This window comes from Nannobrachium achirus, assembly GCF_963921795.1.
Source record: "Nannobrachium achirus genome assembly, chromosome: 11".
Lineage (NCBI taxonomy): Eukaryota > Metazoa > Chordata > Actinopteri > Myctophiformes > Myctophidae > Nannobrachium > Nannobrachium achirus.
This window is the reverse complement of record NC_137820.1, coordinates 50,119,728-50,191,816: the sequence shown is the minus strand read 5'-3', so window position 1 is coordinate 50,191,816 and position 72,089 is coordinate 50,119,728. Positions and strand designations below refer to the sequence as shown.

The window sequence follows — 72,089 nt, the reverse complement described above, 5'->3', positions numbered from 1 at the left end:
TTTGAGAACCACTGGTCTAGACCTTCTATTTATTGCCAATGTGCCAGGTCATGCCCTAACCCTCACCCTAACTCTAACCTTAAACCGCTTAATTTAAAACAGTTTTGATGAGGCACAACTAGGAAAGAAATGGAATTACAAGTATTTGTGTTACGCACTACGCAGCAATAATTTATTGCACTTGTAGTGCTCCCAATTGGCCGGGTTGAATGCATGTTTCAGGGTTCAAGTCCTTATGTAGACATATCCTGCACGTTTTGTGAAGATTGGCCCAACAGTTGTTGACTTAAGTCTATTTATGTGCAGATGTGCATCAACAAAACATTTTAATGGCAACATTTTAATTTCCCCAGCTGACCCCATTTCGAATCCAAGACAGGGCACTTACAGCTGTGACTGTCCTATCGAAATGAAACGGAAATGCCAAAAAGACATAAAAAAAAAAGAGCGAGAGGAAAAAAGAAAGATTGGCACTTATTGCTCCCATCAGGCCGATTGGGTTCATATTTGTTGTGCAAGTGATGCACATAACTTCCAATCATTGGTAAAAATGTCATGTCTATACCATTTACCATCTCACGGAAATTTACAAAACCGCTGAAGAAGGAGAAAAATAATAAATCGGCACAAAAACAATGGGGTTTCAGCCCTTCGGGCTTGAACCTCATAATGGCAGCTGTGGTTTGCTGGGCGTCTTCCACACACAATCCACCACCCACAGAAAATACAGGCTCTGTCCAAATAGTGGGTGGGTTAGTCATGCTTAACATGTAGTTAAACAGCAAATACCAGACTATTAAAATATTAGGTAATGTAGGTAATAAGACACATTTGGCTCAAAACACTGATATTGGTTAAAAAAAATAAAGCTTGGTTAAAAATAAAGTTTTAATCTTTTTTTCCTGAATTATCTTATCTCCCTGAGACATGTTAAATCTTCAACTGTATTATTTCAAAAAGACAGCACAGTCAGCTTGTATCTTAGTTTATTCACCAAAGCAGCTGTTTCTCCTCTAATGTAGCTGTTAGTATTGCAGTGTGAGTGGAACCAAATGACAGCTTTCTTCTGTCTTCCTTTCACATCTGAGACATCTCCATAAGGCATCATCTAATTACTGGCTTTAATGGTCACTTGAAAAGATACACTTTACATTTAACGTTTACATTATTAGCAATTTACAATTAACGCTCTTGTCCAAAACCACATGAATTCTAACTTCCCTATTCTGGGCATGCCATACGAACATTTGGTGAAAATAGCATGTCTACAAACTCACAATTCATCACAATGTGAGCTTGTACAGTAGATTGCCTGTTTTGGCAAAGAGTGTACAGGCAAAAAAGGAGGACCTCTGGGGGACTCCGGTCAATGAGGGTATATAGGGTTTAAGTTAAGATAACTCTCTTATCCAATGTGACATACAACAAATAACCGTGGAATTACCATGGTGATACACAGCAGGGGTCTTCAATGTTTTCAGGCCAAGGACCCCTTAGTTGAGAGAGAGATGAAGCAGGGACCCCCAAAACCTTTTCATAGATTCCATATTGTAGTTTGACAGCACAATCGTCAGTGTATTTTGGATTCATGTCAATTTGTGTTTTCAGATATTTAACCACTTGAACTTTCAATACTTAATAAAGTTTACCTTTCACTATGTACTTGCCGATCTACAAGCTGCGAGGCGTTGTGAGCTTGTAGATCTGCTATTTTCTTGACTTAAGTTCTCAGAATAAGGACACTAGGGGTTCATGTGGTTAATATAAAAAAGGTGTGATGAAATCACACAAAGATTTGGAGGACCCACTATAGTAACTCTGAGGACCCCCTAGGGGTCCCGGACCCCCTGTTGAAGACCCCTGATATACAGTATACTTGCTCTGCAACGTAGCCTTCTGTAAAAATGTCATGATAATAGGGACAACTAATGATACATATTTATACACAGGATATAGTTCCACCATCTATCAGTTACTAAGGCTGTGTGCAATTTGAAGTGTCCCTGAGCCAGGCTAACTGCTCCTTTCCACGTGCTCATTATCACTATATCTGAGCAGCAGCCATCAGTTACAGTAGGTGAAGCTGATGTAACTTAGTAAACTTAAGTTAAATTCAAACTTGTGCAGTAGATTAGAGTTTATCATGATTGATTATGTATGACGTTATAGAGTAGATCATGTATTCATTGATTATATTAATATCTAGGTCTGTGTGATGATACTAATACTTGATAGTTAGGAGTCGAGAGGTCTTTAGTAGGCCTCAGTACTATTGTTTTGGTAAAGCCTATCTTGTTATGGTACAGATCGTTCCAGAGGCCTTGAAGCCACACAGTATAATTCTAGTGTCGGACCATTCTTCTTGGCAGAACTCTTTTACCACTGTCCAGAGTGATAATTGTACTTCTGTCCATGATATCATGTTATATATACTTGACCACACCACCACCTAATATAATTGTCTTGTCTCCTCATTTTCTCATGATTATTGATTGATCTGAATTCCACCACACTAGTGATTAGTCATCCAAGTTTAAACGTAAGGAATGTCTTCACTTTGTAAAGATCTTTGTAAAGTGTAATCTGTTGAACCAGGAAACAGCCACTACCAACCAGTGGCGACTAATTAGTAGGCCAAGGCAAACAATGTAAGCAAGGAAGTTGACGCAACAGAACTTCAAACCAAAGCAACATGAACGTCAACATCATTATCATCATCATATTGAGTGAATGTAATCTCTTTGAACTACATGCTTTTATTAATTGGTTATACTAGAAGCTCGGCCGCGGCCGAGCGTCTAGTCGGCGCCCTGGGCAACTCGGGAACAATGTAAATAGGGGATGAATGCCCCGCCCTTTAATGCAAACCCCATTATACCTGTTGTCATAGGATCTGTTTTGACCATCTGTTTGCGTGTGTCCATTTATGCCCATATATGGGGATATCTGTCTGTCTACGTCCATTTTATGTCCATATATGGAGATCTCTGTAGGACCCGTTTTGACCATCTGTTTGCCTGTGTCCATTTATGCCCTTATATGGAGTTATGTCTGTCTGCGTCTATTTTATGCCCATATATGGAGATCTCTGTAGGACCTGTATTGACCATCTGTTTGCCTGTGTATTTATGCTCATATATGGAGATATCTGTATCTGTCTGTCTGCATCCATTTCATGCCCATATATGGAGATCTCTGTATCTGTTTGTCTGTGTCCCTTTATGCCCATTATGGAGTTCTCTGTATCTGTCTCTGTATCTGTCTGTGCCTCCGACTTCAGACACAGTGCTGGTTCCCCCTTTAATGCAAACCCCATTATACCTGTTGTCATAGGACCCGTTTTGACCATCTGTATGCCTGTGTCCATTTATGCCCATATGGAGATATCTGTATCTGTCTTTTTGCGTCCATTTTATGCCCATATATGGAGATCTTTGACCATCTGTTTGCCTGTGTCCATTTATGCTCATATATGGAGATATCTGTATCTGTCTGTCTGCATCCATTTTATGCCCATAAATGGAGATCTATGCAGACACAGTGCCGGTTCCGGAAAACCCTGATGTCAGACATCAGAATCCGAACCTTTCGTGCTGGTTCCAGAAAATCGCGTATCGGATCGGGTCGAGGCCGGGCACTGCACTACCTGCTGCGGCGGGGAACGCGCGTGCCGAATTTGAAATAGGGAATGAATGCCCCACCCTTTAATGCAAACCCCATTATACCTGTTGTCATAAGAGCCGTTTTGACCTGTTTGCCTGTGTCCTTTTATGCCCATATAGGAACATCAGAATACGTAACCATGGCATTTTTTGTTGACTCATGTGGCGTACGTGATCTCAGAGCCTTTTATGAAGTAATGTCACAATGAGTCAGCGCTTGCGCCGATTTCCTCCGGAACAGCCTGATGTCAACAATCAGCTCCGCATAAGGAGATTCCGAACGTTTTGCGGCGGTTTCGGAAAACCGCGAGTCGGGTCGGGTCGAGGCCCGGCACTGCACTCCGCGCGGCGGCGGGGAACGCGCGTGCCGAATCTGAAGCCGGTGGGACGAACGGTTCTCGAGATACGCGGATTACAAACAGACAGACACGCAGACAGACAGAGATTTGTCGCATTTATAGATAGATAATGAACGATTACATCTGCTAGTAACCAGGTGTAAATATGCTGTATGTAAATTAACAACTACAGTAGCCTACATTCTATATTACTACTATTACTTTGTGTTGTGTACTACCCGATATGTATACAATCTCAACTTTGTTTATGAACAGCTGGCTCAACTGACCCCAACTTGGTAAAGCACATTGCATTCGTCTTCTTTATATGTCTTTAAATCTCCTATTATCTTTTATTGCATCTTTATCTTTACTGGTCCCTCACTGCTGCAAATAATAATGGTCTCCCTGGTGACCAATAAAGTCTGTCAAACTGTATAAAAATGAGTCTGTGGAGAAGGTAAATAAATCTGTACAAAAGAAGGTTCCAGGGCCAGAGTGTGGAAAGCAGCAACGTGTTGTGCCCACAAGGCAGGAAGCGAGAGACACCATGGTTGTCTCTACAGGAAGGATTCTCTCCTGGAAAACAGCAGCTATTTTAGAGCAAATATGTTCCGACAACGAAAAAACCTCCAAGAATAATGTCACCTCCAATAGAAAGAGACAGGAAAACATGTGTTATTTCTCCCCAGGCGAAAGTTAGGGGAAACATTTTACATTTGACTTTTGGCCAGACAATCTCAGATGTTGTCATGTGATTGTGTGTCGTTTTGTAGTGGTGGACAGTAACAGAGTACATTTACTTGCTGAATATCTGTTAGTACCAGTAGTATTTTGTATTTTTTGGATACGTATGACTATCACTCCACTACATTTCAAAGACAAATTATTGTACTTTTCACTCCACTACGTTTCTAGAAAGGGAAAAGGTACATTATGAGTTAACCACTCAAGTGTAATAGGAGATCTAGCAGAACTTATCAGCATCTACAAGCTCACATTGGGTCGACCTGATATGACCTAGTAGATCTGTTAATTTCACTATTGTTTTTCTTTTTAATTTGTATCCCACGATTTTGTAACCCATTTTCACCCAGTGCATATTGCCTATGTAATCCTGGGCTCTGCTCTCCCTCTGCCGTGCCTGGGGAGACAACGGACTGACCTCATGCTTCCTTCTATGCATGAGGAGGCCAAGTTGCTTCTTTTCACCTGACAGTGGGGATTTCCCCAGTTTGGACGTAGCCGTGGAGGGAACACGTTATTCCAACCAGTTCCTTTCCCCTCCATCAGGCGTCTCAATTTCACTATTGTGTATGTACTATACTTGGACTCAATTACTGGGGTTGAGTACTTTGTCCACCACTGGTTGTTTGTTTCATTATCAACTTCCCAGTTTGCTCCATTTTATGTTTCGTTTGTGAGAAAAGGAAAGAAATGGCAGAGCTTCTTTGTCATTATGACTCATTTAGTGTCCTCCTAACTGCATCGTCAACCCTTCATTTTCCTCTGACATCTGCCTTTTTAATGGAAGCAAACTCTCTAATCAGGAATACATGCACACACACGCACACGCACACGCGCGCACACACACACACACACACACACACACACACACACACACAGGTTTGTATTACTATTCTTGTAAGGGTATCAAAATCTTAAGACGGTATCGAAAATAGCTGAAGATGGATGAAAAAGAGCAGGTCTGCAAAACAGACATTTTGAGGAATGAATAATTGTACTTTAACACATGCACACACGTGTGCGCGCGCGCACACACACACACACACACACACACACACACACACACATTTATCTCGCACATACTTTTTAACTGAGTCTGGTCTCTGTGAATGCTTAATATTGCTAAGGCAATGTGATTCATCAAATACACGCCATTAAACAAACACACAAAAATACACACAAATTGCAGTTTCTCACACATACAGAAACATGCACGACTTGACAGTTGACACACACACACACACACACACACACACACACACACACACACACACACACACACACACACACACACACACACAGACGCGCGCACACACACGCGCACGCATGCACAATCACTGGCCCTCATCTCTGCTCCTTTCATGTGTTGTTCCTGGTGTCTGGTCCAGTCCAGGCTATGTAGGTCCTGAGTTCTGCAGGCAGCAGCAGAAATTACAGCCCTCCACGCCAGCGTTCACAGGCCAGGCTGGTATTTGGGGCCCCAGGCCAAAGGCTTTCATGTGAGGGGGGAGCTCTTCAAACATACTGGGAGATAATGGCTGAGAGAGAGAGAGACAGAAGAGGAGGTAAGTGGTTGGGGGGGGAGACGGGTGGAGGGTTTTCAGGGTTGATAGAATGATAGAAGTGTACCGTTTAAACGTTATCTTTTTATGTGTCCTTCTTTGCTCAATTTCACTCCTATCGTTCATTAGTCTCTCCAGTAAAATGAAACATTGTTAACAATTTAAACATCTTCTTAATCACATGGTGTAAGCATCCCTATTCTTTGGGGTGAACATTCAGCACAAATACCAGCTCTAAGCTCACAACACATCCCAACGCGCAGTGCAGTGAGCTTGTAGATCGGCGAAGAGATTTGGGTGTTGGCTACTGTGAAAGAGGATGGTGCCAAGGGTGATGACCCTGGGGGCAGGGGTTTTCTTTTTTGCATGCAGGCCACCCCCACTACATTGTGCATATTCAAGTCTTTATTTTTTAGGTTTTTGGAAAGCCTTACATGCAACTTCATAAGAGATTTTCAAAGCTAACTCATCTTTAGCTCATCATTGTCTGTTAACCATTGAGAGATTTGAGACTAGCTTGGTTGGAAGTATTCCACAGGTTGTTCTTATTGTTGGTTGCCTAAGTGCTGCTGCAGCTTTGATGGCTTCACAATTAGTATACATATAATATAATTTGACAGTTTTTGTTCTTTTGTTGGTTTGTTTACACATTAACTTTGACAGTTAATATGTTGTATTCATGTTAATGTGTATTTTCAAGCATTTTCATTTTTTGAAATAGATAAATAAAAAAATACCGGTACATGTTCCTATCACACAAATATATTTGGCAATTGGCGGGCCACCTGTTTGTAATCCTGAAGCCCCATACCTAGGGGCCTGGGTCAACTAGGGTTTAAGTGGTGTCAAACTGCCCTTGTCTGTGTTCTTCCCACAGGTTTTAGCTGGGCTAAGGGTTCCAATTAGCTGCATTGGGAGCACCTGGCCAGTGCTCCCAGGCTGTTATAAAAAGGTGTGTGTTGGACAGCTCAACCCTTTCTCTCCCCCAGATGACAGCACTTTCTTTTTGTTCCTCATAGTCTTCTTGTTGACATTCTAAAATCTAAGCCAATCAATTATTTTTCTTCATACACAGTTTGACATTTCTTTCAGTTTATTGACCTGAAAGGGGGAAATAGACACAACTTAAAAAAATAGCAACATGTTCAGTACAAAGGTATACAGCAAGACATATATTAGTACAACAGAGAACACATTGAGCACTGCATAAAATATCACATTAAGAAATATGTCTATTGCATAGACTGTAAAAAATATGGACGGTGGAAACCCATTCGTTTCTATGCTGCGAAAATGAACCTTTTTTTTTGCCCTTGTATGTGTGTCACCATCATGGTACCCATTACTACCCAAGGAATGCTATTGGCTGCCAACGGTCACGTGCAACCGCAGGGATACATGGGACATTAGCCGCTTTCCAATCCGAGGGATTCACACTTTGAAGTGCGCATTTCAAGGGCTATGACGTCACTGGTCACAGATCTACAAGCTCACAATGCGTCGCAACGCAACGCATTGTGAGCTTGTAGATACGCTATTTGGCGCGGCCCAGTGACGTCATAGCCCTTGAAATGCGCACTTCAAAGTGTGAATCCCTCGGATTGGAAAGCGGCTATTGTCTTGAGCTTGCCTAAAATAAAGCACACAAAGAAGAATCATCACAAGCCCCTCCTACAGCATACCCTGCTTCAATTATACTCGAGCGTCTAGTCGGCGACCTGGCCAACTCGGGAACGATGTAAATAGAGAATGAATGCCCCGCCCTTTAATGCAATCCCCATTATACCTGTTGTCATAGGACCCGTGTTGACCATCTGTTTGACTGTGTCCATGTATGCCCATATATGGAGATATCTGTGTGACTGCGTCCAAGTTATGCCCATATATGGAGATCTCTGTATCTGCCTGACAGTCGGCCGAGCGTCTAGTCGAGGACCGGCCTACTTGGGAACGATGTAAATAGGGAATGAATGCCCCACCCTTTAATGCAAACTCCATTATACCTGTTGTCATAGGGTTTGCCCTTGTCCATTTATGCCCATATATGTAGATATCTGTATCTGTCTGCCTGCGTCCATTTATGCCCATATGGGGATCTCTGCAGACATAGTGCCGTTTCTGGAAAACACTAATGTCAGACATTAGCTCCGCATACGGAGATTCCGGACCTTTCGCGCTGGTTCCGGATAACCGCATATCAGGTCAGGTCGAGGCCGGGCTCTGCACTCCCTGCTGCGGCGGGGAACGCGTGTGCCGAATTCTGTGTAATGCAAACCCCATTATACCTGTTGTCATAGGATCCATTTTGACCATCTGTTTGCCTGAGTCCATTTATGCCCATATATGGAGATATCTGTATCTGTCTGTCTGCGTCCATTTTATGCCCATATATGGAGATCTCTGCAGACACAGTGCAGATTCCGGAAGACCCTGATGTCAGACAACGTATCGGGTCGGGTCGAGGCCGGGCACTGCACTACCTGCTGCGGCAGGGAACATGCGCGCTGAATTTGAAGTTGGTGGGACGAACGGTTCTCAAGATACGCGGAATACATACATACACATACTTACATACACACTCACAGAGATTTTTTGTTGACTCATGTGGCGTATGTGATGTCAGAGCCTTTTATGAAGTGATGTCACAATGAGTCAAAGTTCAATGGGAAATGAATGGAATCCTATGGAGAACATGTTGCTTTTGGTACCAGAACAGCGCAACTAGCGGCCATTCATAGGAACTTTTAGTTCTGTGTTTGCTTCATTTTAAATCCGGACAACTGGCCCCCTGGTCTATTGGCTTGTCATGACATTCTAAATATACATTCGATATTATGCATTTCAAAAGCTCCCAATTCTGCACCAGGATAGTGGTAGCCTTCTCAATTGAAACATCATGCTTTGCCACATGTTGACTCAGCTCATTTCACAACATTTCTTGAGAGAAACTGTTTACAAAATTAGAATACATAATAAAAAAAGAAATGCACTGTCAGCATTGTTTTGTAAACTGAGTTGATATTTGCAACATGCAGGGTTATGTGACATCTTCATCAGGTCATGCTTAATCTATAAGTTGTTGTACAACAGCGTAGCATACCAGAAACAGCCTATCTACAAGCTTACAACACATCTTGTAGATCTGTTATTTTGGCATCTGACACCGTCGTACGACAAAGTATTTGTATCAGGTGTCAGTATTATACAATAGTTTTTTTTTTCAAATCAAAATGTTGTAATCAAGTAGCCAAAAGGTTTCATGCTAGTTCTTTGTCTATAAGATCTTAGCATCAGTGTCCTGTTATGTATTAGCAATGCATGACCAAGTCAAGCTGAAATGAGAGTTTCCTCTCTTGGATTGAATATTCTTCCATAAGTAATCATCATAATGTATGTAGAAGTGTGAACATTATTTTGAAGTCAAAAGGTTTACTGTATGCTTGCTTGTATGATAACCAATGAGATCCTATAAAGATCTTAAACCTTCATTTTAGTCACCCTTTTTTTTCCCTTCAAAAATACCTATTTTTGGAAGATTTATATATCTTTTGTATTTTGTTGACATGCCCAAAATTGTGATGCCAATTTGGTTAAAGCAACAAATATGACCACAGGTAGGCAATCATCACAACACATATTAAACACACGATTTCACTTTCACACAATGCGTGTGTGCGTGTGTGCGTGCGTGAGGGGTGAAAGAGCCTGTAAAAGATAAGAACATAAAGAGGGAGAGAGAGAGAGAGGGGATGAATGGGATTTTTGACATTGTAGAGCTTTGTTGATCTCTTATAACACTCTGACTTCCATTTTGTTACAAAACACGATGTTCAGCTGAAAATGTTACAAGTAGCCTACGTGTAGTGTTTAAAAGGATGCAGACGTTAAAATATTGTAGTATCATTAGGATAACGGTATAATTTTAAACATCTAACATGACGTTCCACAGTGGTCTGATCCCAGTACTTCTCTGTCTCACAAGCCCATTATGTGACTTTGACCCTTGACCTTTGCATTTCTTACTAGTTGCTTCTAATATTGGCAGTCTGGGTGTTGAAGTTCATCGCTGCTGTTGTGTAGATTGCTATCCATCATAGACAGTAATGGAAGAGAAACACAGATTTTGTTTTTGTAGCAACACCACAATTTAGAAATTGTCCTGCATTCAACATTTTACTTGAGTAAAAGTACAAATATTGACATCAAGTACCACAGCTAAGGTTCATTATGCAGAATAGCCCATTTCACCGTGGAACTGATTTTAATTAGTTTATATGTGCCGCTGGGTAGCTTAAAGCGGTGGTTTCCAACCTTTTCAGGCCGCGACCCCCAAAATAATCATGTTTTAACTGGGGACCCCCCCACCCTGACGAGCTTGAGGCATTACATGGTTCTATTGTGAAAATAGCCGATCTATATGCTCACAACGCGAGGCGTTGTGAGCATGTATTTCTGCCTCTAATATTTGACAATTTGGCCAATGTTTAATTTATCATTTTAGAGGTATTAAAACGTCCTTAAATTGTCACTTTAGAAATGTGCAGATACCCTCTATAGTACTTAAACTTTATGTTGGTTTGTTTACTGTTGAGTAATAAAACAATGTTGCACATTAAACTAATCATCTGCCCCCCCCAAATAATTTGGGGGGTCCCGACCCACAGGTTGAGAACCACTGGCTTAAAGCAGCACGATGTAACTTTCCTCTTCTACTCCGGATTTGAACCCGGTGCTTAAATCTTTAAAGCCTGCCTGCTTGCTCAAGGGATACATTAAATCTTGCAAGATTCGTGTCAGATCCTGTGTCTTGGTGAGACATGACATTTGATCTAAATGACTCAGAGCAGAGAGACAAAATACAACCACCCCAATAAAAGTTATGTTGTATTAACATACTGTACCATACAGATCGGAACAAATTAAATTATATTCATTCAAAAGTTATACATAGTGCCGCTTTAACCTGTAATAATCTACAGACAGGTGTTGGGGCAAAGTGTGACATATTGTCTCAGAGATGTAGGAGTATAAATGATAAAAGAAAAGGTTCTTCTAAATTGTAATTAAGTTACAGTAGGCCTACTTACTTACAGTATAGGCACATGTACATTCCACCACTGGTCATGAAAAGGGAAGAGGCTAAAATACCTACTAAAAATGTCTTTGTGGAACATTCCTGGATGAACATCCGTTATCAGCTGGTTTAAGCTGCTGACAACCTGGCTGTTTTCCGAGGGCTCAAGGCAGCTTTTTCCTTTCCTCCTCCTCCCTCCACCCCTCATCCTATTGTTGGGTAGTGGGTTGGAGTGTGTGCGTGCGTGTGCGTGTGTGTGTGTGTGTGTGTGTGTGTGTGTGTGTGTGCGTGTGTGTGTGTGTGTCAGCTGTCTGTCAGACTGTACAATAACAGAGGGTCGCCCACACAGGAACTGAATCTGAAATACACTCTCACGGACGGCTCTGCTGCGTGACCGGACACTTTGTGGTGCTGGGTCTTCTGGGGATGTGAAGCTAAGCAGTGCCTGTGAGTGCGTGTGTGTGTGCGTGTGCGTGTGCGTGTGCGTGTGCGTGCGTGCGTGCGTGCGTGTGTGTGTGTGTGTGTGTGTGTGTGTGTGTGTGTGTGTGTGTGAGAGTGAGTGAGTGTGTGTGCATGCATACTGTATGTGTGTGTGAAGGAGAGAGAAAGGGAGGGGGGCATGGGGCTCTGTTGTATACTGTATATGTGTATGTATACCAGGAGACAGGAAAGCAGTATTAGAGGGTGTTGTGTGTGTAAAGGGTAAACGCAGTGTGCATGTGTGTGTGTGCGCGTGTGTGTGTGCGTGCGTGCTTGTGTGTGACAGAAATAGAGTGTGTATAAATATGTGTGTAATAACTAGTGTGTGACAATGGCGAGTCACACCACTGCACAATATGCATGTGTGTGCACATCCCTATACAAACTACCATTCACGTGAGTGTGAATATTCATACAAGTTATCCCCTCAAGCCAGAGACACACAGACACATAGACAGCGGGCTAGTACTTAGGCCTATTGCAGTCTCTGAAAACAGATTTGTAGTTAATTAAATAAACCTTTCATTGTGTGTGTGTGTGTGTGTGTGTGTGTGTGTGTGTGTGTGTGTGTGTGTGTGTGTGTGTGTGTGTGTGTGTGTGTGTGTGTGTGTGTGTGTGTGTGTGTGTGTGTGTGTGTGTGTGTGTTGGGGTTGGCCCCAGTAGAAACATGGTATTGTCTGCACATTTCCAGCTGAACTGCTGTTCTTTCAGCTCCTGGCTGTAATATGAGTTGCTGCAGTAATATTGACAGTGTTATTTGAGGCCAGGCAGTGGAATATGCTTAATAAGTCTTAACATACCAGAAATACACATCCTGGCACAGTTAACCCCTGACTCTCAGTCTCACAGCAGGCTTGCTGGAAGTCAAATGGAATTTGGTATATCTAAAATGTTTCAGAAATGCTGTAGGCCTATTACTAAGATGAATGATATGCTGTTCTGTCTTTATTAGTAATAGATAACCCCTGATCATTCCGGTCTGTCTGTCTGTCTGTCTGTCTGTCTGTCTGTCTGTCTGTCTGTCTGTCTGTCTGTCTGTCTGTCTGTCTGTCTGTCTGTGCTATCTATGCTACCTTTTTAGAACATAATTATAGACAGTAGACTATAGCTATTAGATTTTATTCATTCAATAGCATAGTTTAAGTAATGCTCAGACAAATTTACTATACTGCCACAGAAGGCTATTTGCTTTTTCTTTCACTCTTCACAATTACCATAATTAACATTATTTCAACTTGTGTATTCTAAATCTTAGGTGAATGGTTGTTTTAAGAATGATATAGGTCACGGTGGGGCCATTATAGGGGCTCAGTTCACACGAGTGTGATTTTTTTAAGATACATCAACTTACAAACAAACATGCAGACAAAAACAAGATTTTGGGACCAACAAGTAAAAAAAAAAAAAGAAACTTACAGATAATTACAAACAAGACAATCCCTATACCCTTTCCCACCCACTTGGAACCCTTCATATTCTCCCTATGGGTATGTTTAACGAAGGGGGGGGGGAGTAAGTAGCTATTTGAGTATAACTTGGAAACTGTTGACTTAAGAAAAGAGAAAGAATAAGAAAAAGAGAGAAAGAAAAAGAGAGGGGGAGATAGATTTAAGAAAATACTAATAATAATAATAATATATGACTAATGGTTTAGGAGAGGGGAAAGGGGAGATAGAAGAGGAGAGATAGAGGTAAGAGGAGGACAAAGATTACGAAAGATGGGGTGTGCTCTCAAACGTATTATTATTTACATTGAATAAACTGCATGACGTCACTTTTACGACTGTCACTTCAAAAGGGATGCCTCGGAGCGGTGACGTCACTGTAGCCCTGACTCGCCCAGAGTTTTCAATGAGGAGGTTTCTCATCTTCTCATCAGACACACCATGAATTAAAGCGACGCGGGGCGGAGAACAGCATTATCCGTGAGTTGTACCTCATTACATTATTGTTGTGTGGACTTATTGGGACTCTTTCAGTTGAGGGGATGATAACACAGCATGCGCATTATAGACAAGTGAGAATGTAGGACTGAACAATGTATTTAGAATTTTGGCGACGTATCAAAGTGTTCTTTACAAATCACAAGTCGCCTTATCTTGTTCATTGGTTTGTCATAATGCTATTTTCATTTTCCCTAGTGCGTTTTACAATTATATTAAATGATTTAAAGTAGGCTATACATTTCTGGAGTAATGTAACTTTCCTCCAATATTTTGGTTTAATTTTCCCCTATGATTTGGTAATTAAGCTATACATCTAATTCCGATGAAAGAACTGAAATAGATTTCCCCCCTCCTCTATTAGTCTATGTTTTGAGGTTGAAATGATCATTTTTGATCATTTTTGCTTGGAACTTGGAACTTTATATCCACGCCAATGTTTTGGCCCCCAAATTTTGTTAACTTGTCAGACTTCTGATCATGACGTGTTGATGGTGCCACTGCTACCAATGTGTCATCATGTCACTTTAAGAATTACCAGCGCTATTTAGTAACAATAGTAATCATATAGGCTACATCATTGGAGCTCAGTCGCATCTACTGGAGATGTTTCAGTTCTGACAAAGATAATGTGCGTCTAAATTAGGATTTAAATTATACACTCAAACCTTCTTCTCTGCTGATTCTGTTCTCTGTCTATAAATACGCGTCTTTTATCTCGTCCTTTATGTTTATGTCCAGCAGCAGTAGAACAGTCCAGTGCGGGAGCTTCAGAGAACCACCATGCTCGGTCTACTGCGCCCTCTGCTGGCCGCGTGTCTGTACTTGCTGCCCTCCAGCAGCCAAGGAGTCCCAGCGTACAGCAATGGCTTCTATTACCAGGACATCAGCAACAACCGCAACGGCAATGGAGAGAGTAGGTCTATGTGTGTGTGTGCGTTTCTTGTGCGTGCGTGCACGCGAGAGTGCGCATGTGTTTGTGTGTGTTGGGGATGTTTTGGCTATGGCTATGTCATCATGTGTCTTTGAAGTGTGATCTCATGATGAGTGCATGTCTTGTGTGTGAGTGAGAGAGAATGAGAACTCTGCAGGTGTGTGTGTGTGTGTGTGTGTGTGTGTGTGTGTGTGTGTGTGTGTGTGTGTGCGCGCGCGCGTGTGCGTGCGTGTGGGTGTGCACGGCACGCACGCCATATGACTCTGCTCATGGGTGTGTGTGTGTGTGTGTGTGTGTGTGTATGAAAACACAGGTGTGAGCCAGCTGCTGTTGGGCAGATAGACATTTCTGTCTGCTTACTCACACAACCATGCGTTCATCTTCAGTAGACTCTGAAGAAACATATGTCTTTACAGGTCTCCCTAAAAGTTGATTCAGAATGCTGCTGCTAAAGTTCCTATCCCAAGATCTTTACAAGTGGTGCAATGGTGATTCAATGTTTTGTTGGTTTATATAGCCTTGAATGATTTAGAACCAAGATAAATGTCCAAGATAAACCATCCAGACCTCTCAGGTCATCTGGGAGTCTGGGACAAGTCTGCAGAATCACAACTAAACACGTGGAGAAGCATCGGTCAGGTTTTTATGCAACATATCTGGAACAACCTTACAGTGTTGGCTGCAAGATGGACATGTAAGGCCTACGGGTACAGGTTGACATAATAATAATAATAATAATACATTTTATTTATAAGGCGCCTTTCAGGTCACTCAAGGTTGCCGAACAACAGTTTAAAAAAACAACAGTTAATACAGGAAACAATTTAGAAACAACAGATAATACAAGAAACAACTAAAAAAAAAAAAAAAATACATAGTAGCTGAGGTGCAGCAGGTGTCTATTCTATATCTGTTATTCTGTATGAGTTTGGATCCAGTGAATCTTTTTCCTGCAGCTCTGAGCCTGGTTCTATTTACTGTTGATTACCGGTATTGTTGGCACTCTGGGAACTAAAGTTAGTCTACTGTTCTACTGTTGCATCCACTGCAAATCACTCTGTCAATGCCAGCTGTCGTTTTTTTTTTTTTTTTTTTTAAGATTTGTTTTGGGGCTTTTTTATGCCTTTATTTGATAGGATAGTAGGAAATGGGGAGAGAGATGGGGAATGAAATGTGGCAAAGGTCATCCGGATCGGGAATCGAACCGGCGACGCCAGCAGACATCATAGCCTAGTATGTGGTATGCGCCTTGACCACCAGGCCAGCGGGCGCCCCATGTCAACTGTTGTTAATATTAACTCTTTTACCGCTTTGGACGTTCTCGTTCGCCCCATTTTTCCCGGCGGCGCGTTGCCAATAGTACGTTCTTTGGCTCGTTCTTTTGTACCTTGTTTTGATGTCTGTAAACTGATGAGGGGTCGCGCGGGTGTGTACAGTATAAGCATCTCCTGTAATCCTGCTTTGAATTCTCCACCTCACGTAAACATCAATAATGTCCAAATTCACTTCTTGGCTGCTAGCTGTCGTTCTATTGCTCTGATGCGACTCTGCGCCCTGAATGTATGGAAGCTGCAGCGGCCCATTTCACGTTAATTCTTGCATGATGCTGCCCTCTACTGCTAGTATAGCCAAAGTACACCTATTTAAGGAGAAAAGAAAATAATAATGATGGAGAAAAAAAATGAATACATCTTTGTCTATAACATCGCAAAGGCAAGGTGCTTTTGCTGGCACAAAACCCAATAAATAAATAACATCTGGCAGTAATACAGTTAATGTTAAAACTAACTTGTCCTGCTTTGATAGCTTAATAATGCTATATCATTAGCCCCAAAAGCCCAGAATATGTTTGGGTTTCCATGCATGAGACCTGGGTGAATCCAGCTGGGTACGGTGTGACAATCTGTGATGTGATTTATTTTTTCTCTTTAATTCACAGCCTGTTCCTCTGATGAATGTGTGTCCTCTCAACTTTGACCTTTTTTCCCTCCCTCTCCAGTCTACTTTAACGGGGTGCGTCTTCACGTGGAGTCCCCTGAGCCATCCGTCTCAGCCACCAGGGGGAGCAGTGTCACGCTGCCCTGCCACTACCGATACGAGCCCGAGCTCCACGCGCCCCGCAGGACCCGCGTCAAGTGGTCCTGGCTTCCCTCCGACGCCATCAATGGACATGACGCGGAGCACATCCCCTTAGCTCTCGTCACCAAGGAGACCGACGTGATGGTGGCCATGGGCAACCGACATCGCAGCTACGGCGGTTTCCGGGGTCGCGTGCGTCTGCGGCGGTCGACGCCGGGCGACATGTCGCTGGTGATCAACGAGCTGCACGCCAATGACACAGGGCGGTACCGCTGTGAGGTCATCGATGGACTGGAGGACGAGAGTGTTACTGTGGAGCTGGAGATGCGAGGTGTGGGATGGTGTTTATGTGTATGCTAGGGCAATGGCATGCTTATGTGTGATTGTTTGTGTGAGTGGGTGGGAGTAGCATCATTGTGTGTGTATGTGTGTGTGTGTGTGTGTGTGTGTGTGTGTGTGTGTGTGTGTGTGTGTGTGTGTGTGTGTGTAGGTGTGTGTGTGTGTGTGTGTGTGTGTGTGTTTCAGAAGTGTGCAAGGAGAGGGTTTGTATTTTCAGTTTAAGTGGATAAATCAGTAGAGATACGTTTCTCCATTGCAGAAGTGGGGAAACAGTTATGCTCAAACCTGCCACATGTCTTCTATTCATATTCTGAGCAGGTGTGTTCATCGTAGTCCCCATTATTCTAGGGTGAACACTCGGCAATAATAGTTGATCTACAAGCCTCACAATGTATAGTTGTAGATTGCATTGTAGATTGGGAAAAAGGAGGGGGGCCTAGTAGACTAGACCCATGGCCATGGGTGACTCCGGTGAATGAAGTGTATAGGGTTTAAGCACCCTGGGCACGACCTGCGCTGTTCCGGAAGTTGTGGCGGAAGTGCTGCATTTAAGGGAAGTTACGTCATGCGGTGCGGGTCTGTTTACATCCACCAGTGAAACAAACAAAGATAGATTGTAGCTCTTAACTCGCTCTTAATAGGTGTAACTTTGTGCAAAGCCATGTTTTGTTTGGATAATGTTTGTTGCAAGCACAACCGACAGAGCGGGAGACGTAGAACAGATTTTCTTTCCCCAGCGGAGAACACATTTGCAGGAACACCGCACTGTGAAAATAATGCATCTTCCCGGAAAATTCGCACGGCCGAAGCCCCACCTCCTAGAACAATCTCTGCCTCATACAGTTTACAGTTTACAGTTTAGGCATTTAGCAGACGCTCTTAATCCAGAGTGATTTACAATAAGTAAGGTGATACATACTGTACATCAATAAAATAAGCAAGGTAATACAACACCACCACAGAAGGAGGGTTCCCTCCATGCTGTGGAGCATGTATCAACGTCAATTGCATAGAAATATCAATCTAGAAAAAATAATAATAACGTAGGTAGACCAAGCACCTAATCAGTAAAAATTAAAAATTAAAATAAATCGTGCCCAGGCCAGGCTTTTCTGTTCGCAGATGAGTAAGCCTGGCAACGCGAGGTTAGGGTTTAAGTGGCTTTAACGATGATGTCCATTTGTTCCTGAGCCATGTGGCCCATAAGGCCTATCTCCTGTGGCTGTTGCGTGAGGTGGCTTGATGTACAAGTACATCCCCCAGTCATCATGAATCGATGTACAAGTAAACCCTTGGACACAATGCTAGTATGTCACAGGGACTTACCCCAAATCCAACCCTTGATAATGACTGCCAAGCAGGGAGGCATTGGGTCACCATTTCACCACAAGGCCATAAGAATCTGTATGATTCACTCACAAAATTGGGTATGGCAGGGGTATGCAGCTGCCATACTCTGGGTCCAGGGGGGAAAATAAAAGTTACTTTTAACTCTTCTTGTGCGGATCCCGAACTAGTTCGGCTTTATTTCGGCCTTTTTATCGTCCGGAGTGCGGATCCCGAACTAGTTCGGGATATTATATAAAATTATTTAAACACCCAGAGGCCTTACCGAAGCACCGGGCTAAATTTTCGAGCCGGCCGCCGGCCGCGATTTGTTTACATCGGCCCGCGAGAGCATCGCGCCGCCGATATTTGCCGTCCACTCCAATGCAATCCAGGATCTTTGGAGCTCATTTTCTCTGTTCTATGCCTATCCATGATGTGCGCAAGGTTTAATCACGGCTAAATCGCCGAAAATTGGGCTTCTAAAATGAGTGGTAGCCAATAGCTAACTTCAAGCTAACTTCATCCTGTTCCTGTTCATGACACAAAGGAAAGTGTTCACGCGCGTCATGGCTGCGCACGGCTTGAGCATATACAGCGTATGTCTATGGTGGATTCTCTGGCCACTGGGCGCCCTCTAGTGGAGATTCCGGGCACTGGATGAGTTAAATATAAATCCATGAATGTCTCTTTGTCTATCTGTGCTGGTTATGATGTTGTTAAATTACAGTAAAATAACTACAAATGCAACATTTTACAAAATGGTCACTTTAACAAGGTATTATAATTATATTCTCCGCACTTGTATTCTCCCCATATACTGTATATTCCCAGGTTCCGCAGGTCAGCTGCACAGGTGCAATGCATTATTGTTAATTGTGGCACGTTTACTAACATGCCAAGTTTAGCTGCACTCCAGCCCAAGAAACCTGTGTAAAAAACGGACAAAACTCGTTTTTTTTCAGACGTTGTGAGCATGTAGATCTGCTATTTTCACAATAGAACCATGTTATACAAAATGTAATGCCTCTTTTCCACGAGGACTCCCATCTTTGCCATACCCTAGCTTTTGCTAAACTGGCGCCACTGGTCTCTCCCTCCGCTCTACAGGAGTGGTATTTCCCTACTTCTCTCAGAAGGGACGCTACCACTACAACTTCCTGGGGGCCCAGCAGGTGTGTGAGGAGCAGGACGCCAAGCTGGCCACGTTCGAGCAGCTGTTCTCTGCCTGGGAGGAGGGGCTAGACTGGTGTAATGCCGGCTGGTTGGCTGACGGCACGGTGCAGTATCCAATCACCACGCCGCGGGAGGGCTGTGGGGGCGTGGACTTGGCCCCTGGTCTGAGGAGTTACGGGCAACGCCATCGACTCCTACAGCGCTTTGATGCTTTCTGCTTCTCTGCCTCCATCAAGGGTCAGTGTGCGTGTGCGTTTGCGTGTGTGTGTGTGTGTGTGTGTGTGTGTGTGTGTGTGTGTGTGTGTGTGTGTGTGTGTGTGTGTGTGCGTGCGTGCGTGCGTGCGTGCGTGCGTGCGTGCGTGCGTGCGTGCGTGTTTGTGATTATCTCATAAAAATATTACATATTTCAATCATTCATCAATTCCATCTGAATATCAATTTCCATAACTCTATAGTCTATACATCTAGGACTTCTAGGACATTATAACTAGTGTCCGACCGATAGGGATTTTTATGTTAACCAATATGAGAGAGGGGACAATCACAGATAACCGATATGCAGCCGATAATAGTGAATCTTTGAGCTGGAATGAAATCAGGCATTCTTTCTGTGTGCATTGTGCAAAGATTTTGCACCGTTATGATTTTGCACAAAGGTACAGTCACAGTGACACTAGCACAGACAGCTGCTTTCTTAAACCAATTACCTTTTTCAAGACCTTTTAACTAGTCTGTTAAAAAGAGTAGTTTGGAATGACACAGACACACTACTACTACCAGCACCACTGGCATCACCATTTGGCACAGACAAAATATGCTGTCTTTGAAATGAACTTCCAAACCAACAAGAGAGACTATAAAATAGTAATAGTAAAAAGGTGGAATTCTTGTAACATAACCACACAAATCTTGTGGTCCCTGACACAAAATATTTTTCAGATGGGGGTCCACAGTAGTACAGTTAGCTTCTTTCTTAAACCAATGACTTTATTCAAGACTTATAACTTATAAAATAGTAGTTTGGAGTGACACAGACACACTACTAACATGCACTTTTTCATATCGGTGCATATCGTCACATATGGTCACTAATTATATCTTCACTCAAACTTCACCTGTCAAGATATGGAAGAATGGAGGAACCTGTCTCTTAAAGTGCTATTTTGTCAAACAAGAACAACGTTTTCCTAATTGAAACTGCTACCGTCAATCATTTAAAGTGTATTTCCATGTACCTTTTTGTCTTCTGCCTCAGGGACCGTGTACTTCTTAAAACACCCATCCCAGCTGAACTTCACGGAGGCAGTTCAGGCTTGCGCCGATGATGGAAGCCACATTGCTAAAGTGGGTCAGCTCTATGCCGCCTGGAGGCTGATGGGCTTGGACCGCTGTGATGCAGGCTGGTTGGCTGACGGGAGCGTGCGTTACCCCATCGCCAGTGCTCGGGCTAACTGTGGCGCCTTGGAGCCAGGGGTACGGTGCTTTGGCTTCCCGTCTCAGGACCAGAGATTTGGCGTCTACTGCTACCATTAGAATTTGTGTTGAACATTGGTGAAGATGTGGAACATACCTAGCCAGCCTTTTGCTACAGAACACTGATTTGAAGAGGTATGCTGATGGCTAGTGTTAGCTCCGGATCCAACGTGGCATTGGCATCTTTGGCCAATTAAGCCAGTAGCCAGAATCAGAGAATCTGTTGAATTGTCAAATCATAGGTTTTTCTGTGTAAATCAGTGGGTGAAATCTGTTTCTGTACAAGCGCCATCATTTCGGCGTTTTGCCTTTCATTCCTGAAAACCGCAAAATGATGGAGCTTGCACAAACATGAATTTCACTCACAGATTTTCACCAGTAAACCTGTGATGTGACGATAAAACTGATAATCTCTGATTATCTTGTCTTCCTAGCTAATAACTCATTTGAATTAATGTATTTTCAACTCTTTAAAGCTTTATTCAAGAGGCCAGTGTTACTGTAGGTTTACCAGGTTAGGCCAACTAAGTGAGTGAATTAAGCTTTAGGCATTTTGGTTATCTGTGAAGCAAAAGCAACTACTTTGAGTTTTGAACTATTCAGGTTGATGTTGTTCAACTTTCATGAAGAGTAAGACTGTTTTTTGATGTACTTTATTCGTAGTGAATGTTATTACCAGATAACATATTTGAGCTGTTTATATACGTATGTGTGTAGCTGTGTACAGCATATTTTCAAGTGTAAGGATAAAATCGAACCTCTGTTCGAAGTGGAGCTGTGTGTGTGTGTGTGTGTGTGTGTGTGTGTGTGTGTGTGTGTGTGTGTGTGTGCAACAGCGCCCCTCCCTTAACATGTGTGGCCACTGGCCAGAAAAGGTTACTGCAGGCTACATACCCGGAGACAGACAGACAAACAGACAAACAGACAGACAGACAGACAGACCCACACACACGGCCACGTATAGGGAGCTCCACACAGCTCCAAAAAGTGAATACTCGTCAGTCTAATCTCTAACACCCTCGGAATGAGGTTATGCAAAGTTGACTTTGTGGTCTACTGTTTCCAAGTATCCCTTCCAGTTCTCTTCAAATAATTCTTGGGCCTTCATAAAAATGCCGTTGGCAGTGAGCATCGGTGACTGCTAGATGATTTCTGTATGAGCCATTTCTTACTATTGCACCAGCACTGGTACAACACCTCTATTAATGCCGTTAGCTTCAGTATACACAGGTTATTACGTTTCAGGGAAGGTTGTTCAGACAGGAAAATCTTACCACTGTGTTAAACAATCTGACTGTCTTTCTTGATGTTCTGTGTCCACCTGTGTGATGTATAACAACTCAGGCAATCTTGGACTTTTGAGGGAGCGCTATATGTGTTGATTTCTACATTATGATTAGCTCTACTGTAGTAGTGAAAACAGACAGTCAACATCACAATTCTTTATGCATATGATGGCACGGAGCACAGAACTGATTGATTTCATGTATTTTATCTCTTTCCTGTTTATGAAGGGTGGATGTAGTCGTTTGTGAAGGTGTGTGAGTGTGTGTTATTCAGTGTAATGTCATTGTATTAAAAGTAAAACTAACCACCTTTCTGGATGCAGAAACAGGGTTTAGTTTGTAAACATTTTCCCTATTCTTTTTTTACAATGTAATAAATATATACTTTAAATATATATCTTCCAATGTATGCTACATTTCATAAATGTAGTAATTATTAGTCACAATCATCCCCCCCTCAATCCAGTATTTATACACTACTGCACAGCCAGACATAACCACTTCCACTTAACTTAATTTCCTTTCCCCAAATTAGCAAAAAATAGCCAATTTCGCATTGCTAGCTTGTAGGACGGCTATTTTTTTCTATGTTTGTGTGACTGTGACGAAGTAGGGCATCAGTTTACGATTTCAAAAGTTGAAATGTGGAGATACAGGGTTTCTAGCTGTCGAATGGGAATGCCAGGGCAGAGAGGTGAGAAGGTAGTGACTCACACAGAACGACTACTGTACTGTATGTATCACACTGGTACAGTTAATACAGTATCTGACACGCGCCACTCTGTCTGGGCACGAGGTGCCGGTAGCCAGGGGAGAGCTGAACGCATCACTTCGGCCTCCAGGCTCCCGGCGTGAACAGAAGAGCCACTGATTCAAACACACGTCCTATTTACACCCTACTGGCCAAACATGGGTGGAACGCACGTAGGACACACACATACAGCGTTCTCATGAACCGCATACACACGCACACACACACACGCGCGCACACACACACACAGACACACACACTCACACACACACCTAAATTAAATTAAGCATACACACATGCACATTATGCACGTGTATATTCACACCTTGTGTCACGTGTATTGTGCATGTGTGTATGTCCACACATAATCCTCACCCTCTCTACATGCACATGTAGAAACCGGCCCCTCACACACAGGCACGCACGCGCGCACACACACACACACACACACACACACACGCACACGCACACGCACGCACAGAGCAGATCTGTTTGTGGTGCCTGTAGTGATGAAGGGAACTACTGTGGAAGCCTAAGAGAGAGAAGTATTTACTGGGTTTCTTTTTTTTTCTTTTTTTACCGTGCATGGGGTTCCTGAGGGAAATGAGAAATCCATCACACAGTGGGTTTTTTCACTTCTCGTTATAACGGCTGCACAGTCTCAGGAAGTCTAAAATATGTTTCTGTAATACTTAATGGGAAAAAAAAGTGAGCCGGCGTGCACATCCAATCCAGTTGGGTCCAGGTGCAAGATAAGGAAATATCTATCTATAAATCGAAGAAATATCCACAGACTGATTCCACACACTGAAAAATAGGCTTCCTACACTGTGGACCTTGGTGAAGGTTCATATAGGTAAGGGCCTCATCGGAAAGTTCTATAATCCTTGAAAATTATAAGCTGCAATGCTAACGATATATCTACTGTACATGCATTGTTAGCATGTAGATCGGCTATTAGTGGTGTAGAGATTTAGTGTACAGAAGAAAATAGGGGGATTTTGTGCGTACCGCTCACCCACTACAGTTCTTGAATTCGTTTTGCTGGGCAACGATTATGTTTAGGGTTAAGCATAGTTTTACTGAGGTTATGTTTAGGAATAAGGTTAGGTTTAGGCATAGTTTTACTGAGGTTATGTTTAGGAATAAGGTTAGGTTTAGGCATAGTTTTACTGAGGTTATGTTTAGGAATAAGGTTAGGTTTAGGCATCGTTTTACTGAGGTTATGTTTAGGAATAAGGTTAGGTTTAGGCATAGTTTTACTGAGGTTATGTTTAGGAATACCTGGTGGCGACTGTTACGAGGTCACCCACGGCGAGCATTCTTGTATTTCATGTACCTGTACACAGAGTTGTGCATGAAAAATGTTTGACTTGGCTTAATGGAATGGAATGTTAAACAGGAACAGTAAACTGACAAAGGCAGAAGGATTCCAGGCTTTATTTGATATTCGTCCACAGATCAGGATAACATCTTGACAGTTCTTGCATAGTCAGCCTGTGTCACATCAACCACAGTGTCGAAATAAATCATCACAGATATTTTAGTTTTCCTTGTAAAAGTAACATTACTCTATGGACTGCCATTCTATGTGGAATCAACACATCAACATTCACACAACATAATGTAATTATTTTCTCTGATGCATACACACAAACACACTGATACAGGTGTTTGTGTGTGTGTGCGTGTGTGTGTGTGTGTGTGTGTGTGTGTGTGTGTGTGTGTGCGTGTGTGCGTGTGTGTGCGCGTGCGTGCGTGCGTGCGTGTGCATACGTGTGTGTGTGTGTGTGTGTGTGTGTACATGTGTGTGTGTGTGTGTGTGTGTGTGTGTGCGTGCGCGTGTGCGTGTGTGTGTGTGTGCGTCTTTATACATGCATGTGAAAATATTTCACATAATTCTTACTGGTATCATGTTGTAATATGAGTGTCTTACAGTATGTGTGCTTTGTGAACGTGTGTGTTGTGTTTATGTAACTGCGTGTGTGTGTTGTTCAGAGTGGTCAGATGTGGACGCAGGGCAGTGGACGCTGCTTAAAGCAAGTCTTGACCCGAAAAGGTCATGGTCGATTTTTTTATATCCTCCATCCTCCTTTCTCTCTCCTCTTTCTCTCTCCCTTTCACAGCTTGGTTTTTTGGAAATGCCATCTATCATGCCTCAAGTGCTTTAGAAAGAAATAGCTGTCTTTAGTACTCTGCCAAATGATCCTATTCTTCACACAGAAACCTTAATAGCAAAGCTGTCAATCTCATGTATGTGAATTTAAGGTTTCCCTTGCAAATGCATTTAGGATTCCCTTTTGAGAAATTTTTGTTTGTTTTATATTCAATATAACCTTGATGTGGAATCTTAAGAGAGGTTGGTTGGTGTCTTAATCTGTTCGAAAAACTATTTTGGCTGGACAAAAAGTCAAAGTAGCTGGTGTGCTTTGGGGTAATCCAGCAGTTATTACTTTTTTAATTACCAGTGTGTAAAAAAAAAATCACAATTATCATTACTTCCTTTCAGCATTCTCTCAGTGACTGTTGGCAGATCAGTCCAATTAACCAATTAGTGAAATCAATCAATCGATGCAGTTGCTGTGTGTTCTTTTAGTTCATCGCAAATCCTGCTGTTTTTACAATGAAAGACATGAATATTCTCAACTGCAGAATATCTACGTTATGTCAAATTTCACATAGAGTTCATGAGTTGGTTCTGTGTCAGATCTTCATGAACAAAAATCTGTTGTTTAGGTATATGCATCTTCTCCAAAACCAGATAACGCAGTGGGGCAAAGGTATCAGCATTTAGACAATTCCATCATTTCAAAGGCTAGTATTGATAGTAAAACAAGCCAGCCCTTTGTTGTGTAATAGACCCGTGAAGGTCTATTGCTACCCTGTAAAATTGTGTTAATAGACCTATTAAGGTCTACTGCTGCCCAGAGACACATGAACATCTACTGCTGCCAAGTAGACAGACCTAACGCCTGATGCTGCACAGCAGATGTAAATACCAGATCTACTGCATGACGGTGTACTGCAGTCCAGTAAATAGAGCTGCAAAGGTCTACTGCAGACCAATAAATAAACCTACGAAGGTCCACTGCAGCCTAGTAAATTATAGACCTCTAGGTTTACTGCTGCTCAAGAGACACATGAAGTTCTACTGCTGCCCTGTAAATAGACCTCTAAGTCTATTGCAGCCCAGTAATGTGTGTCCACCAGGAACCATTTATAGCACCAGTGTTTTCGTGTATTACTAAGTCTGCAAGTTTAAGGTCCTGCCAGTTTGATTAAAACGTTTGAAATATATTAACTTTTAGCAAAAGAGTATTGCACTTCATGCAGATTTCAAATAGTCACATAGCGACAGTGGTAGGTTTAGTCTAGGAGACTGGTGCTTCCTTCTGACCTCTCTGTCTGGGCCCTGAAGATTTGGTAAAAGTCTCTTTGAGCTCTTCTGTTAGGTATGTCTGGTTGAAAACAGATACCTGGTGGACACATATGGAGCTAATGTTGCTACATGTCAGACACTGACCTGGGCTGAAGGTTTTTTAAGGTGCGCTGGATTGATTATGCTAAGCACAAAAGGACCTAAAACCAGAGAGCCCCCAAAGTGCACAAGTGCTAACTCTTTCAGCCCAGGTCTGTTTCAATGGCTTTATAAATATCTAACTTGGATTTGTGTTCATTGTTAGCTTAAAGAGCCCAATGAATCTATCAAGTTGAATACTGGGTTGGTCCGTTTGGTCTGTTATACACAGAGTTAACTATACTCTAAAACTAGAAGAAAAAAAAAATACTAACAACACATAAAACTAGAAAAATAATCTAGAAATGGTGGTAAAAATGTATGAAACAATGTGCTTGACTTCAGAGTATCCAGCTGCAATTCCAAACACTTTTCTTTTTCTTTTTCCAGTTTTGGATTTTGAAATGCCACTCTCATGCTTTATTGGGACTAATTCTATACAGCCAGTACAGCTATTATTTAAATAATAGGACATTATTGTACGGTATCTTTACATTATGCAATGTTTGTGCCAACTGGTACTATTTTGTCCTCATCCCTTTATGTGAGAATTTCACATATGTATTTAATAAAAATGTTATATGTATGTAGGCCTATCTTCAACATCCTCCTCCCCGGTGGGGGCAGTAGGGAAGCACAAAGGTGGGTTTTTGGGTACATAGAATATGGAAGAGGAAGATGCTGGGCCCTGAATATTTGATAATAGTTCTGTTGGATATGTATATTTGTATGTGAGCTACTGGCAGAAGTTATTGACATAAATTAACAGAGACTTGGATGTTTACCTTAGGCTAGGCTTATGGAAATTAAAACTTGACAAACTATATCCAACCAGAATAGCGGAACTAAATCATAAAGTATAAATTACAAAACCACACAAAAGTCCCTTAATGGCACAGGGTGACATTCAAATATCCAAAACGGTCAGCCAGCCAGGCAGTCAGTCAGTCAGTCAGTCGGTCGGTCGGACTATCATGTCTAAATGTGCTTTAGTGTTTCTATGTACATAGAGGGAATCTTTTTGGTCAGACTTTAGCATTGTTGTCCATGTTTCTTTACAGGACGGGTCCTGTGTGGGTGTGTGCTGTGTCTTCCTGCCCTGCTCAGAGCGCCTTCCTCCATGTTTGACTGCTGCGTTTACTCCGGCTTCTCAGGGACCGTTTGTGTAGCCTGTTGCTAGCATCTCCAGCTGAGGAGGGGAAACAGACGCATGCCGATGATGTCACGGTAAAGTACCCCATGAACATGGTGAACTCAAAGGGGTAACAACTCCATGGGGTAACAACTCCATGGGGTATGAGCCCATTAATGTTGCATGTCATGAGTTAACTTATTAGGTTTGTTCCAAAATCGTGTGGCTTCCACAATATTTTAATTTGATACACAAAGTGGCTCATATCAACTGTGCCGACCTAGTTTTGGCAAAGTATAAAATAAAAAACAAAATAAACAGAATGAATGCCAACAAAGGAGTAAAATAGAGCATTTTTCAATATACACTTATTACTCTTGGTAGTATTTATACCTTTCAATCTGGGCCAGTATCTGTGTCATGTTGCTACAGTATACAGGTATGGATGTCACTTAGAAATTGCTGTTGGTTTACCATTGCAATGGTTGCATGTAGCCTACTGTAGATATACATTTTAAGTTAGTTGGGTCTTGATGCGTAGTTGGTTCATTAGTCTATAACATTTTTATTTATTTATTTTGCATCTGATGATTATGCAGTTCTCACAATAGCCGCTACTACAGATGTCACGATGATCCATTTAGATGGCTGTCTCTGCCTTTGCAGCTATACTGTACGTAAGAAACAGCTTGTGATTTGTTAGGGTTGAATAAAATCTATTGATTTCTAATCAAACATGGCTGCATTGTTTTAAGCTATATTATAGTAGCGAGGGCGAAATCTTGTTACTAATTATGAGTTAGGGCCTCTTTGTAAAGGACCGAATCGCACCACTGACTCCTCAAGTAGCCCTTTCAATGTCTTAACATTCTACACTTTAAACTAAACATGAACAGAACAAAAGCATTTCCGAGCATTTCAATTTGTTTCCCCCAATCAGAACTCACCTCCTATACATTCCACTTGTGGCTCCTCCCACTCTCCGTTGGGCAGACAGCGTATGATAGGTAGGTGGCGCTGTGTATACCCAGGATCACACTGGTAGCGTACTATGGAGTTGACTGGGTAGTATTCTCTCCTGCCACCCATAGGCCTGGCATGTTCTACCCCCGGAGCCACCTGGCACATGACTGACAGAGAAAGAAATCTAAAACATTAGCAGGCTGTTCACTGAGAAAGAAGCAGAAAACAACAAACAAAAAGAACAAACAAGATACTATGCATTTTCACTCGCTACTAGGGGTGTAGCGATACATTTTAACAGCGATACAATACGCATCATGATACATGGACGATATTGTTTCATTCAAGGCGATATGATACGATTCGATTCAATGAATGAAAACAATGAACAAACAAGATAATATGCATTTTCCTTCGCTACTCTTGTTTCATACATTGTTTTGGCATTGTGGTGACAACTTTGGCATGCAGCATTGTATATGTGTGTACTGTACATACAGTACATATAGACAGAATATTGTGGAAGAATTGTTTCTTTACTGCAGTGGTTCTCAACCTGTGGGTCTGGACCCCCAGGGGGGTCCCCAAATTATTTTGGGGGGTCCCCAGATGATCAACTAAATGTGCAACATTGTTTTCTCTCTCAACAGTAAACAAACCAAGATAATGTTTAAGTGTATAGAGGGTCTCTGCACATTTCTAAAGTGACAATTTAAGGACTTTCTAATACCTCTAAAATGACATATTAAACATTGGACAAATTGTCAAATATTAGAGTGAAAATAGCCGATCTACATGCTCACAATAGAACTGTGTTATACAAAAATGTTATGCCTCAACTCTTAGTGCTTGTAGGATGGAGGGGTCACCAGTTAACATATGATTATTTTGGGGGTCGCGGCCTGAAAAGGTTTGAGAACCCCTGCTGTAGTGTAATGTACTGTATGTCTTCATGTTGCCACCTACCGGGGCCGCTCTCGCAGGTGAAGGGTAGATGGTAGTTGCAGGGCACGTCGTTCCACATTCCTCCTTCATGCCAGATCATCACCACACAGTCCTCACCAGAGTTAAAATAGTTGTCTGGCTGGTTGGGTCTCCAGTTCTCAAAGGCCTGAATACAACACAAATGTTTTAGGACAGGGGTCTTCAAGAGGGGGTACGGGACCCCTAGGGGGTCCTCAGAGTTACTACAGGGGGTCCTCCAAATATTTGTGTGATAAAAACTTTTTTTTCCTCCTTTTTTATTTTAACCACTTGAACCCTAGCGTCCATATTCGGAGAACTTTAACCAAAAAGTACAGAGTGAAAGGTCAAGTTTTAAAAGTATTGACGGTTCAAGTGGTTAAATATCTGAAAACACAAACTGACATGAATCCAAAATACACTGACGATTGCGCTGTCAAACGATGAAACTACTGTATATGGAATCTATTAACAGGTTGTGTGGGTCCTTGCTTCATCTCTCTCTCAACTAAGGGGTCCTTGGCCTGAAAATGCTGAAGACCCCTGTTTTAGGAATTTACATTTCTTTCTCTAAATGTGGTCATTAAGCCAATTCCCGGTTCCCCCCATATGTACAGTATAGTTCCTTGTCTGTTGTTGTGAGCTTGTGGATCGGAGATTTTTTGGCTAATGTTGCCCCCCACCCACAGACACGGTCACTGTGTTTCCACCCAGTTCCCATGGTGGTGTGCAAGAACTTTTCACAACCCAAATCTTTGTATTCTTGGCCCGGGCCGCCGGTGTGGTGCTCCAGCACCTATAGGCTGCAATGCTAGCCTGACAGTGTGTTGCGGATTTGAATCCCGTTACCGACGACCTTTGCTGAGTGTCACTCTCCATCTCTCTCCTCATTTCCTGTCAGTCTACTGTCCTATCAATAAAGGCATAAAAGACCCCCCTCCTCCCCAAATAAAACTTAAATAAATAAAAGTATGTTCTTTAGAGCATTTATGTTTCATTTGAGATTATGAAGGCAAGTGAGAGAAACATGGGCCTGGTGTACAAGATACACTACACCACTATGATACCCAAGTACCTGTCAAAAAACATTAAGGATGTCCATAATTACAACACCAGAGGCAGCGCCACAGATCACTTTCAACCCAGAGTCAAAACCAACTTTTTTCTGCTATACCACCAAAATGTGGAAAGCCTTACCGAAGGTCATAAAGGAGTGTGGATCACTAGCATCCTTTAAAATTGCCCTGAAAAACCACTTACAGGCAGCAGCCGTTCGCAACTGGTAAAAAAACTAACCTAGCCCAACCCTACCCTCCCCTGCCCCTTCTTTGTATATACTGTTTGTTTAGACTTACTGTTTTCTTTTTTCTTTTTCTTTACATATCTACTGCATAGTACTGTGTTCTATTTGTCTGTCATTCAATGTTATATGAGATACTTCAATGGTTTCCATTGGAAATAAGCTTAGTCTTTTCATGGATCTCCTTTTAGTAGACCTTGTACCAGTGAACTGTACCGTCATGAAACTGTACCTTTTCCTATGCAAACTTCTAATAAAGTCTTCAATCAATCAATCAATCAATCAATCAATCAATCAATCAATCAAACAAACAGAAGAACAGCAAAACAGAAAGATAGTGTGTAATAGAAACCAAGAGAGAGTCAAGGGAGAGAAAATTACATAGTCATGACCCTGTCAAAATGACTCAACACAGTGACGGGAAGCACCTGAGCGCAGAATGTTTAAGGTCATGAGAATATGGAGAACTTCAAGGCTATAACTGTGACTCACCAGAGAGCTTCCATCGGTCCATTTGAACTGGTTCTGTACGTCCCTGTCATTCAGTCCTATCCACTGATAGTCCTGGGCATTGGCTAACACAAACACACACGCACGCACACACACAATACACACATGCGCAGCAGATGTTTAGCACATACCGGTATGTCACAGTGATCATGACAGGTAAATCCCTAAGATATTTGGCATGTCATTTTACTGAACTTTAAGATACAAGTACGTGCTGCTCGCCTGCTCGCACAGACACTGGCACACACACACTCACGCATGCACCCACATTAGTGTACTTACAGTTGACAAACTGCTGTTCCTCCTGTGAGTTGATGCTGACCAGGTGAGCGTTGAGTTCCTGGCAGCGTTGTTCAGCATCAAACCAGGTGTCTCTCTCAGCAAAGTGCAGATAGCAGCTGCCCATGAACTCCAGCCAGCCGTCAGGACAGCCCTGCACCACTACACATGGACACACGCACACACGCACACACACACGCGCACGCACGCACGCACGCACGCACGCACGCACGCACGCACGCACGCACACACACACACACACACACACACACACACACACATGCATGCATGCGCAAACACACAGTCACACACACACACACGCACGTTTGTTTTCTCATTCCCTTTTGCCATTTGGTTGAAATGGTGTTTCAACAGTTTGTGTAATGCAGTGGTTCTCAACCTGTGGGTTGGGACCCCCAGGGGGGTCCCCAAATTATTTTGGGGGGTCCCCAGATGATTAACTTAAAGTGAAACATTGTTTTCTCACTCAGAAAAACAAACCAACATAAAGTTTAAGTGTACAGACAGAGGGTATCTGCACATTTCTGTGACAATTTTTAGACTTTTTTAATACCTCTAAAATGACAAATTAAACATTGGCCAAATTGTCAAATATTAGAGGCAGAAATTGTGAAAATAACTGATCTGCTATTTTCACAATAGCACCGTGTTATACAAAATGTAATGCCTCAACTCTTAGTGCTCGTCAGGGTGGTGGGTCGCCAGGTAAAATATGATTATTTTGGGGGTCGCGGCCTGAAAAGGTTGAGAACCACTGGTCTAATGGGTTTTTGGTGACGTACCTGTGGTGCAGTCTTGTCCTGTGAAACCATGAGGACATTCACACATAGCCAGGCCATCCTGCACTGAGCATCTTCCCGCTCCGCAGGGGTTTGGATCACATGGGTCTACAGAGGCTGAGAGCCACACACAGAGTTCATGTTACATTGGTTGTCTACTCAGTAAAATCATCAGGGTTAAGGCCCACATTTAATAAACTTTTTTTTACTACACTACAAGATATATGTCTAGAGTTAATCAAACAGTATAACATGAACAGAACAGGGAATAAAAATAAATAAATACAAAAACTAAAAGTAAAACAAAAAACTAGAAAACTGCCATTCTAACACTGTAGCCAGATATGTCATAGTGATATCTAAAAGATAATGTCATAGTGATGAACAGGAGAATGTTTTCTTTTAGCTTTCGTACGCAAGTCTGTTATTCTAAATAAAACATTTGCTGAAGAGTGCTGATCCGTCAGTTAAACAATGTCACTAATGTAATTTTTTGCCAGTAATTTGCCAATTACTTTTTCGTGTTTTCTAGTTGATTCTCATAGGGAGCTCACTTTTAATTGCTCATTAATTAGTAAGTAATAAGTAACAAAAATATATCCATATTCCCATAGTAATTATTGCTATAGATCTTGCTGGCAAATGAAGACAACTTAATTTAAGCCACATACCATCAACTACAGCTGGTTGCTCCACAACAGAGGGCGGCACTAGCGAGACTGCCGGTGCGGTGGTGGGGCTGGTGTAAGCTCCCGCCGCCAGGGTCGTAGCAGCACCCTCCTCTGTGGTCCCGGCCCATCCTTCCTGTTCCTGTGTTGGCTCCGCCTCCAGCTCCCCCTCCTCGTGACCTGTAGGGCCGAGGTTAGCCAGGTATTCTGAGTAAGAGACGGTCGAGCCAGGAGGTAAAGCCACAGATAGGCCTTCAGCAGGGTGTTCGCCCTGAGACACCCCACTGGCTGGAGAAAGGTGATGCTGCTGCTGGTCCCAAGTAGTGCTGCTGCCGGCACCGCTTAAGAACCCTGACGCACTTCCTGAGCCGCTGACCTCCACCACGCCGCGGCCCTGCTCTGGGTGCTGGTGAAGAGGTGGTCGAATGGTCACCTCCATCATCCCGTCGTCGGTGATGTAGATGACATCCCCGCGAGGCTGGGAAGCGTCGCCAGATGTGTGGAAACCAGACGGGAAACCGCTGGGGAATCCGGACGGGAATCCCGACCCGGATCCGAAGGGGCGATAGCCGGATACTTCCTGCTCGCCTGAGGGCTGTTCCGTTATGTCGACAAGACCCTGGTCAACAAATGACACGCCGGGAAGTCCAGAACCAGCGGAGGATAGACCAGTAACATCCCCACTGTACGAACCGCTAACTCCTGATCCGGAAACATGTTCTGACCCGCTGAAATCTACCCCCCCTTTGCCAAGCTCCTGCTGCGTGGGATGACCTTTGGAGATTTCCACCATCTCTCCGTCCACCATGATGACGGTTGTGTCCTCGCCGCTCGCCTGTCCGCTTCCAGTGGTGGAACCCAAACCTGGATGTGGATGCAGTCCGCTGAAGTCTAGACCAGACCCAGAGGCCGATCCGAGTCCACCAACTCCAGACTCGGGGTAAACGGTGTCCGTGCTTCCCTCACCGGCCTCCTGGGGGCCTCCGTAGGTGGATCCCTCGCCAGAATCAACCTCATCCCCACGGCCGCTGAAGGAGACAGACACAGACCCCTCGGCACTGGTACCAGAACCAGACACACCGGACACTCCGGACTCTTCCCCACCAGGACCAACCACAATGCCGCTGCCGCTGGCGGAGGTCTCTGTTGAACCGGACTCAGACACGTCCACGGGGACCGGAGGGACGATGGGCCTCACTAGAGAACACACAGGAAGAAGAGAATAGCATCATCACGAGAACTGATAATTTTTTGGTTATAGATAGATAGATAGATACCTTTATTACCCCACATGGGAAATTCAGTTGCCCAGAGGCAGCACAGCAGTTAAGGTTACAAGTTACAGAGAAGTAAGAAAAAGAAAAAGAGTACTGTAGTATACAGTCCAAAGAGCAAGCACAAAAAAAGATAAATAAAACATAGTGTCGAAAGCTATTGCAAAAAGAGAAGAAGAATATACATAAAGTGACCACGAAACATTCAACGCTCATAAGTGACACGTCACACACACAAAAAAGCTACACTCAAGCATAACTTAGCAAACAGTGCCAAACAAAAGAGTGTACATAACAGTCACTGCTAGTCAATGCAGTCATGCAACACAAGTATCGCACCACCATATCAACACCGCAATAATACACAGTACAACCAATACAACCCAATAGTGCAGGGTCCGAAAAAAAGTGACCAAAGTCAGTGCAAATAAGTCAAGAATATATATATATATATTGTTCCTTTTAAAGCAATAATGGGAGCCACAGCAAGACGCCACAGCAACCCTCTCAGGGAAAAAGTACGTTAGAGGTCAGAGTCAGTACAACTTTTGTTCCAGTAGTGCAAGGTAACAGTTGTCCTTGCACTGTTTGCACTGTTTTCACTGTTTGCGACTGTTTCCTATGTTTTGATCTTACCAGGAGTGAGGTGGTCTGTTGTGATGGTTGTCTGATTGATGATGACCTCCTTTATCACTTCAGTCACATTCACTGTAGTCTCATTCTGGATCTGGACTGGAGCCACAGTGGGCTCAACTGGGGAAACAAAACAAAAAACAGTTCCACTTCACTGAGACAACCAGTTAACGGTCAAAGTGCAACAAGATGACATGAAAAAACGAAGTATACATAAAATGTGTATTTTGATCATTCTTCATGAGGTATAGAAATTAAAGACTGTGTTGTGCTGTGTTGTTAATGACAAAAGTATGGTTTTAATTCAAACATTAGGATATATGGTAGAACTAGGTAGTCTTACTTGGAATCATTTGGTCGGTTATAATGGTCTTCATGGTTATAGGTTCTTCCACAACTACAGTCACTGTTGTTTCATTTTCAACAACAACAACAGGGGTCTCAGCTGAGGAAATGTAAAACCACCATTATTGTCAGCATAAGGTTAGGTTTAAAATACATTTTGCCATAATTAGCCTGTTTAAAAATGTAATTTACAATGAGTGTAAATATAACATTTTGCATACCTTACATTTCTCGAGTCAAATGTACAGTAATGCATTGAGTACTCAACTACTGTATGAGACAGAATCATTTGACCACTGTAGGTGTTTGCTCTCATACACACACATAGACACCACAAACAATAAATGTACTTAAAGGGACTACACCATGAATTTAGCATCTAGCATTTTTTTGTTTTTGGTCTTCCTAGTGTCTCTTCAAGCTGAAAAAACTAAAACAAAAAAACTATTCTTTACTGTAAGCCTTGCCTTTCGTTTCAGTGATTTTCTGAATGGGCGTGTCTGAGCGGTACTCTTTTGAAATCGTCCCCATTCTATGTCATATATGGGGCTCATTTCCTGGCAACTGAAGAGAAGAGGGAGATACTTTTGGGGTGGATTCTATTGAGACTGAGGTGGGCGGGGTAAAGTGGTGCTAAAATTGGAACGATACAGAGAAGCGTGGTCCAAAAAAGACAGCGCCCTGTTGCCAACAAAGGGCATTTTGGGTATTGCATCTGAAATGGCTTGGAATTAGAGACAGACAGAACATGAAATGTCAATATCTGAGTGGTTGTTTAGGCTAAAACCTGTATAAAATCGTATTATGGACCAATAATTATATTAAATATATATTTTTAAAAGCATGGTATGGCCCCTTTAAGATGGAAGTGGAAAAATAAGTGGCATGGGCTACGCCGGCTTAACGTTTCCCTACCTCTGACACAGTAGGCATCGTAGCGAGAGTGTTGGTCGGGGTATCCAGTGCGGTTAGGGAAGGCGTAGATGGTGTGCACCCCGACGCGGCCTCCTCCGCAGTGAGTCCGGGGGTTGGTGATTGGGTAGCGGACACTGCGGTCCAGCAGCCAGCCAGGGCGACACTTGTCCAGCCCCTGGTTCCAGGCTGCATACAGCTCTCCGGTTGTCGCCAGCGTGGTGTTGAGCTTCTGGCAGTGCTGCACAGCCTCCTCGTAGGAGAAACTGTCGTAGTCGCTGGTGTAGAACACCTCACCTGGGGGACAGCGAGAGATCTATCGATAACACAAACTCATTTCTAACCAAGGAATCGGTTAGTGCAGGGGTCTTCAACGTTTTCAGGCCAAGGACCTTAGTTGAGAGAGAGATGAAGCAGGGACCCAACCTTTTCATAGATTCCATATAGTTTCATTGTTTGACAGCACGATCATCAGTATATTATGGATTCATGTTAATGTGGGTTTTCAGACATTTAACCACTTGAACCATCAATACTTAATAAACTTGACCTTTCACTGTACTTAGGCTGCTCTTTTCCCCCTCCAGAGCTCTTTGCCAGAATAAAGGTGCCAAAAGTTCTCAGAATATGGACCCTAGGGTTCAAGTGGTTAATATAAAAAAGGGGGAAAAAAACAAGTTTCTATCACAAAGATTTGGAGGACCCTCTGTAGTAACTCTCCGGACCCCCAGTTGAAGACCCCTGGGTCATTAAGTACAGTACATGTTGTACTGTCTTTCTCTTGTCACAGTCCTCTTGGAACACTGTCCTTTGGAGTGGACTCATTTATATTGCCAATGCAATGTATATAGATTTGTGCATCTGCAGCTATCAGTGTGCTGTGTTGATGTCTCTCACCTCGGAGATGATCGACGTAGCAGAAGACATCGTAGCGCTCAGTGGCAAGTCTCAGACCATAGGACCTCACACCTGGTAGGAGGTCCAGATTACCTGAACACCCGTCTCTGGGAGACACTATGGGATACCTGGACAGTGGACACAGAAAATAAAATGGGTTTCTTGGCTCTGTATTGGTTGGTTACTTTAGATGTCAGTTCCAAAGAGTTTGAAATCGACACTCTAATTGACCATAACCACGTAAACCCTATAGGCCTACTGTACTTTGTTTTACATCAAACAGCAAAAATAGCTTGCCTATCTTTGCCTTTTTTCCCTGAATGCTTGCCTATTTATGCAGAAAGTTTGCCTATTATGACATGCCACGAATACGGAAGCTAGGGTTCATGTGGTTAATCCCAGAGGGACGCGAACAAATCGAGTCTTTTGAACAGCTCTTTGAAATGAACGATGGGATACGGTTCACAGTAGGGAAAATGTACTCAAATTCTTTACTTTTTTTTTTAACATCTGTTTATTAGTATTTTTCATTTTTAAAGACATATCGTCCATAGCAACTATGGAGAGAAAACATCATGACAAAAACAGGTTGGACCATATGACAGAGTAGAAAAAACCTTATACCAATACAAAAGTCGAATATACATATATAAACAATAAAACAAAATTGACAGTTAAAACATAAATAATACTACAGCAATAATGACAAAACAAACAAGAAAGGAAAAAATAAACAAGACAAACAACAATCAAACAAACAAACAAACAAACAAACAAACAAACAAATGGCTGATGGCGGCACGCGTCCCCGGAGATAGGCGAACAGCATACAGAGTAATCACACGTTGTACTTGATCAGTAAAAGTTAGCAGGTGACCCTAGGGGGCGACTAAGCACTGTCTGCTCTTTTCAGGGACTCTAAAAGGCGCAGGATAGGTGACCATATTTTTTGGAACTGGGGCTCCCTATCTGTGAGGACAAATCTTACTCTCTCCAGGTGCAGGACTCCGCCTAGTTCCTTTATCCACATGTCAATGGATGGGGGTTTAACTGATTTCCAGGCTTGAAGGATTAATTTCCTGGCGAGCAATGTAGAGAGCCTAACCACTTGATTCTCCCGGTTGTTTTGGGCCCACCCTGGCTCCAGCACCCCGAAGAGCGCAGTTAACGGAGCAGGAGGGAGTTCCCTCTCATAAGCTTTCCCAAGAAAGTCAAAAATTTGGTTCCAAAAGTTTTGCAACTTATGGCATTGAACAAATTGATGTGCTAAGGTACCTTGCTCAATAAAGCATTTGCCACACAGGGGAGAAGAATCCTTAAATAATTTATGCACTTTAGTCGGGGAGAAGTGTAATCTGTGAATGATCTTAAATTGGATGAGGCCATGCCTGACATTAATAGAGCTGTGATGAATATTGTCAATACACTCCTCCCACGTTTCGTCCGAGATATCAATACCTAGCTCTCTTTGCCAGTTCTCTTTGAATGGGAGAGAGGGTAGACTAGACAAATCTTGCAAAGTTGCATAGTATTGCGAGACTGCACCTTTACCAAAGGAATCGACTCTCATTATGCTCTCTAGTGTCGGATGACGAGTCTTTTGTTCAAATTGTGGGACATGAGTTCTGAAAAAGTTTCTAATCTGTAAGTATCTAAAAAAGTGTGATGCCGGAAGTTGACACAACTGCTTGAGTTGTTGAAAAGAAACAAAATGGTCATCCCTATACAAGTTACTTAAGGATTCGATTCCTTTTTCCCTCCAGAGACGAAAAACTGGGTCGGTCAGGCCTGGTTTAAAGGCATGATTGCCACAAATGGGAGTGTACATATACAATTTGGGAGCTTTTATCAAATTTGAGATTTGAGACCAGATTTTAAGAGAGTGCTGAATTATAGGGTTATGACTATAGATATCCTTCTTAAACTTAACAGGACTATTTAGCAGTGCGGGTAGGCACGTGCCTGTGCACGACAAGTGTTCCATTCTTAGCCAGGAGGGCATACTTTCAAGGTTATAGCCTGGGTAACAGTCAAACCATTGAGTAATAAAATTTAAGTTAGCTGCCAAGTAATATAGTCTGAATTGAGGGAGACCAAATCCACCCTCGCTCCTACTTTTGCACAGATGTAGACGAGTAATCCTGGGAGTTTTGCCAAACCATATAAAGGCGGAGATGATTGAGTCTAGTTTCTTAAAATAATATTGAGGAATGCTTGTTGGGATTGATTGAAAGACATACAGAAATCTAGGTAAAGTCACCATTTTGATGGCGTTAATACGTCCAGCCATTGATAAGGGTAAGGTGTTCCAGAACTCTATGTTTTTCTGCAATTGTTTTATTTTTTGGTCCCAGTTTGCCTTCAGTAAGTTATTCAATTTACTTGTGACTATAATTCCCAGACTCGTAAATTTATCCAAGACAATTTTGAATGGGGTGGATGACAGAAAGGTTTTGTCCACTACATCTGATAAAGGCATCAGTTCGCTTTTATCCCAGTTTATTCTGTACCCTGAAAAAGAACCAAACTCATTGATGAGGTTTAGCAGTGTGGGGATGGAAGCCCTTGGATCAGAAATAAACAAGACCACATCGTCAGCGTAGGCCGAAATTTTGTGCGAGGTACCATGTTGCACAATCGGGTGGATTACTGAGCAGTCCCGTATCCTCGCAGCTAAGGGTTCTAACGCAAGCGCAAATATATAAGGTGAGATCGGATCCCCCTGGCGCGTACCTCTAAAAAGCCTGAATGGTTTTGATTCATTTTGATTAGTGAGGACTGAGGCCGATGGTTCGTGATATATTCAAATTCTTTACTTAAGTAAAAGTATCAATGCTGCAATGTAGAAATACTCTGCCACAAGTAGAATTAAAATGCACTTCAGTAAAAGTACAAAAGTATTGGTATCGAAATGTACTTAAAGTACCAATAGGCCTGGTAGAAACAAAGTACTCATTATGCAGAACGTCCCATTTCACAAGTTTTCCAATGAATAAAAGGTAGAAAAATCTTTTGAAAATAGCTGATCTACAAGCTCATAATGCGTCGCAACTGTGAGCTTGTATACTGTAGATCGGCAATAACTTTACAATGACAGAATGTGTGCACAGAATTAACTAGATTGCACTCTGTCGAGGTGCCAACTTGCGTCTTGTGCACTCGTAGCCATGGTCTACTTGTACGCCGCCGCCAGCAGAGCACGCAAGTACCACCTTTGGTGCTGTTCGGTGCTGTCAGTGTAACAGAGTTAAAAGTTAATTAATTGAGCTTGTAGATCCAGCTATTTTCAAATGGCAGATATGTATCCTATGGCCAAAATATATAGGCCTATAGGGTTGAAGTGATTTGCAATCATAATCAAAATCTATAAAGTAACCAGTAACTAAAATGAGCCAGTCTTTTGAACGGCTCTTTGAAAGGAACAGATCTCAGAGATCTGGCTTACTTCAAAGAACCATAAATCCCATCTCTAGTTAATCCAGTATATGTCTCACCTGACAGTCTGGTCTCTGAGCCAGCCTGCATCACAGTGATGCAGACCCTTCTCATAGGCAGCCTGGAGCTGCTGGAAGCTGGCTATGACAGCTCCAACCCCCTGACACGCCAGCTGGGCCTCCGGGAAGGTCAGGGCATAGCGGCCAGTGATAGACCTGTAGTGGAACACCACTCCTGGGGGCAGGAAGAGAGGGGGGTCCCATTTGGACAAGAGGTGAAGGAAGAACAGTGGCGAGAGAAAGAAAGGGAGAGACAGAGGGACAATGAAGGAGTGGAATGGAGGACGATGACAGACGATGGGAGAGGAGAAATGAGAGACAGAAAGGGATTAACAACAACAACAATGGATAGTTTTGATTTTGGTTTTAGGAATAAAATATAAATCAATTCCATATCATTTTAAGGGGGGACTGTAGCACTTTACAATGACAGAATGTGTGCACAGAATTAACTAGATTGCACTCTGTCGAGGTGCCAACTTGAGTCTTGTGCACTCGTAGCCATGGTCTACTTGTGTGCCGCCGCCAGCAGAGCACACAAAGTACTACCTTTGGTGCTGTTCGGTGCTGTCTGTATGTATGTGGGTGGGCAAGTTGGCACTCTGCCGAGGTGCCAACTTGCGCCATGTTATTTATATCAAGGGTTTTTCTATTGGATGACGTAAACACAGACACACAGATACCACCGGAAGCAGAGGGAACCGCATGCAGTACTTGCACGCTCTGCTGGCACAAGTAATAAATATTTAATTCATCCCTGTTATTTTATGAATGGGCAGCAACAAGAAAAAAATGCATTTCATTCCATAACCATTCACTGACCAGTAGCAGACATAGCAGTGTCCAAGTGGCTTAGTTCCAGTCCTACTATCACTTTGCCAGATGCGTCGGTGACACTGGGGGGGACAGGCAGAGGGGAGAGGGTTGCCAGTTCTCCAATGGCCTCCTCCTCCTTTCTCCCGGGTGGGGTGACGAAGCCTGGGTAGCCTATGGGCCCAGGGGTGATGGGGATGATGTCAGGGAAGGGTGTGGTTAGCACCGGTCCAACAACCTCGCCTTCTGTTGGAGAAAGCACATTATCATTATTGTACTGTATGGAAGGATCAGTGTGCATTGTACCATGATGTTTTATCATTGCGACCGTCATTGAGGCCGACAGCCTCCACCGGCTGTCAGTCAGTCTGTCTGTCAGTCTGTCCGTCACACGTCATGGCACACTTTTGCCCTACTCATATCTCCGCCACCGTTGCCTCGATCCATGCCAAACTTTGCTCACACACTCCTTGGCTGCCAAACCACATGGCCTTCTTCTAGCGCCACCATGAGGCCGATTCTTGCAAAACACATTTTTGGACACTGCTCCTACAGATTTTGCCAGACAAAGCGGTACACAGTATCTCTAAAGTCATGTCATCAACATGGATCTGTTCCATTTCCCATATTCCCCCGATTGGCTACCATTGCCTTCTAAAGTTTGTGTATGCGGCCTGACGGTCGCTTATCTCCTGATTAGGGAGTCTTAAGCCGGCATCATAGTCGCCTGGGCGGTGGAAGGCTTTACACCGCGGTGTAGTCTTTTCGAGTCTTTTTGAGTCATGATACTACAACGTTACATCATTCCTCGCGGTGGAGAGCTTTACACCGCAAGTCCCAACACATCTCTCTGTTTTTACTATCAGACAGACAGGCTCTACACCTCGTTCACTGATTGGTCAATCTAGACTAGTCAGTCACGGTGAATAGGACTCCACCGTGGCGTACTATGATGTCCTGCACTTATTTTCTGACTTGAGATGGAAAGCTTTCCACCGGTGGATAGCTCTCCACCGTACACTCTGATACGGGCTTTACTGGTTATGTTTGCAGTGTTGCTAGTTTGCTACAATTTAGTACACTTTCAATCTGGTGTCCCTATTTTGGGCATGTCATTATAGGTGAACATTTTCTAAAAACATCTGAACATTTCTAGGAAATTCCTAGAACTGTATTGTTGCGACTGTCAGTATGAAAACCTCCACCGACTGTCAAACATGCCAACGTTTGCTTGGCGTACACCCCCATGTGACACTAGTATGTCACAGGGACTTACTCCCAATCCAACCCTTGATGCTGAGTGCCAAGCAGGGAGGCATGGGGTCCCATTTTATTGTCTTTGGTATGACTCGGCCAGGGAATCAACAATCTTACGGCAGACATTCTAACCACAAGACCACGGAGCTGGTGGAAGCCCTGTAATCGGAGCCCAAATGTGATGAGAATATTTTTCTATTCACACTGTTTGCAGTATAATAACAATGACCTTGACCTTTGACTTTGACCTCAGGAACAGAATGCTGAAATGCAAATTTCAGAAATAATTGGAAATGCACAATGCAGCCATTCCTTTGTTAAAGTCCTGCCGGTGACTTCATATATTAGTGTCTTGTTTTTTGTCTTTTGTTGCCCCTATGGTGCATTATGTGGGTTGCGGCCCTTCAACCGTTAACTCTAAAGGATTTACCTTGATAACACACTGCGTCATAGCGTGAGTCAGGGTAGGGGTATCCTGTCTGGTTGGGGTGCAGGTAGACGGTTCTCACTCCCAGCAGCCCTCCTCCACACTGGGGCCTGGCGATGTTGATGGGGTAGCGAACACTTCGGTCACCCAACCAGCCGGCACTACATACATCCATGCCATCCTGCCACGCCAGGTACAGCTCTCCAGTTGTGGCCAAACGGCCGCCCAATTTGGCACACTGGTCTCCGGCTTCGTAGAAGGTGAACTTCTCTATCGACGTGGAGTAGAAGACCCTGCCTGGGAGGACAGAGAGGAGGGTTTTTGTGTTACATTTTTATAGTTAAATGTTTCAATAGAGCATGGTAGGGAAGAGGGAAGGAACGAAAAGGGAGACCCGATCTGATGTGATTAGATTGAATGAGTAGATCACAAGTTTCTACAAATCGAGACATATTAGGTTTATCAAACCTTGATTGAATGAATTATGTAAGTTTATGGTGGGTTTCAAATGGCCAGATGGTCATTTTTTTTCAATAGATGATACCATAGTTTTTTTTTTAATTATTTTCTGCCATTAAAAAATAACTGACTATATGACAGTTTTAATTATCCTGATGAAATAACCCCCATACAAGTGTTCCAAGGCCAGCACAGGGTGTGTACCTGACAGCTTCTCAGCAAAACAGTATACATCATAGGTCTCATTAGCATCTCTGACTCCATAGGTTCTCACTCCAGGAAATCCTTCTTTGTCTCCAAAGCAATTTTCCCGGGGTTCTTGGATGGGGTACCTGCAGTGAAACACGCAGGTAAATGTATTAATTAACTGACATTTGTAGGCGATACGAGAACATTTACATATTCTTTTGTGTGTGATATGTTGAAGGTTCTAGGGAGTAGGCAAGGCCCTTCAGATGGGTTCCTTGACTGAATTACTGATATTATTTCTGTGTCTACTGTGTAAATGTAATTGTAAAAAAATGGTCTGAAACATTGCCCATATTTGTCATATATGAGTCATATGTCATAGATACGCCATTGTCAACTGACGTCACAGGCTGGCCACTTGAAATCTGAGATCCACTTTAGAGCCGAACCGTTCCTATGTTGATCCTGAAATCCATATACCAAAAGTCAAATTGCCCCTTGGGGATTAATAACTTTGTATATTGTATTGTAATCTAGCACTCAAGCCTGAACATCTGCCATAAGACACGCTGAATGTATGCAGACATAAGAAGCCTCAGACAAAGTTATATTTCTCCCACTGAGGGATAACAAATAGTTCAATGATGACAGTGTTTTTGGGGGGAGATCAACATTTATTCATCCCCTTAAATCCAGACAGAAATGTCATCATGCTAACCTTTTCCATTTCCACTTTTAGACGTGTTGTAAATATTTTACGAGCCTCTCTATTTTGAGGTTTAAATAAATATTTAATATTGTGTAATAGGTTTATAGTAGCTGGACAAAAACAAGAATGTTGAATAAATAGTGAATGACTAATGCAAGAATAATGTGCAGTTCTTCCATGATATTTTGACCAGAAGAACCGGTGAAGTCTTTAAGTCCTACCTGACGGTCTGGTCAGACAACCAGCCAGCGTCACACTGATGGAAGCCGTCATCATAAGCAGCCAGGAGTTGAGCAGGGGTGGCGATGGCAGCACTGTTCTGGATACACGCTGCCTTGGCTTTCTCAAAGCTCAGGGTATAACGGGTAGAGATTGCTCTGTAATGGAACACAATACCTGGGATGGAGGGCGAGAAAGAGAGAGAGAGACAGTAGTGAGAGAGGAGAGTGTATAGTGATGAAGGACAACTTTGTTTTTTACAACAAGGGTTCATATTTTAGATAGTCATTAGAGAAAATAAAAGATGAGTGATAAAATGTTTTCATTTACTTCTTTCTATCATTTTAGTGATTTTAAAGATTGTGATTTCCATGCATGGCATGCATGCAAGTGGCTAAATATGTCTTTTTAGACACAATAAGCCCATTCCCAAGATGCATGGGCAGACTGCAGTCTTTCATGGGCAGTGGTGTAAATAGTAACAAAGACATTGCCGGCTTATTCTGTCTAAAAAATACATATTTAGCCACTTGTACGCATGCCCACTCCCACAGAAATCAAACTACTAAAATCGCTAAAACAATAGAAAGCAGTAAATGAAAACATTTTAACACTCATCTTTTCTTTTCTCTATTACAATCTAAAATATGAACCCTTGTTGTAAAAAAACAACGTTGTCCTTTAAATAATGCAAGACCTTCTGACCTTCAGGTCATACATCTGCTCTCAAATATTGCTGGCTTTAAATGCATTTTCAGTAACTAATGTGATGGACCCTAATGATGTACCTTGAACCTGAATGTCCACAGAGTCGTAGTTGTCCTCGATGCCCTGCATCACCTCACAGCGGTACGTTCCAGAGTCTTTGGAGTGCAGCTCGGTGATCTCCACGGTGGCGTCGGTGGGGACCAGCGGGTAGTTGACCATGGTCACGCGGTCCAGGTACTCCGTCTCCACGTGGACCTTGCCGTCCGTGGCCACCAGGATGAGCGTGACCTTGTTCTTGGTGACGTAGGTCCACTTGATGCGGTGCGAGAGCGGGGCGATGGTCGGGGCCCCCGGGTCGTTGACTGTGTTGTCCTGGAAGTAGCATGGTACTACCACCTTACTGCCCAGCAGGGGTCGGAGGGGCATCTCCATGGGGATACTGACACTCAGGGTACCATCTAGGTCTGGAGGTGGAGAGCCATGGGGGTGTGGGTGTGGGTAAATAACATAAGCAGGATATAAGCAGGGATGTTCACAATTACAACACCAGAGAAAGCTCCACAAATCACGTTCAACCCAGATTTGGCTCAAACAAAGGGTTAAATTCGTTTTCCTGCTATGCCGCAAAAATGTGGAATGCCCTACCGACGGCCTTAAAGGAGTGTAAATCCCTACTCTCCCTTAAAACTGCTCTGAAAAGTCACCTGGAGGATGCAACTCAAAACTGGCAAAGGGAACCCAATTTAAACAAGCCCAAAAGCTTTCTTGTGGTGTTTATCCTTTTAGTTGACTGTGTGTACCATTGAACTGTACTGTCCTCAAACCTTTCCTATGCAAACTCTAATTATTATATATTTTTTGCTTTTTTACCCCCTTTCCTCCCCAATTTAGTCGTCATACCAATTCATTCCTCCCCTCACACATTTCGGTGTGTTGTCACTGCTGTTGTATCCTACCATCCCACTCCTCCCGCCCAACACCCCCTGCTGACAGGCGCCGCCGCAACCCGTAGGAGTACTCCCCACTCAGCTTCCTTCCCCCAGAGTCGGTGGTGGGCAGGTACTTTATACTTTTATTATATTAATATAAGAATACACGTTTACTTTATACATACACATGTTGTAAACAGCATACCATTTACGGCAGCTCCTCCTGTATTGCCTATTATTATTATTTTTTTCAAATGTTCTTCATACTCTGTCTATTAAAGGTGCGATGCAAATGCATTGGTTATAAGAACAGCTCAAACTAGAAAGATGTGTGGTTTTGTATTTTCCCATTCAAGTCAATGGGGTTATTTTATAGAGTAACTTTAGAGTAACTTTTAGCCAATGAGGAAACAGCAAAAATGTCATGTGACCAATCCTCTGGTGGTTACGGAGTATAACGTCTATCTGTCTATCTATCTATCTATCTATCTATCTATCTATCTATCTATCTATCTATCTATCTACCTACCTACCTATCTATCTATCTATCTATAAACTAGAAATACTGTTCCTACGAAACAACAGGCTCACATGGAACACCATGTATGGGCACAAAGATATACCCTTTGGCTGCTCCTCATTGGGTAAGAGCCCTGCCTTTGTACTCGTAATTTGTGTCTGTCTTTACGATCTGTCTGGTATAATAACAGTGTTACAAACTCACCGTCATGGTCTTCAAATGAGATGGTAGCCGTGATGAAGGGCAGACACACGCACAGTAGAATGAGGGGGGTCATGGTTTCCTAGAAAACAGAAAACAAGAAATGACACAGTCATTTTATACCAGCTTGCGCCTTGTGGACTAGCCTTGTGGAGCAGTTTAGTGGCCTTGTGGAATCCACTGGGAACTGAATTCCGTCTTACCATTAAAGGAGTAGTTCACCCCCAAAATGACTTTTTTTTCCTATTGATTACTCATGCCATGGAGAGTAGAGTTCAATCATATTTTTAGTTTGTTGTCACATTCCTAAGACAAATATGTGATAACAATAAATTTACACCCATTCATTCCGGATGGGGACCCGTTTCGAAACGGGTCCCCATCCGGAATCAATGGGGGTAAATTTACTCGAATCAGATTTTTGTCTTAGGAATGTGACAAAAACCAAAAAATATTATTGAACTCTACTCGCCATGGCATGAGTAATCAATAGAAAAAAAGTCATTTTGGGGGTGAACTACTCCTTTAACAAATGTGCCATTTCAATCTTCAGTGTTTACTGCTCTTTCCCTGAACATTTCCTGCAAATGCATTTTTTTCCAGAGGTTTCTTTTCCTGTTTTGCCTTCCAATTTTTTCATGGAGAATGGAGCATATTTTTGCAGAAACTCACAAATGACAAGAAACCACTCCATTCCCATTGAAAAGCAGAATCCACTTTCATAAGTAAATGTAAACCTTGAAGTCAGAGAAGGTCATAAAAATAGCAAAGATTGTTTATCTACAAGTTCAATGTTCTGCAAATCCCCTGCAAATCTACTGTCTTGCCAATGGCAGGACGTGTGAAGTTTTGAAATGGCACATCTTTATATTATAATAATATAAATGGTAAGATATAATAATATCTAATTGCGACAGTAGTTGCGACCAGTGTTAATTTTGTCGACTGACTAAGACTACAAGATTTTGATATTTTGATGATATTGACTAGACTAGACTAAAACAATTTCAGAAGACTAAGACTAAGACTATTATTTGTGTTATTCAAAAGACTACATCTAAATTCTAAGGCCAATGGCTGTAAAAATGAACACTGGTATGTAACTGCAATGAAATTAAAGCCAAATACATCTTTTATCTTTACATTTGAGAATGGCACTTATCTGTTCTTTTCAAATCTTGTTGGTTTTGCACATAGAGTAGCAGACACTGTCAGATGTGATTGATACTGTTACTATATTATTTGCAGAGCAGAGATTTTGTACCTGGCAGTGGCACTGTAGCATACACTAGGCACTAGGCAAGACTAAGACCAAGACTAAATGTCTTGGTCTTAGTGCAAAATAATTAACACTGGTTTTCGACCATAGGTCTACTTAGTATGAAAGCCTCGAGCTCCTGTCTATCTGTCTGTCACTCTTCTTCTGTCTGTCACTCTTCTGACATCACGACACCTCATCCCAGCTCAGCAAAAGGATATAGCTGACTTGATCACATGAAGTATGAATTCCGTCCTTGTCCCTTTATGCCCATATATGGAGATCCCTGATGTCATCAATATCATCCCAGCTCAGCAGAAGGATATAGCTGACTTGTTCTGAGATCACAATGATGTTGCAAATGAATTCCGTCCTTGTCCCTTTTATGCCCATATATGGAGATCCCTGTTCCACAATATTCAGCTCATATCTGGGAATGCCCTGGACATAATGTGTCCGTCTCATGTGGTCTATGACATCAAACATCTATGATGTCAGACGTCAGTCATCTCCATATTTGAGAAAATATGGCTACATTTTGTCCAACTTAAACAACCAACCAGGTCTGTGCATTTTTTTGGTCAAAGTTTATCCCATTAATAGTCTTTAAAATACAAAGAAGTGGCTGCACACACTGGCCTATCAATTAGCCAAATCTATGTCTGTAGGCGACTGTCTGTCTGTCTGACGTCATAACATTGAGCTATATATAAGGGCCACGTGAGGGGCCGTCTATGCCCGTAGCATAAAAGGGCAAATGACCGATAAGCTTGAGGATTGGTGGATTGGTGAGCTTCAGGCCTACATGACATTTTGGCCAACCAGACTATAAATGGGCAAATTTCCATGATTGGTCAAGGACATCATAATATCTTAATATAAAACAGGGTTAGTACTCCTGGTAAAATATTACTCAACAAGTGAAAGTTGCTCAGTCAAACACTGTAGTTAAATCAGAGTGTTTGCTTTTAATATACTTGCATGCATGCTTTTAATATTCAAAATTAAAATAATATTACAGTTAAGTTCATTTTCTTTTTAAAATCAATGCATTGCTGTATAAATATTACTCCAAAAATGTTAATGTGATACTACTGTAGATGACTCCAATACATGTAGGCCTAGTAATAGAAATGTAGTGGAATCAAAATTACAACATTTGTCTTTGAAGTCATCAGATTCCAAAAAACAAAGACTCAAGTAAAGCACAGATACTCACAAAATGTAAGTATTAATAGTAAGTAAATGTAGCATGATTCATTACTGTCTACCGCTGGTCTACAGTACTAGGACATGTAACCATTAAGCAGACAGCATACAACACACATTATAATGGATCTAAAAATTCCCATTGTGGTGCAAAACCTAAACGAAATGTATTGAAACTCTCTCACTAGAGACGCTTTGCCATTTTATGTGAATGAATGGTTCTATGAATAGAACTGAATGAAATGGTGTTTTTTATTCAGAGCTGAGCTGACTAATTCTCATACAGTACATACTGTAGCTATGGGGTTTTCCCCACAGTGGTCATGTAAGGTAATAGTCATAGTGCATATTATTCAGGATGTATAGGTTAGCTGTTCAGGGCTCTTTCAACACCTTCCATTGGCAAACATGGAAATATATGATGTCAAACGTCTCTAAGCCATTTGGAAATACTAGACATGGTCAGTGAATGGAACCCTCTTTCTGTGTGCTGGCAGAGGAAGCATTTTCACATTGGTACTTAAACTGATTTATCATCACGGGAGGAGAAAGAAGTAGCATGCGTGTGTGTGTGTGTGCGCGTGACCGCGTGACCGCGTGTGTGTGTGAGACAGAGCATGCATGTGTGCCGTGTGTCTGTGACAGTGTTTGAGAATGTTTATACATTTCCGTGGATGGATAGATGCACAAATGCACGTGCGCACAGACACATGCATGCACATTCACAAGCGCATGCACACACGCACGCACGCACGCACACGCACACGCGCACACACACACACACACACACACACACACACACACACACACACACACACACACACACACACACACACAAAAGGTACATACTGTAGTGTACTGTATCATCAATGTTAAGTCACTGTTCCCAACATTACAGCTCATTACTAATAGTTACCAGCAGCAACCACGTCTGAGAGTACAGTCAGTATACCTATAGTGTAAAGTACCTTATAGTCATGTGATAAGAAGTATAGACAAAGTAACTAAGTAACATGGCATGTGTAATGGCATGGAATAGGGATCTGGGTGACAAGACTTCCACAATCTATATTCTTTGATTGATTGATTGATTGATTGATTGATTGATTGATTGATTGATTGATTGATTGTTTATCCTTTTGGAAATTCGTCTTTTACGCATTGTCAAACATGCGTCATGCAATAACAACAACAACAACAACAACAAAAACAGTAACCACAGATCTCTGGTTCTGTTGGGTCTGGATGTTTGTATTGAGGGGTTCATTCTGGTCACACGGACAGTATAGTGATATGACTGAATCAGTGAGTGAGCCATCTGTGATGTGAGGTGATCTTTTAACCTGCTGTCATCAGGTTTATTATTGTATTGCAATGCTGGATGAGGCTGACATGCTTCAAAAGGTTAGATGTAAAATATATTTTGTCTTGTTAAAATGAGTGTTTAAACAGCTAGATATTCTATATATTTGGAGTCTTATTACTTACTTATTAGCCGGTCACTGGTCTGGACTGATACTTTCTGTTGAATATTGCTGATGCACCCACATTAGGAATAACACAGTGACCGTTTAGGCTCATAATACTCAAGATTCTTTGGTGCTGATTGGGGATTTCATTAGTCCTCGCATGGACCTTAGAGAGACTGTGCTGGCTAAGGCAAGGCAAGTTTATTTGTATAGGACATTTATTTCACACAGAAAGGCAATTCAAAGTGCTTTACATAAGGCATAAAAGGGCAAAAAAACTGAAATAGGCAAATGAAATAAAAAGGCATAGAATATAAAGGTCAAATTGCAATTGTTTTATTTCTTCTTATACTATCATGGAGTTAGGGGAGAGGGGGAGAGAGAGCTGGAGGATAGAGAGACCCTAGTCTTGCATAGCCAGATGGCCAGCTTAAACATGTAGGAAATTCAAATTCAATGGGCTTGCACAGCAGAGACATCCAGCGCTAACATACACCCACTGAATTGAAAACCAATCATGGTACTGTCCCATATCAAGGACCACCCTAAAGTCTTTGTATTGCTTCTGTGATGATATTTTTGAGAATTGTTTCAGCAAATTCATTATTGAATTTAGATGTCACCAGACAAATCACTAGGTTTGTAGCCTTGGGACAGGCACTACAGAGATCTGGCTATGTGAGACTAGATAGACTCAGTTTTACCGAAAGGCTGACATTGTGCCTGTAGATTGTATCATGGTGGCATTCCTGATGCTAAGAGTGTATCATGGTGGGGGTAGTTGGGTGATGAAGACAGTAGAAAAAAGAATGCATTGATAATAATTTGTACGTTAGTAGTCCACTACTGATTATTGGTGTCCGTCTGCTCTGAAAACATGTTAGTGCCCATGAAACAATTTTTATTATTGATGTTTGAATCCTCTTAAGTTGCGGGTTGTGGGAGAGCCATATGTTAAATCCAAGCAACCTAATAAACATATTAATTCCTCTATCAAATGTTGTTGTCCACTGCACTGGTGGTAAATGATAGAAGTTATAGTTTGCCTAGTCTGTTCAGTGAAGTCCTGCTTTAGCAGCTCAGACTGCAAATCTTACAAAGCACAGACAGAGCTAATTATGACGATCCAGATCCACTATAGTGACCATCAAAACACGGACAGCTACAGTATGTCGAAATGATGCTGTCGGTCAAAGGTAGATTGTTTGAGATAAATATCAACGCTGTCATGCGGCATGTATATCATTTAGTAATAACAATTTACTTACAGTAGTGCGACTTACAAACTTCAAGATCTGAGTTAATGGCAGGGATTTTGCCAGTTGGCATCATTCTAACTGGCAGAATAACACTGGCAGCTGTTGCATCGCTGATGTTATTCACAGCAAATACATTCTGCCAAGAAAATCAATATTTATATGAATGAGTCATAGACTGCATCCTTCCTCCAGATTAGCTGGTCATGGTCACAGCCTCAGCTAAGCCTCAGCTGGTTTGATGAGTGCAGTTTGACACCCAGGCTGTACAATGAACATGGCTTCTTTTCAGCCTGACCACTGGAGAAGAGTTACTATTAAACATGCATGCAGTGAGCAGTGAGAGAGTGGCGTTATGCAGTGGTTCTCAACCTTTTCTGGAACAGCGCCCACTTGAAAATCTTGAAAATGCACGCAGCTGCAGGCATTTTCAGTGCATGTTTATTTGTGTTCCGGGGCTTGTATATATTTCTTTGCACCGTTATTTAGTTTTTCTTTTTTTCTGACAATATCTACTGCATAGCACTGTGTTCTAGTCGTCTGTCATTCAATGTTATATGAGATGCTTAAATGGTTTCCTGTGCAAATAAGCAGAAACGATTACTAGGATCTCCTTTTAGTTGACCTTGTACCAGTGAACTGTACCGTCACGAAACTGTACCTTATCCTATGCAAACTTCTAATAAAGTCTTCGATCAATCAATATCAATGGAATTAGCATTAAGTTACTATCGATATCCCAATCACATCTTTCAAAGTTGTATAGAAACAAACAAAAAATATAAATACATTTTGTAAATGCTATATTAATTGACAATAATTTGTGGCCTACAGGTTGAGAATGAGCTGAGGTGACAGGCAGGTAAGAGAAAGACCTCAAGTGTAAAGGTTCATGTCAGGTTCAAGACAAACAAGCGGACAGAACACCTACGTACTGCTGCTGTGTACTGAACACTACAACACTACACGTGCTGCTGTGTACCATACTGATACAATAACATGTACAATCATGGCCCAGTCACTTTGATGTCACATGTTTGTGTGTGTGTGTGTGTGTGTGTGTGTGTGCGTGCGTGCGTGCGTGCGTGCGTGCGTGCGTGCGTGCGTGCGTGTGCGTGCGTGCGTGTGTGTGTGTGTGTGCAATCGCCCTTACGTACAGATGTGCTGTTTCAACTCTTCAGTATTTACTGCTCTTTGCCTGAAAATTTCCTGCAAATGCATTTTTTCCCACAGGTTTCTTTCCTTGTTTTTCCTTTCTATAATTTTATGGAGAATGGAGCATATTTTGTCAAGAAACCACTCCATTATCATGCATTGAAAAGCAGAATCCACCTTCATAGGTATATTAAAACTTTGACATAAAAATTGCAATAATAGATGATCTACAAGCTCAATATTCTGCAAATCCCCTGAAAATCGACTGTCTTGCCAATGGCAGGATGTGTGAAGTTTTGAAATGGCACATCTGTAGGTGTAAGTTCTCATGTGAGGAGTGTGTGTGTGTGTGTGTGTGTGTGTGTGTGTGTGTGTGTGTGTGTGTGTGTGTGTGTGTGTGTGTGTGTGTGTGTGTGTGTGTGTGTGTGTGTGTGCGTGCGCGCGTGCGTGCGCGCGTGCGTGCGTGTGCGTGTGTGAGAGAGAGAGACCCAGGAAATTCAGTGGGCGCAATATTTGCTCTGCAGTCTCTGATGTATCCAGGATGGGATACACTGTCGGACAAACAGAGCAGTTTGACTTTTAGGCGTACAACAGGCTGGCAGAGAGAAACAAGGCCTGGTTTGAGATGAAAAGCAACAGGAAACTAAAATGTTTGCAATAAATGGTGGATAAGTGGGTCACAGCAGCAGCAACATTGTTCTCTTTTTTCTATCAAAGAAAGTTTTTGAACCAACCTCATTGTAGGCAAAATTAATCAGAAAAGTAGAAGATGTACAATATTCACCACACATCACCGTCATTTGACAGTGTCATGTGGTGAAGTGTGAAAAAGGTGGTTAAATGCACGTCAGGTTAAGCTGCCCATGAAAATAAAATAGAAACTAGAACTGTTACTGCACTCTGTCGAGGTGACAACTTGCGCCATGTGCACAAGTAGGCCATGTATGGCCTACTTATGCGCCAGCAGAGCGCGCCATAAGGTGCACTCTGCTGGCCTCATTGGCTGTTAATGATGAAATTACCAGGAATGCTCTTATATACCAAACTCTGCTGACATCACCACTGTCATCACTGCCAGTGGTGACAGCTGTTAATGATGACACACAGCTAGCTACCTACCTACCTACCTACCAAATGTCCCTACCTACAGTACCTACCTACCTACATACATACATACTTACCTACTACATACTACCTACATACGCAGCCAAATGCAGTACTTGCACGCTCTGCTGGCACAAGTAATTAATCCTGGAAATGGTGAACTGTGTTATAATAATAATAGCCTTACTTTATTTGTATAGCACCTTTCATACAGGGTTGCAGATCAAAGTGCTTCACAGGCAGGACATAATTAAAATACTGCACAACAGATAACTCAGACCCAGACATGTTAATAAAGCAAGCAACAGGCAAAAAGCCCAGAAAATGCATCCTGTTCATAATCCTGCATAAGAGGACAGGCATAAAATAGTTCACACATTAAGTAAAAAAATATAATACAATAAAGATTAAAAGTCATAAAAGTAGATTTAAAAATAAATAAATAATAAAATAAATCCTGGAAATAACATTCCGTAACATGTAACCATAGACAGGAAACATGTTATTTAAAGTACTTCAGAGGGTTAGCCTAAAAGATGAAGGCGTGGATGACACGCTCAAAGTCCCTAAAAAACTGTATATTTATGAGGTGTGTGTGTCTCCCACTGGGCGAGCCGACGGGCTCGCTCAGTCTCCGCTGCTGTCTGTATCTGTGCCTAATAAAACTGATGGAAGAACCTGATAACCTGCCTGCTGCCTCTCGTCCCCTCTCTCCAGCACAAGGCTAAGAACTATGCACAGCAACTTTGTACTTAATAATTCAGTCTAATATTTGTGTCAGAACTCTCCGATGTAGTGTTTACAATACACTACATAATGGTGCCGAAATCCTGGTCGTCATTGGAGCAGACGTGTTCCACTCCACACGGATGGACTTGTTCCGCTGCAGGCGACAGAACCAGAGAGTGCGAAGTCTGTGTATTTCTTCTTTCTTTTTTCCCTTGTTGCATTGGGACGGTGATTTTTGAGCACTGACCAGATCCAGATCCTACACAGAGGAGGCCACCACGTCACCTGGGTGGCCACTGGAGCAGTTCCGGGAGCCGGACGGCGGACCAGTCTTCCTACGGAGATGGGGACGCAGCGGACCACCACACCAATGTAGAACATCAGCTGATCTACAAGTATGTACCTCGCAGGCTCTACACCAGTTCCTGTGATGATGCCACGCTTCGACCTCACCGACGTGGTGATGATATGATAGTGTTAAAGGGAAAAAAATGAAAGAAAAAAGGGGGGATAGGACAGACTTCTGAAGACTTCTGAGGACAATGGACAGCAGCGGCTAACACCATGAAGGGAGGCCAAGGTGCAATATGGGCAATTCCTCCATATCAGCACCAATGGAGGCCACTGTGCAATGTGGGCCATTCCTCCATATCAGCACCAAGGGAGGCCACTGTGCAATGTGGGCCTCTCCAATTCCTTTTGCTCTGGCTGAATCAGGGGCCCAGCATTATCGAAGAAGAGATGAACAATTCAAGACCATATGGATGGGTTAACATGTTTGCTGTACATTATAGGTTATACTGTATATTTGTGATGATTGTGATTTCCACTACAGGGCTATTGGCAGCAATTGGCAATATAGTGTTGTGAAGGAGGTTCTTTTCACTCTCTGGTCTCTTGGTTTTAATGTGGATTTTGAGTTTCTCCGCTTTTTATGGCATGGAGGTTTTGATGAACATGGTGACTAGAAAGAGCGGAAGGTCCCTCAAGAGTACATGTTTCATTGTGGTGTTGGGTCTATGATGTTCATGATGTTTATTATTTTTGGCATTTTAACTCAAGAGTTTAAGGAAGAACAGAGGGATCCTGCACAGTCTGACTGAAAATGAATGATGCATTAGCCTAGATATGATGTAGATCATGATGTGATGTAAATCACCTGTCCTTGTGACAATACAATGTAATCTTGATGTCCGCATGTATGTTGATCCATCTTTCATACTGTTTTTGTTCCACTTCTTTTGGTGTTGAGACATAGTGTTTATGTCTCAAAGGGAGGATTTGAAGTAGATCAAAGTGGATCAAAACTACATATTCTTAATATTAGGTCCATATTCTTAAGGTTAGGTAAGAATGAACAAGCACATCTTTATGTAAGTGTGACTGGACAAACAGCTTAGGGTCATTCTCACCCTTTGAGCCTATTCGTGGCTCTTTTCAATGTAATGACTGACAGACATGACCAATATAAGTAACACTGAATTAAGCAATATTACACGAGAGGGTGTGCATATAACACGGTTATCCTGCATGACAGCCTACTGCAGGAACGAGCCGACAGGCGAGTTCCGTAGGTAGGGCTGGAGTGGAGGATAACCGCGTTATATGCAGACCCTTGAGTGTAATATTGCGATTATACAACTGTTGCCCTAAAAAAACACATCAACTTCATTTCATTGTAATTAAGATATTCGATAGGAATTTGTAATTTTTTAATGCCACATTTAGCTATGTCCCTGACAGCGTCCCTGAACGTCACATGAAAACCGCTAGCCAGCCGCCTATAGTGTGGGGAGAGAGGCGCGCTTGCTGTCTTTCGTGACCAACGCAGCTGATTTCTTTACTTGATGATCTGTGCTCGTTATATGCACGGTTGGAGAGCCTGTTTTCTATTGAGAGCCCGACTACCTGTTGTAATAATGTATGTTTATGAGGTGTGTGTGTGTCTCCCACTGGGCGAGCCTAAGGGGCTCGCTCAGTCTCCGCTGCTGTCTGTCTCTGTGCCTAATAAAACTGATGGAAGAACCTGATAACCTGCCTGCTGCCCCTCGTCCCCTCTGTCCAGCACAAGGCTAGGAACTATGCACAGCAACTTCGTACTTAATAATTCAGTCTAATATTTGTGTCAGAACTCTCCGATGTAGTGTTTACAATACACTACACTTCCTCTCCTATTTTCTTTTCGGGGGTCTTTCTTTTAATGGTATCATGTAGGCCTGCTACATGTGTAGGATCTCAGTGTGCTGGAGGGAGTGTGTGGTGCTAGAGAGTCTGTGATGTATGCAGGGCCTTGGCTGTTGAGTGCTTTGTAAACTATGAGTAGACCTGTGACGTCCTTACACAGTAAAATCTGCAGTGTTTATTTAACATTATACAAATGGAATGAAATTGATCCCAAAGGGTCCTTTTGGTTCCATTAATTTATCCACCTACAAATGGATACATTTACACAATTTATGGATTGTCAGTTTACTATGAAACCCCGCAGATCAGTCAGTGGGTAACGCTTCAATGTCTATAGCTGACCTGTTGTGACATCACATTGTTGACTCAATGACCAAGGCAGCCTGTTCTGGCAATCATATATGGAGATCCCTGATGACATCAATATTAAGTCCATAATTGGCAATGCCCATATATGGACGGGACGCTCCATATGGCCAAGACAGAATTAATTTGCAAATCATGACCTGTTCTGACATCACAGTGATGACTCGACCAGTGACGACTACATGCCTACCCATGTGCACGCACCCATGTGCTCGACCTTAGGGCGTCTTACTGGTTATAAGTCTGTGTATAAGGAAGCACATTTCCTATCTAATAAAAGGCTACTTCCGCTGCTTGAGTAAAGCATTTACATATACGCTCTCATGCCTCGGGTTTCAAATTAAGTCCTAAAGGTGTATATTTCTATATTTTTCAGAAGCATAAAATCTATTTGTGTCTTTCTGCTTCAGTGCACTAGAACTCTTTTTTAGAAGTGGTGCCCATCACAATCATTTCTGAATTATTAGTACGTCGGACGGTGTTCATGTCTGTCAAGTTCAGTCAAGTAAAGTATCTTTTTTCTAAAGCATCTGACTTCTTTGCACCCTTCTGTCTCTCATTTAAATCCATGCATCTGAATGATAGAACCACCTTGAATGCCAGTTCAACGTGTCGTCAACACTGTCGGCACCAATTACCTCCCAACAAAGACCCGCCTTGTAGCGGCCGTGGCTCTGTCAAGGTGGGCTTCCAGAACAATGGATAAAGGCCCCGACATGCAGGCCCTGCCAGCAATTAGCCAATAACCTCACAATATACGTAAACAGAGCAAATGCCAGGGAATACCGTTCACTCCCCTGTTACTCTGTCACAGCCAACCAAAACCCTTCTACGGTACCTTTAGCACCTTGTATGGGGCTTACTATCCAATCGTTCAGCGGCTCCGCGTGTCATTTAAAATGCATCATTTAAACCCAGGACCACTTCATAATGTACGCTGGCATTGTGAGCGGGCCAAAGCCTGGCCAAACTGGACCGAGCCGAGCCAAAGCCGAGCCAATCAGCTCTTTCTACCTCTCCACAGTGTGTCCATTCAGTCGTTGGGGCAGGACCCCCACCCACCCACCCACCCCCACCCGCATTGAGCCACAGTGGTATGCTCCGTTCCCAGTTGAGGTGGAGCGTAATAAGGCCTTGGTCTGTTCCAGTGGTGGGTGGATGTGTGTGTGACTGTGTGTGTGTGTGTGTGTGTGTGTGTGTGTGTGTGTGTGTGTGTGTGTGTGTGTGTGTGTGTGTGTGTGTGTGTGTGTGTGTGTGTGAGAGAGAGAGAGAGAGAGTGTGAGAGAGAGTGTGTTGGGGGGGCAGAAAGGAGGATAACCCAGCCAAGGTAAACACGTGCAGGCAGGCATCCAGGGCAGGCAGACCCCCCTCTGTTCTCACACACACACACACACACACACACACACACACACACACACACACACACACACACACACACACACACACACACACACACACACACGCACACACACACACACACACACACACACACACACACTCGCACACTGGCACTAGAACAGAGTGGACATTGATGCACACATGTGCACGAACACACACACATGCTATTGCCAAGGGAGTGTGCAGGTTAGCAACACACACACACACACACACACACACACACACACACACACACACACACACACACGCACACGCACACGCACACACACTGCCTAGGGAATGTGCGGGAGAGCACGTCTGATGGCCTGCGGTAAAGAAAACCTATATGGGAGTGTGTGTGTGTACTGTATGTATGTTGGTATTGATACATACAGTAACATAACACACACACAGACATCTATACACTAGCTGTACTGGGTGGGGAAGGTAAATACTGTACATACTCAGCTGTTTACACACACATTAGCATGTACCTACATGGTCTATAGGATATCATCAAAAATATGAATGCACATCAACCACGTATACCATATGCACATTATGTCCACCACACGCACACGCACGCGCACACACACACACACACACACACACACACACACACGCACACACACACACACACACACACACACACACACACACACACACACACACACACACACACACACACACACACACACACGCACACACACACACACAAACCGCATCTCTGGCAACATTCAAGGCTCTTTAAGTATTCATTAGAAATGATCAAGATTCACAAAGAGTGTGTGAATATTCAAATATATTCTTAATTCCATTTGAAAGTATTGTAGCATAATGCCTTGCAAGTAGTTTTTTTCATGAATCGTTATTCAAAAAATCATAATTGTACACTCTGCTACATTCATTCCCTCTGCCAGACGTCCATAATACATTTGTTGTACACTACAGGACATGAGTCTTGTCTCTCTTGTCAATTCAAGATGTCAAACAAGTTGCCCCATCTCTGCAGAGAAGCAGAGATATCTGGACAATTCAAAAATTCAAAATGTTGGTGACCTTTACTAAAGCTCTCCACCATACAAAAGCACTGTAATGGAATTTCTCCCTGCATTCATTTCACCGGTGATTGACAACCAAGCACAGCTATTACAGCAGTTACATGTTTCGTATACAGTATATCATCATTTAGTGCAATTGTTCAAATAATAGAAAGTTCCAATGTCATGTCCATCCATAGAGTGTCTCCCGGCACTACTTTATCTGTGATATGAAATATAAACTATAAAATAAGAAAATTTGATTAGACATTAACCCCCAAAGTACAGACTTTCAGTCAACTGACTGTAAATACCCTGTTTATTCATCACAATAACCTCATGTCAAAAACATTCCATTAAAAAGATCTACCATCACCACATACTGCATGAACCCCATATAGACAGCCTCACTGCTCTTCTCACCTATACATACATAACTACAACAGATATCCTAAAATATTTAATAAATAGTGAATGTATCAAGCAAACCTCCCAGGATGCAACAGCATCGTCAGTGCTAAAACCAGGCCATCAAAATGTTATCCCAGCACGGCGCCCTCAGTTTCCCGCAGGCCTTGCTGGTAAGGCCAATGTATCGCTAAAATGACAGTGTACTATTAGTAGACGTAGTAGCAGTAATATGTTATAAACGTACCGTTCTTTGCTCCAAGGCTTCCAGCGCCAGAGACTCTAACCTGCGAGCCAAGAGTGTGTCTCTCTGGGTTCCTGACGGACGGAGGACTGAGGGCCTCTGACTCCCCTGTGTGTCACAGAGCAGAAAGAAGCTCTTATTCAAACTGCTGCAAGGTTAGCTGTTGGGGAAAGAGAGGGAGAGAGAGAGAGAGAGAGAGAGAGAGGGGGGGGGGGGGTTGTGAAAAAAAGGGAAAGAGGAAGGATTGATGGAAGGAGTGAGAGAGTGAAGAGGAAGATGGAAAGAATGAAGTGGGGGAGAAAAGGAGAGGGGGAAGAGGGAGATGAAAAGGAGGGGTTAAGAGGTAGAGATGATGAGAGGAGAAAGAGATGGAGAGAAAGGTAGTAGAGGAAGAGATAAAGAGAGAGAGAGAGAGAGAGAGAGAGAGAGAGAGAGAGAGAGGGAGAGAGAGAGAGAGAGAGAGAGAGAGAGAGTCTGTACTGGATGTCTCTTGCCAGAGGATGAAGTCATTGAAACAGTTGGATTTGAACATCAGAGAATCAGACTGGGTGGTTAACAGTTCTTTTGAAATGTTATATTCCCACCAAGACTTACTGTAGCAGCTATGACTCACTCTAGCAGTGCTCAACATCAGTCACAAAACAAACATTTTAAAAAAAATGTTTCCCCTAGTTTGATGTGACAGTACAATAGACAGGCAGGGTTTTACTTGACAATACAAGTTTTTGGGTTATCTTTTTTTTAGACCTTAGTGTACCGGTATGTGACCGTACTACTCGTGCTGTTTGCATTTCTGTCCAATAAAGTATTCCATCAGTTAATTGCATTACACAGTGAAGTGAATGGAGAGATTCACGGCAGTAAACTAAATGATACTCATCACCTGATTTAACTGTTTGCCAACTACAGTATACCAATAAAACAGACACACACGCACGCACGCACGCACGCGCACACACACACACACACACACACACACACACACACACACACACACACACACACACACACACACAGAGCTCTCTCTGACCTAGGTAGCTGTCATCTGTGTTATAGAGTGCTGTTGGCAGGTGAATGCACCGATGTTATTTTGAAACTAAAATTCTTACTTTAAATGGTGTTGGAACAACAGAAGTTCAGGAGAGAGAGAAACACACCATGACTCCTCCCCCCTCTCCACCTACCTGCTCTCACACCACCTACCTGGCCTACCTGGCCCTTAGCTCCGCCCCCTAGACATCTACCTAGTGCTATTTATCCTCACTAACTTCCCAGAACCCCTCTTGCTTTTTCGTATCCCTCCACCACCCCTACACCACCACAGCCTTTTTTCCCCTCTCTCTCTCACTCTACCTTTCTCTCCTCTCCCTATCCCCTCTCCTCCTCTCTCTTTTTTCTATTCTCAGGTTCCTGCCGGGGGGTTCAGTCCACGTCGCCACTGACGCCAACGGTGCAGACGATTACGCCATACGACCCCTACCCCAAGACTCCAGGGTCTGCGACCCTCCCCGGAACCTACACCCTCCCCAATCCCCTCCTTCCACTATGGACTCATTATTGCTTGATTTCATTATTATCATTGATCGATTCATGATCGTTTACACCATAGATCCATGTCTGCTCATCGATCACTGCTCATTATTTATCTGCCCTTTACTTCATTAAAACCCTTAAACCTTCATGGTGTGTTTCTTGTTAGCTAGTGAATTACAATGAAAACTAAGGTTGTGTGGAAAAACTAAACAAATGAAACTCTCCACCAGGCCTGGTTGCCTTTGCCTTGCTCCAGCCCATAGACCCGCCCACTCTCTGAGCGGACTGGTTCTCTTGGTCTGGTGTTGTCATATGACGCTAAAGTTTCTCTGGTTTTAGGCAGAATCAAGCCAATGAGAGTCGGAGCCTTGGAGGAGGGGGTGGGTCTAACTTTTGAAAATCGACAGAAACAGTGGAGGAAGGGGGAGCTCAGCCAAAGCTCTTAATTGCTCCCTTTGAACTTCAAAGTGGGTTTTGCACACCTCGTTAGCATCAAAGACAACGACCTGTTTGATGCCTGTCATAGAGGGGAGGGGGAGGGGGGAATGTTTTTGTGTACACACAAGTCAAACACAACACCTCCCACCAGATCTCTTGTGATTGGGAATTTCAAATCCCCTCCCCTTTGAAAACTCTTGTCAATGGGACAATGTCAGACTCAAGCTCAGCGCAGAGTCTGAAATCAGGCTATGGTTGCCTACCCAGGGCTTTGTCAGTTGTGGGGTGCAGCCGTCAACACATGAGGAAACTGCGAGAGTATACATCATGCAGGTGGAGTAAGCTATGTTAAATAAATAAATATACAAATAAATATACAACAAGTAAATATACTACCTCCTATGGGCAGAAGTTGCTCCATATAACATTTGATTCTAATAGAGGGTATGCACGTGACATCACTGTTTCTGGGAGTTATGTGGGAACGCCTACTGAGTGGCAAAAAACTAATTTCTGCCATTGACAGCCCATACATCCAAACAGAAAAGTCTTATCTGATTGTATTAAACAAAGTTAACTCACCAACATTGCGGCTGTACTGAAAGCTTGAATTTTCCTCTTTCTATCTGCCAAGTTTTTGTTTCATAATAATCCAACCATAGGCATGTTATGTTGTTATTATGTTATTTTTCCAAGTGTCAGAGTTTGGAAGCACTCATTTTCAACAACACAACATCCTGCTGCCTCCTGCATTATGTGCAATTTAGAAACAGGTGGTATGCAGGGCCGTTGAGTGATTCGCAACTATAGCACTTCCAAACTCCAATGCTCCATGCTGCTCAATGTTTTGCATGTCTCAGTCTAGATTAGGGGGGCGGGTCCCAGTGGACATGCATACCCTCTATTTGGGTAGGATTAGATGTTGTCAAATCCGGTTGACCCGGTCGAACACTGTGTTTATGATTTGTTGCCCCTCCTGTACATTTTGAAATGGTGGAAATTCTAGCCAGGAAATTGTCATGGCCTATATGGGGAGTTGAGTCATGATCCAGGGAATCCAAAAACAGATTTGTTTGATTGTATGACACCTTGACTCCGCTCTCACGCCACCTACCTGGCCCTCAGCTCCACCCCCAAGCCATCAACCTGGCTCAATTTTCCTCACTCTAACCTCCCAGAATCCCCTATGCTTTTTGTAACCCTCCACACCACCACAGCCTCATAGACAAAGACTCCAGGGTCAGCGACGCCTCCCCGGAAGCCTCGCCCTTCCCCCTCCCCTCCTTTCATAGAGTAACGTATTCATGACGTGACTCACTCATCCCCCGGTTCCAATGAAGTAATTCTCTATGGACAATAACACTGAGTCATCTTAAAATCGTCTCATATAAGCATTGCGGTCCAAAAATAAATAAACGGTCTTTGCGGTATTGTTGGCGAGTTGGCTCTGTGTGGTTTATGATAGTCAGTCACTCATATTTGATAAAGCCTGTTTCAAGCGAACATTTAACTAATTCGGCGACAGTAACATTAACGTTTTCTCACCATCAGTTGATTCTTCATATCCATCAAACCGCTGAGATAATTTGTTTATAATTGGAACACAGTTCTTATATGACGCGATATGAAAAAGGTCTATGGGAATTCATAATGGGGGAAGAAAACCGCGAACCAGGTAGGATGTGTAAATCACGTCACACTTCACTACTCTATTATTGATTCATTTCTCATTGCTAATAATTTATTTGCTCATAATTTATTTCATTACAAACCCTTAAACCTCTTCATGTGTTTCTTGGTTAGCTAGTGAATTGACACTTGGGGTGGAGCTTCTTCCTTGGCCTACTCTGAGCTTGTGTGCAAAGTTTCACCCTGACGATTCTCTCTTACCGCGGCCTGATTCCTTACGGTTCCCTATATCAATTCCTAATTTAGTATTGGTGGTTCCAAATGGTCCCTTACAGGTCCATTTGGTTCAATTTCTACACTCAGAGTTATGGTGGTCTTTGAATATAATAAACGTTTAAGAATCACACTGTAATTGTATAGCAGACGTGAAGTCCAGACATAAAAAAAAAAAAAAATCCTCAATGTTGAATCCGGTTCCGGATCCTTATAGCCGGGGAGCCACAGGCCCAAAAGCTCAAAGAATAGGGTTTTACCTGTGACGTCATGACATACTTTTTATTTTCGTTTTTTCTATTAATTTGGTCATTAAGGTACACAGAATGAGAGGCCTGCTCTGTCGGAAACATTGCGAAAAAAAGTTATGGCCATTTGCCCAGTAGCGGCACACTTTAAACAAGCACACCATAATGTCTCATCACTAAGGTATCTAGGAATAGAGAAAGTACAGTTTCCAAGACGGGGAGGTGATATAGACAATCTCCTTTTAAAGAGAGAAGTGTGGTGGATTGAATATCTGAAAACAATGGCGCCTATAGGTCTAAACGAGGACTTTGATATTAGACCGTTTTTGTAAAAGAAAATAACAGGTGGTTTACTTTTTGTGAGTCTACTTGTATTGCTGTGATTTGATAAACATAAGGGTTGAATCGAGTTAGGATCTGATCTCCTTTGAAAAGTTTTTAATTTTAGAAATGTCTATTTTTATAAAAAAGAAAAAAAACATGAAAAATATTACTAGAAAAACATGTACAGTTATTTGTAATTATACAACTGCTGTGAATCTTGTTATACTACGAAATCATGTCTAACTTATCACTGATATGCGCCCACACACCAGGTGGGGCTAATGACTATCAGTGTCACAAATGTACTTAAAGACATCGGTTTCCTGTTTCCTGTCATACTGAAGAAGACCTTAGGGGTCGAAACGTATATCTTTTTGCTGTTTGCTAAATAAAAGAATAAACCCTTTTGCAAATCCCGCCCCATTCTGTTCTGTTACTATGATGGGACATTAACCCTGGGCAGATTGTTTTTATAGTGGAAGTGGATGGGATTTTTTCTTCCCCTTCATAGCCTCATTACAGCTATATAAAGTACCAAAGGAAAAACACCTAGGTGATATTAATAAAAAGGGAAGACAAAGGTACAGTAGTTACATTGCAAAACAGGGGATTTACCCGAAAATATATGTTTTAATTTGTTTAATCCCAGTGGGACAGAATCCTCTTTGCAGATTCTTTTATAGTGGTAGTGGATGGGATTTTTTTTCCCTTCATAGCCTCATTACAGCTATATAAAGTACCACAAAAAACACATCTACGTGATATTAATAAAAAGGGAAGAAAAAGGTACAGTAATTACATAGCAAAACAGTAGTTTTCCCCCGAAAAATAAATGTTTTAATTAGTTTAATCCTCTGGATCAGAGATAGAAAGAGAAGCGCATTGCATCTTGGGTACTAGGAAGAGGACAGAGAGAATGTTTCTCCTCACATAATAGGCTGGCTTTTCGTAATTCTGCCCATTTAAATTATATGTACCCAATCGTGACTCTTAGACCATTGATAAGGTACATGTGAACTAGTTTGTTGAAGCTTATTCGTTATGATGAGCGAGATCGCTTGACGCTTGCCGTCGCTATCACCGTACCGGCCGATCTCCGTGTCGCGCACTGCGGACAGTTGTTGAAAGCCACATTCAATATTCTCCACTGCACAAACTCCACCCCCGATAGCAAAAAGTGAATGTTTTTTTCTGGTTGGCCAGTCAGGGAGTCTCAGGGACCAATCAGAAGGCTGACAAACGGTCTATTGGAGCTACAGAGAAAGTGAGTGCGAGCTATCTTGTTTCTTTCTAGTACTACTGCACTGTCAGTTTTTAGCTCAGCACCAAGAACAGGAGGATGTGCGTTACTTTTTCTCTAAACATTTGTATCACTGTCCCATTGACTTCACTATACAGGAAAGAACACACCAAAATAAATATGCTTTAAGTAGCATGTGAGGGGTCAAACTAGGGGTTCTTGATGATTCTGAATCCATTGCAAGCATTTGTTTTGCATGAAAAACATTCATTGGACTAGAAAACAGACCAAAATAACTGCAAGGAATGTTTTTCATGCAAAACAAATGCTTGCAATGGATTCAGAATCATGAAGAACCCCTAGTTTGACCCCTCACATGCTACTTAAAGCATATTTTTTGGTGTGTTTTTTCCAGTATGGTGAAGTCAATGGGAAACTTTTTTTCGCAATGTTTCCGGCAGAGCAGGCCTCTCATTCTGTGTACCTTATTGACCAAATTAATAGGAAAAACAAAAATTTGGGTATGTCATGACATCACAGGTCTTCTCTCATTTTGGCACAGTGGCTCCCCGGCTATTACCATAATCCTGACTAGAGTAAAGGTCATGGGGTCACTCAAGGTTCATATTCCAGGGAGCTGTATTGGACTAGTATTATTAGAAGCCAGCTTGTTGTTTTCAAGATACACTATATACACTATATACACTATATATATATATATATATATATATATATATATATATATATATGTCACCGGATGTTAGAGAAACAGGACGGCCGAGAAACGGAGCACTCGCGGTGCCGCACGGGGCGGAACAAGCGGTCGCCCACAACAACGTCCTCCAGGCGGAGCCCATCGATTGTCCACGACATTGCAAGCGGCGCGAAGGCCAGCGGACCTTGCCAGGGCCGCGCGGCCGGCGGAGCGCCGCGCGAGTTACGAAGCCGTGGTGAATGCAATCCTTATATTTATGCCCAGGCCGTAAGGCCTGGGCAAGCCCAAGATAAACGCTCATAGTAAGCTAATGGCTAAGCTAATGGCTAAACACCGCCCAGCTAGGCTAGTAAATAAAGAAAGGGAGTCGCAAACGAGTGACGTCAGCGCCTGCACTAGTGAATGGCTGTCTATGGGCTGTCGTCGCCATCTGGTGGTGATTAGTGTGTGGTGAACGAAACAAGCGCTCTTACAATGAACGTCCTGAGTTACCCAAACATACTGTAACATATATATATAGGCTATATATATATATATATATATATATATATATATATATATATGTATATATATATATATATATATATATATATATATATATATATATATATGTAGAGAGAGAGAGAGAGAGAGAGAGAGAGAGAGAGAGAGAGAGAGAGAGAGAGAGAGAGAGAGAGAGAGAGATTGTTTGGGACCAAAGTGTTGGGTATATGAATGGGTTGACATTGCCATACTTACTCCCCCACTAGCAATGGGGGTGCAGTATGATCATGGCAGAGTACTAATAACACATGTAGCTTTTTAATTATGGATTTGACTTCACCTTAGCTTTTGCTGTTGCTTACAACTGTTTGTACTTGAAATCTCTTCTCTCGTCAGTTTGGACTCAGTGATGCTTGCCCTCTTCCAGCACCTTAGCAAAGTTTGCGCATTCAATATAGTACATGGTTCTGCAAATAAAGAGAAAGAGGGATTCTTTTCCTTTTGGGGGGGGGGGGGGTAGTTCAAATCATCAGTCAGATGTCCATGGGATATTGCTCACACCACCCACATAACAAACGCAACATACTTGCATGGTGACAGTTTCAGGTATATTCTTTAATTTTCAGGGTACAGTATATCAACACAAGCAATTAGCAACAATTTAGCACTAGTTTGTTAGCATTTTTTTTGCCATGGGCTATGCTATGGGATCTGATGTCACGGACATGGTAGGAAGAAGAAGAAAAAAAACATGCAGATTTGAAGGTTGTTGTAAATGTGTATTTTATGTGTGGTGCATTTGTATCCTGGGTGAGGCCAAACTCAATTGTAATACCTGTGTGTTTACAATAAAGTTAGCTTGCCTTTATTATGTTGTTTCAATTGACAGAGCCTATAATAACTGAATGTTTGAGGACCTGCAGTATGTAGTTGTAGTATGCATTATGCATGCCCATTAGCTTAGTGACCTACACAGTACACTCCAGTACTAGGACATCAGTCAGTGTGAATGTTGGTATAAACTGACTGTTAGATAACAAATGAATGTTGTCTTACATGTTTAGTATCAACGAGTCAGTAGAAAGGCATGTTATTTGATTCTATACAGGCTGAGAATGTGCAACATATGTTGCCTGCTTTAAGTCAGTGATATCAATACATATCAGTATTGTGTGCGTGCGTACGTGCGTGCGTGCGCGTGTGTGTGTGTGTGTGCCTGTGCGTGAATGAGATTTAAATTAGGCATGTGATAGTACAATATGTTATTGTTGTTTAACATGGTATAGATATCATTCTCAGTGTTAAAAGTCAATGCCATGATGTTTTGATCTGATAACTAATGCACGAGACGAGAATCTGCCCCACTCCAGGGACAGAAAGATTGACCAGCGAAATGTCAAAGTGTCCCGGACACTGGATAATGAGAAACCAAAACATTCTACATCCTTGCTTCTGAGTTCACGAGACTCAGTCACAACACCATCTCATGATCCATTGTTATGTTTAATTGTCCAATCATAATGTGACTAATGTATTTTATGCTGTACACATTCAACTATATATGTGGAATCATTATGCTTTGTACTCAGAGAGCTTACGATGGGTGATTTTGCTATACTGTACTTGTACAGTACTTTGAACTCTGACTAAACTTCAACACAAAAACGCATATTCTCCGGTGTGGTCTCATTCATTGTGTGGAGTATTTTATTATGATTGGGGAAAACTGTTTATCCATATGGAATATGATCCAAAATTCCATCAAATGGCCCATTCGATTGCCGGATTAGCTCCGAGGAGATATTGGGGACTCAACATTGTTGGACTCATTTTGTCTTCTCCGCTGCTAGAACCAGTTACGGATTTCTACTGATTTGACGTTTATGGATTCGATAAAGCTGGACAGTTTGTTTTGGAATCCCACTTCGTTCATCTCTGCTAGTAACAACCAGCCGAGGATATTATCAGACGTTTCCCCTGACTCCCACGGAGTAACACTGAAAGGACTCCCTCCACGTTTTTTCCTCCTGAGCGCGGCACAGGAAGGCAGAAAACACCTGCCGAAATCTAAACAACCTTTTTACAAACGGAACAACACCTTTGAATTGAAGCGTCTCTTCAAAGCTTGGAGAATGAACTGATAACAGCTTTAATGGCTAAGATAGACGAGGAATGAGGAAATGAAACAGGTTGTTTCTAGGTGCCCCACAATTGCACCATTTTTGCCCATATGGAGAAAGGAATTCGGATATGATGACTCTCTCCCACATCAACATATCGATAAAACCTCACAACGGTCTGAAGAAAGCCGAAATGGAGGCGGCCAGGTTTGGCTCTGGCACAACGTTCCACACCAGGAGCCGTTCACGGACGGTCTCTCTCCCCTCATCTCTCCGCACAAGAGACTTGAGAGGCGGGCTCCATTCTCACACGCTAAGTCCTAATTCACCACAATCCGGGGTTCAGACGTTTGTACCTGCTAAGTTAGAGACTAGCTATCTTTAGCCCAAGCTGCGTTTTTATTGTTTAATGTTTTGTAGTCTATTGTTTTTGTCGCTTTTTGTTACATGTTTTGAGGACATAGCAGCCGTTTGGCCACGGAGATTGCTTGTCTAAGGTTGGGTTTGTATCAGTACGAGACTTCAATATAGATTTCATTTTATGCTCTAGAACGGCTGTTTCAAGAAGTTCTGAGAAGAAATCTTTTTATTTGGGGCCAGAACATATTTTGTTCTGAAGGAATGTCTCTTCGGCCAGTACGATAACCCAATACGGCTGATTAGAGCCACTTAATCACATAAGAAATAGCGTGGTTATTTTAATTAGGAGATTTCACTTTATGCTCTAGAACCGAACGTTCTGACGGAAATCTTCATGCTTTAAGCTTCGTTTTCGTCTTATCTTATTTTATTTTTAATTTCCGTCTCAGGCCACTCTGAGATGTTGAATACAGGAGCTTTTTATCTCAGCGCTCCCAAGAACATTTTTAAGAAACATGACCATTCAAGCTAAAAAAAAAAACCCTGCTCCGAGAAGCAGTGTTTTTATCGTGTAAATCCTGGACACACACGGATGAGATGTTACAATCTAAACCTAGAACCTTTTTTTTAACCCGGACCTCACATCACTCTGGAAGATCATCGGGAACTCCCATTTACCAGCAATACCTAAAACCTTTCCTGGAACATTTCAATGGATATGGGCGAAGCTGCGGAGACATTATTGCCACTGGATGTGTTGCTGGATACCACGCAAACCTCATTAGGAAGGAACCGAGAACGCAAACAGTGTTTTCAGATGCTGACGGGCTTGACAAGGCCCCCCCCAGCCGAACCTGGCTGGCACTGCCTTCCACTCACAACGCGATGGGACGCGTTGTGAGCTTGTAGATCTGCTACGTGACTTTCATGGATTACAATGTCCCGAAAAGAACAAACACTCTTGACCCTTGGGACGCCCCGAGATAATGGTACTATATATTTTGTTTACTTTTGACTAAGAACGACTTCTGGAAAGAAAAAAAAAAGAAAAATCAAGTTCTGACTGACAAACCTGTGTGTTAAATGTTTTTGATAATCTATCTCTGTCTAATCATCTCTAATCCAATTTTCCTCCCCTGGTTACATTTCGGTTTGTCTATTATGAAAGCAAGAAAATCAAACCAAGTATAAAGTGAGCGGTGCTACTTCTGTGTACAATATGGTACAATATGTGCTTGGCTTATGCTGCTTGCTTGCTGCTTGCCCGCGCTCGCTTGACCGATGCTTACATTTTGGTTTATTATTGTTTTATTTTGGAAAAAAAACTATGAGGGGATTGCTGGAATTGTTTTTTATTTCATTTTTCTTATTTTTACCTTGAGAGGCCACGAGCCGATTCAGTTTCTGTGTGACCTTGCTCTCTCTTTCTCTCTCAAAAATGGGTTTCATTCGCTCTTGTTCTGTATAATCTACTGTTTACATTCTAATACAGGGCTTGATAACAATGTGCTGGGGTTATATTTGAATCTGTCTTGGGTTTTTCTCCCTCTGTATTGTGTTCTAACTCACTTGCCTGGTTTGCAAAACTAGGAATTATTTACACATATGACTGTCTCTCCCTCTCTCTCTCAAAGGGGAT

At 42.5% G+C, this 72,089-nt stretch overlaps 2 protein-coding genes across 2 annotated transcripts; one reads left to right on the top strand and one right to left on the bottom strand.

Annotated features, from left to right (window-relative positions):
* Window positions 1-14,589: 14,589 nt before the first annotated feature.
* Window positions 14,590-21,193, top strand: hapln3 (hyaluronan and proteoglycan link protein 3; the record flags this gene model as incomplete). Its single annotated transcript, XM_080737144.1, has 4 exons — window positions 14,590-14,722; window positions 16,740-17,150; window positions 19,595-19,897; window positions 20,916-21,193. 4 exons carry the CDS (start codon window positions 14,590-14,592, stop codon window positions 21,191-21,193), a joined length of 1,125 nt encoding a protein of 374 aa, XP_080593270.1.
* A 6,597-nt stretch (window positions 21,194-27,790) lies between these two features.
* acanb (aggrecan b) lies at window positions 27,791-47,364 on the bottom strand (the record flags this gene model as incomplete). The annotated part of the gene is made up of 17 exons (XM_080737143.1): window positions 27,791-27,876; window positions 28,767-28,949; window positions 29,749-29,893; window positions 31,538-31,620; window positions 31,820-31,996; window positions 32,638-32,742; window positions 33,306-34,499; window positions 35,213-35,329; window positions 36,470-36,763; window positions 37,364-37,491; window positions 40,858-41,048; window positions 41,726-41,916; window positions 43,358-43,651; window positions 44,018-44,145; window positions 44,933-45,107; window positions 45,719-46,102; window positions 47,292-47,364. 17 exons carry the CDS (start codon window positions 47,362-47,364, stop codon window positions 27,791-27,793), a joined length of 3,948 nt encoding a protein of 1,315 aa, XP_080593269.1.
* Between the last annotated feature and the right edge of the window lie 24,725 nt (window positions 47,365-72,089).